Genomic DNA, 72,089 nt, shown 5'->3' with positions numbered 1-72,089 from the left:
TTTACTTGTACCCTCACCAGCACTTAGTTCAGTTCCTGGCATATAGTAAGTGCTTAACAAATACCATAAACCCTCTAGACCATGAACTCATTATGGATAGAGATTCTCTCTCTTTATTACTGTATTGTGCTTTCCCAAGCGCTTAGCACAGTGCTCTGCACACCGTAAGAACTCAATAAATACAATTGAATGAATGAACCACGTTACCCTAGCAGAGCATCTCTTCCCAGTGACATTCTACCTCATGGTGAGGACATGGGTTCTAGTCCCAGCTGGCCACTTGCCTAATGTGCAATCTTGGGCAAGTCAACTTAACCACTCTGCGTCTTATTCTTAGGTGGGTGGACAATCACTGAAGGTTCTAGAGGAGCAGGGAAATGTGAACTGATTTTTTTTAGAAGGCAGGGAGCTCAGCAAGGAGGCTGATTCAGTAATCAGATAGGATAGGATAAGTGCTTGGATGAACATAGTAGGAGTTTGGATGGAGGGGAAAGAGCAGATTCTAGCGATGTTGTGAAGGTTGAACTGTCAGGATTTGGTGGCAGATTGAATAGGTGGGTTGAATGAAAAAGAAAAGTTGAGGACAATACCAAGGTTATTGGTTTATGAGACAGGGAGGGTAGTTATGTTTTCTACAATGTTGGGAAAATCTTGTGGGAGGACGGAGTTTGGGTGGGGAAATGAGGAGTCCTGCTTTGGACATATTAGATTTGAGGTGTCAGCCAGATATCCAGGTAGAGATGCCCTGAAGGCGATAGAAAATGTGACACTGCAGAGGAGTGATAGATTTGGGAATCATCCATGTAGAGATGGTAACTGTAGCCAAGGGAGAAAATGAGTTCTCCAAGGGAATAGGTGTAGATGGAGAATGGAAGGGGACCCACAAATGAGCCTTGAGAAACTCCCACAGTTGCAGAGGGGAAGTAGAGGAGTAGACTGTGAAAGAGACTGAGAAGACAACTGAGGAGGTTGTGGTCAGAGGAATGTCAGAGTTGATGAGGGTAGAGATTATTCAGTTACTAGAGACGTGTCCAGGCATGAGTCCAATTTGGTGAAAGGATGAGATGGGGTGGAGCAGGAGGTCAGTGGAATGGTTGAGAAAGAGGAAGTGGGCAGTGGAAGGGGTTGTCGAGAACATCCCTGTGGATATTGAGGCCCCCATATGGTTAGAGAGAGAAGGAACGTGAGAAAGGGATCAAAATGGTTCAAAAGCTTGAAAGAGAGGCCTGGGGGTGGTACATGATTGTGACTAGTAATTAGAATGAGTGCTGAAGACAAATGATATGGGCTTCAAAGGAAGGAAATGAGAGCGACAGGGGAGGTGGGATGGTACAAAAGCAGCAAGGGGGAGAAAAAAGGAAACCAACACTTCTCCGTAACCACGTGAGTCTAGAGGAGTGGGAGAAGATGAATCCCCCCTGAGAGAGAGTGGCAGACGACACTGTCTTCTGGGGAGACCCAGGTTTCAGTAATGGCAAGGAGGAGCAGTGATTGAGTCAGAAACAGGTCAAGGATGAAGGGAAGCCTTTTCTTAATGAAATGGGGATTCCACAGGCTGCACCTGGCTGAGGCTGTTGGGAAAGGTTGAGGTGGGAAGGGATGGCATAAGAGATAAGGATCGGTCAGTTGGGAGTGAGCTGTTGTGGGCTGGTGCGTGGGGAAGGGTAACACCTTCTCAGGATTTGACCAGCACTTCACTAATCCTTATCCATGGGAATAACAAATATTGAATGTTCAGCAATCAATCATATTACTGAGTACTTGGTGGAGAGAGCAGTGTACTAAGAACGTGGGAGAGTACAATATAACAGAGTTGATAGGGACATTCTCTGCCAACAATGAGCTTACCATCTAGAGGAACATAGCTTTGCGATGGTGGAGACTGCCACTGAGAAAAATATGTCCTAAGGCTTAAGGAACAAAATCCTGTCTGAAGTAATTGAGCATAAGACAAGTCGTTGCAAAGCACAATTCATACTCTCATTCCTGTCATTCATTCATTCATTCATTCAATCATATTTATTGAGCACTTACTGTGTGCAGAGCACTGTACTATGCGCTTGGGAAGTACAAGTCGGCAACATATAGAGACGGTCCCTAGGGCTCAAAAAGTGAAATGAGCAAGTAGATGGGCACAAATCGAGGATATTGTGAAGTGTACACAAAGATTCTTTTATAACTGCGTTATTTGGTAAGCGCTTACTATGTGCCAAGCACTGTTCTAAGCACTGAAGTAGATGAAAGATAATCGGGTCTGTCACAGTCCCTGTTCCACATGGAGCTCACAGTTTTAATCCCCATTTTACAGATGAGGTAACTGAGGCATAGAGAAATGCAGTGACTTGCCCAAGGTCACAAAGCAGACATGTGGCGGAGCCAGGATTAGAACCCACATCCTCTGACTTCCAGGCCCCTGATCTTTTCACTAGAACATCTAATCATATGCAATTGTTTAAATACTTAATTTTATTATGTAGTATTACATTTCTATTTTCATATCTGTCTCTTTGGTATGCTTCCTGTCGGCAGGGCATCAACCAATCACGAAAGTGCTTACTACAGTGCTCTGCACACAGTAAAAACTAAAGAAATACCATCTATGGCTTGATTGATCACCCATCTCCATCGAATCTACTACCACTCTGATCCAAACACTTGTCATTTATCACCTTTTTTGTCATTCATTCATTCATTCATTTATTCAATTTTACTCATTGAGCACTTACTGTGTGCAAAGCTCTGTACTCAGCACTTGGAAAGTACAGTTCGGCAACAGGTGGGAGAAATCCCTACCGAACAACGGGCTCACACTCCAGAAGGGGGAGACAGACAACAAAACAGAACAAGTAGACCGGCACTAATAGTGTCACAATAGATAAATAGAATTATAGATATAAACACATCATTAATAAAATAAATAGAATAACGAATATGTACAATTGTACACACGTGCTGTGGGGCAGGGATGGGGGTAGAGTACAGGGAGGGAATAGGGGCTCTGGGGAGGTGACGAGGAACAGAGGAAAATGGGGACTCAGTCTGGGAAGGCCTCCTGGAGGAGCTGAGCTCTCAGTAGGGCTTTGAAGGGGGGGAGTGAACTTTTTTAGAAAAAGTATTTATTATTCACAATAATAATATTGCTTAAGCACTCATTATGTGCTATGCACTGTACTAACTGCTGGGGGGATAAAAGCAAATCGGATTGGACACAGTTCCTGCCCCATATGAGGTTTACAGTCTTTGTTCCCATTTTATGGTAGAAGTAACTGAGGCCCAAAGAAGTTAAATGACTTGCCCAAGGTCACAGAGCAGACAAATGGCAGGGCTGGGATTATAAGTCAGGTCCTTCTGACTCCCGGGCCCGTGCCCTATCGACTAGACCATTTTGTTTCTCTGCCTTGACTACTGAATCAGCCAACTCGCTGTTCTCTCTGCATCCTATCTCTTCTTCTCCAGTCCATAATTTATTCTGCTGCCTGAATCATTTTTCTGAAAAAAATCGTCAGTCCACACCTCCTCACTACTCAAAAACCTCCAATGATTGCCTACCTACTTCTACATCAAGTAAAAATTCCCTAAAATAGGCTTGAAGGCACTCAATAATAATGATGTTGGTATTTGTTATGCACTTATTCTGTGCCAAGCACTGTTCTAAGCAGTGGGGTAGATACAAGATAATCAGGTTGTCCCCCGTGGGGCTCACAGCCTTAATTCCCATTTTACAGATGAGGTAACCGAGGCCCAGAGAAGTTAAGTGACTTGCCCAAAGTCACACAGCTAAGTGACAGAGCCGAGATTAGAACCCACGACCTCTGACTCCCAAGCCCGTGCTCTTTCCACTAAGCCACGCTGCTTCTCTATCAGCTCACTCCATTGTATTTCACCCTTCTAATCTTCTACTACGACCCAGTATGCACACTCAGCTCCTCTATTGCCAGCCTACTCTATGTACCGTGATCTCATCTATCTTGTCGCCAACCCCTTGCCCACATCCTTCCTTGGGCGTGGAACTCAGCATGGTGTAGTGGATAGAGCACGGGCCTGGGAATCAGAAGGTTATGGGTTCCAATCCTGGCTCTGCCACTTGTCTGCTGTATGACCTGAGCAAGACACTTAACTTCTCAGTGCTTAAGTTACCTTTCATTCATTCATTCAATCGTATTTATTGAGCTCTTCCTGTGTGCAGAGCACTGTACTACGCACTTGAGAAGTATAAGTTGGGAACATCTAGAGACGGTCCCTACCCAACAGTGGGCTCACAGTGTACCTCAGTCTACCTCATCTGTAAAACAGGAATTGAGACTGAGCCCCTCATGGAACAGGGACTGTGTCCACCCCGATTTGCTTGTATCCACCCCAGCACTAAGTACAGTACCTGGCACATAGTAAGCGCTTAACACATACAATAATTATTATTGTTATTACTCATATATCTCTGTCCACAACTCTCCCCACCTTCAAAATCCTCCTATAATCACATCTCTTCCTAGAGGCCTTTCCTGACTAAGCTTTTATATTGCTTATCTCCACTCTTCTCACCATCAACTGTGTACTTTTCTGTGTACCCTTTAAGCTCTTTAATACTCATAAGAGCCCTATGGACCTTATGTAAATATCTTGATAACTATGTCCCCTATCTGTATTTTATTTGAATATCTGTCCCCTCTTGGAGACTGTAATCTCCTCCTTATGGGCAGGGATCATATCTACCAACTGTATTATAATTGTACTTTCCCCAAAGCTTAGTACAATGCTCTGTACACAGATTGTTTGCTTGACTGATTAATCACCTTCCCTGTTCTTGCTTCCCAATCTATTTTACCCTGAAGATAATCCTCTCTTCCTGCTACCATCAGCTATCAGCTTCCCCACCTCATCCTTCCTGCTCAACTTTAATTATTTTCCCCCAAAGACCTTTGTCTAGCACATCCTAAACCTTATACCTCAACCAGTCCAATAGTCCCTGTTGATACTGCCACCCTCAACCTCTCCCAGTCCTCCAATGGTTCATTAAGTCTTTCAGGGACTGTGGATTTTCCACCCAATTCAAACAACATTTTCCAGCTACAGAGATAGTCAGCAGGCCACTCCTGGCTTTCAGGATATTGCAGGGTGCTGATTGGAAACCACGCTGCAAAATTGTTACCATTGTGGTCAGTGATAGGGTGCAGACGAGTTTCCACTCCCCGAAACGGCTGCCTCGGCCCTCTCGGCTGCTGCCTTTGCAGTCCTGCAGAGGGAGCCCTACTGTCAGGAGAGCCAGGTCTTCATTCAATTTCATTTTCTCTACCTACTGTCTTCAAACCAAGTAACCACGCCTACTCCTGGGATTTCCACATGAGTCCTAGGACAGATGGAGGTGCACCAGGGAAGCAGTAATCACAGGTAGGCCTGGCCCTCACCACGTTAAACCAATGATTCACACGCAATTAAGATGCCCAGCATCCTGGGCTCCTGCAGCCTGGTCACAAACAGGTTGGGCAGGTTGAATCGGACCACCCATCCTTCAGTCCTGGTGGGACTCTTTGCCCCTTGGTGGAGATCTCCTAGCCAGGAACCATTGCTATTATTATCATTGTTATGGTATTTGCTAAGCGCTTACTCTGTGCCACGCACTGTTCTAGGCACTGGACTAGATACAAGGTAATCAGGCTGTCCCATGTGGGGCTCACAGTCTCAATCTCCATTTTACAGATGAGGTAACTGAGGCACTGAGAAGTTAATCGGCTCGGCCAAGGACACACAGCAGACAAGTGGCAGAGCAGAGACTAGAATCCACATCCTCTGACTCCCAAACCCGTGCTCTTTCCACTAAGCCACGCTGCTTCTCCTATTGATACGTCTTTATCATAGTGTTCCTAAACCGTCTGGCTCCACCTTCGGACCCTGCTCTCACCCCAACTAGTCTGCACCCTCTGAAACTTTCGAACACTCCTATGGCGACTGGTGGTACTAGCAGAGAAGATGTGGGAATGGATGTGTTGCAGCAGGCCACTTCTCATACCTCTTTCCCTAACAGACTAATATATTCACTTCCCCAAAGCCCAGGTAAACACATAGTCCCTTGAGCAGAACTCTTGAGAAGCGCACTAGGAAGGAGAAAGTTTAAACTCTGGGATCAGTAAACCGGTCAGTCATATTTATTAAGCATTTACTATGTGCCGAGCACTGTATTAAGCCCTTGAGAGAGTACAATACAGCAGAATTAGTGGCTAATGTTCTCCACCCATAGCAAGCTTACAGTCAAGAGGGGCAGACAGATAATATTATAAATAGGTAATTCATAATATATAATTTAAAGAAATGTACAAGGTACTGTGGGGTTTGAGGTGGAGTGAATATCAAATTGCCCAAAGGTCACAGATTCAAGTGCCTAGACGAGGGAGAATGGAGAGGGAGCCAGGGGAAAAAAAGGACTTAACTGGGGAAGGCCTCTTGGAGGAGATGTTATGTCCAAGAAGGGAATTAGGATTGAGGAGGAAGGGGCAGGGAGAAGTTGAGGATCGTTGCTCCCCGGGGTTTCGGGGGCAACTCTCGGGTTCTTACCCTCTCCGGGTCTTCGGACGTCTCCGGACGCAGGCCGTGCGTTCACACCAGGAAGAGTCAGCCAGAGGTCCAAAGCTTGGTTGCATTTATTTGCTATCAGCGATTACATGGTTAATAAAGAGAGAGAGAACGAGAGAGAGAGAGAGAGGGAGAGAGAGAGCACCTGTATACCCCCCCTTGTCTTGTTCGTCTCTTATACCCCCCGTTGCCCGGGGGCAGGGTTTTCTCAGGCCATGTAGCACACTCACTCGCCACCCTCCAGCCACTAGCCTAGCAACAGCTCTGTCCATCACGAAGCGTTTGCTCTGGCTCGCCCCCAGCCACCCGTTGCCAACCATCGCTGGCTGCGGATATGGCCTTGAGGTTGCCTCCGAGCCTTGCAGGTGCAAGCTTGTTTTTCTTGCCCTGGTCCCTTTATCTCCTGTTGTTGAGTCTGTTTGGCTTTGAGCCGTTGGGTACGGTTTGTGTGCACATACTCCCTGTCTCAGCGCTTTCCCACGCTCCCCACGGAGGATAAGTATGTTCACTTACTTACCTTGTTCCTATCCCAGTTTCCATGGCCTGGTACATCCCCCAGCCCCTTGCTATACAAGCCTTTTGAGGTGGGGCTCCGTGCAGAAACCAGCCCTGGCTAGGTTGTCCACTAGTGGACAGTGGAGTTTTCAGCTGGCTCTACCTTCAACTACTTTGTGGGGATGCCTGTCTAATATCCAACAGAGGCCCTAGTGTCCCTGACGCCATAGGAGGGTGGAAGGATTGGATGTTGTAAGCCTTAAGGGATAGTCATATAATAATAATGATGATAATAATAATGGCATTTATTAAGCACTTACTATGTGCAAAGCACTGTTCTAAGCACTGGAGAGGTTACAAGTTGATCGGGTTGCCCCACGGGGGACTCATAGTCTTAACCCCCATTTTACAGATGAGGTAACTGAGGCACAGAGAAGTTACATGACTTGCCCAAAATCACACGGCTGACAATTGGCAGAGCAGGGATTTGAACCCATGACCTCTGACTCTAAAGCCCATGCTCTTTTCCACTGAGCCAGGCTGCTTCTCTATGTGTGTGCTGTGGGCAATATCAGGCAAAAATGAATTCCTGAGGCTCAGCCGGGGGTTTCCCTTGACATGCGTGGCTTAGTGGAAAGAGCAGGGGCTTGGGAGTCAGAGGTAATGAGTTCTAATAGCGGCTCCGCCACTCCTCAGCTTTTTGAATCTGGGCAAGTCACTTCATTTCTCTGTACCTCAGCTATCTCACCTGTAAAATGGGGATTAATCATTATTATTATTATTATTGTATTTGTTAAGCGCTTAACTATGTGCCAGGGACTGTACTAAGTGCTGGAGTGGATGTAAACAAATCGGGGTGGACATAGTCCCTGTCCCATGTGGTGCTCACAGTCTCAATCCCCATTTTACAGATGAGGTAACTGAGGCCCAGAGAAGTGAAGTGACTTGCCCAAGGTCACACAGCAGACAATTGTGAACCCCATGAGGAAAACCCAATAACCTTGTGTCTACCCCAGCACTTAGAACAGGGTTTGGCACATAGTAGGCGCTTAACAAATACCATTCATCATCATCATCATCATCATCATCTGTTTTGCCACATCAGAATAGCATCAGCCACTATGGCTTTCAGTGCTCATAGGGCACAGCCTACCCTCAACGTCCCTCTGGCCAATGACAGGAAGAGAAGGCCACTAACGGCTGAGACCCCTCTACCAGCATGATGATTATTCTATAGCTGAAGGCGCCCAAGCAAGCCACAGTTAGGTGTGGACTTCACACATTGTTTGTCTCCCATTTGTCCATTTGCAAGACTTTAAGCCTTCATCTCGTATCCTCCACATGACCTTGGGTGAGTAACTTGAGAGCTGTGCAAGAACCGTCAAATTAGGGCTATCCAGTCCATTCCCCCTGCCTCTATGACCTTGCCAATAAAAGTCAATGGCTCTTCCCCTTCTAATAACCAATACTTTGTATATTAGTTATGAGATCCTTAATTAACAACAGGGTAAAGGCCAGATTGGGTTTTGAATGAAAAATTCTCACAGACACTTTACAGGATGCTGCACCTTTTCCTCACTCCTGGCTTGTTGCAACCACTGCCCAGCAGACAGAAGGGCCTTTGGTGGGCCATCACCAATACAAGGCACGTAGACATGGAATATAGTAGGCTTGCAGTAAGCAGAGATGGTATTACATGTGCACTTTGCCCAAATACATAGAGCTCACTCCAACTAAAAACATTTTTCTGGGGGACAGGTCCAGATAAAGACCCCCATGCTCCCAGGGGTATTCAATTTGGGGGCTCCCACAGTGCCTGTGACATCATTATACAACGCTACACTGACCAAGCGTCTCCTCCCCCTCTATCATGAATCCAGAGTCAGAGTTCTACCCTCCCTCCTTCTGCCCTTGCTCCCTTTCATCTCTGTCAGGCTCCTGCCCTTCCCAGGAAATGGTTGGTGATTGTCCAGACATCAGGTCTAGGGAATGGGTGGGGATGTCCAGGCCTCAGAGCCATGGAACAGGTTGGGCATCAGAAAGCAGCCAAATCTAATTTGCTTCCCCTTTCTCCTCAGTCACCTGAGAGTCACTTTCTTACCCCTAAATGGAGAGACCTTCTCCCACCTTCCTGCCCCGCTGGCCCATGGAGTGAAGTGAAGCTGGCTCCTTCAATACATCTGATTAGGCCTCATATATTACGGGGAAACTGGGGCCAAGTAGCATTTTGTCACTGCTGTCTGGCTGGAAGGTCTGCAAGGGAAAGAGGAGATGGGAGGACCCTGCTTAGCAGAGGGGAAAGGGGAAGGCTTGAGCACCATCTGTCCCTGGTGAATTTCACTTTGACCTAAACTCAGCTCTGTATCTTTGACTCTCTCACTAAACATGTTTTCCCTGTGATAGGGCATCTCCTTACCATCAGCTTTAAAGCACTCAATCACCTTGTCCCCTCCTACCTCACCTTTCTATTTTCTCCTACAATTCAGCCCGCACGCTTTGCTTCTGCAATGCCAACTTTCTCACTGTACTCTTATCTTGTCTCTCTCCCTACCAACCTCTTGCCCACATCCTGCCTCTGGTTTGGAATGACCTCCCGGTTCATATCTGACAAAGACTCTCCCCACCTTCAATGTCTTATCGAAGGCATTTCTCCTCCAAGAGGCCTTCCCTGATGAAACCTTCCTTACCTCTTCCCACTCCTTTCTGTGCTGCCTTGACTTGCTCCCTTTATTCATCCCCCATCCAAGTCCCACTGCACTTATGTACATATCTGTAATTTTATTTTTTATATTAAAGTCTATTTCCCCCTCTAGACTTTAAGCTCCTTGTGGGCAGGGAATGTGTCTGTTATATTGTTGTGTTGTACTCTATCAAGCACATAGTACAGTGCTCTGCACACACTAAGCACTCAAATACGATTGACTGGCTGAATGACTAACTCTAAGTTGGCCATGGAGCAGAGACAGAAGAGAAAGAATTAGTGGGAGAGTGAGTCTGAAAGAGAGAGGGAGAGGAAGAGAGAGAGAAAGAAAGAGAAAGAAAGAGAGAAAGAGCGAATGAGCATGTGAATATAAGAATGAAATAAGGAAACTCTGGAGGTGATCTGCAGGAGCACAAGTCAATGCCTACTCCTGCTTACCACCCGTACAATCTGAAAAAAAGCATGTGCTCCCTGAAACTCTCCATGATGCCCTCCAGCAGATTTCACCCGGACCAGTTTAGGAGGGGAGGTAGAGTGGTTCACAACAACCATATCTGACCTGTTGGCTCTGGAAGGCATCCAGGCTCCTCTCACAGCATGCCCATCCTAACAGGTGGGCTGGCAGTGGCAGGAGAGTCAGAATCATGCCAGAACAAGATCGGATTGCCACGTAGTACCTAGGCTCCAGGTATGGCCTCTCCCTACGCCCCCTCATCAGCCAACCTAGTCTTTCCAGGCCAGAGAACTGCAGAAGAAACTAAAGATGCGGAAAGTAAAGATGGCTGCAGCAGGTAGTGTCTGAGGGGATGTAGGTGTCCAAGGTGGGGAGGTGATGTCGGGCAATGAGGACTTCTGGTTAGCTTCATCTCCTCCTCATCCCCTCTAATGTTGTGCATGTGTCAAAGTCATCTTGAGAAGGTCCTGTTTGGATGCCAACTTAGTAGTGTCCTAAGCAGTAGCCATGTTGGTATGATTAAGATTACTACCGAAAGAGGGAATGGCTCAGGTTGCATATCTCTGGAAGGTGATTTTGAGCTGTCTCCCTCTCCCTCCTTTATGCCACTTATTCCAGGACTGCAGCTCCTAAAGTACCTCAATTAATCTGCCCAGCTAGGGACCCTTGAGTTGGTAACTTTTGGCAGACGGTGTGGGGAAGGGAGGGAGAATTCCTTTAATTTTCAGTATCTGGCTCTCTCTACCTTGATTGCTGCCACATCTCAGAAATTGTGCCTATGTTCAGAGGGACCAGGAAGATAAATGTGACAGCTCTAAAGAAAAGCAGAATGATCAGGGTCTCCCTACAGAAACACTAGTTCCTAGCTGATTCCTGCCAAATACTCCGTACAATGTCATTGTATTACACTGGGTGAAAAGCCTAACACATGCAAAGCATTGCATCTGATTGTCCTGTCCTAATGCCAGTCTTTATGACTACATAAGTGTTTCTGTGCAGCTTTTGATGAGAGATGTAATCACCATCTCAAACTGGATACAGGCAACGGGACATCAGGATTTCTTGGTGCTCTTCCATTGTTCTGACCAGAAAAGGGTAAGGAAGATTCTCATTATGACTCCCCACAGATGGATCCCCTTTCACCATCAGAAGCATCATCTTTAAACCAAAGAACAACTCCACGGGAAAGAGACCCTTTTGGAAGGGTATGAGGTTTGTCCAGGCCCTAGGAGTGGGACTAGGAGAGTGGCTGGTGCCATCTAGGGCAAGGGCCAGGTACAGCCTCCAGGACAGCCCTAAGTGTTGAACTCTGTCCTCGTCGACCCATCCTTTCCCTGGTCACCTTGAGTACTGTATTAGCCTCCTTGTTGACGTCCCTACCTTCAGTCTCTCCCCACTTCAGTCCGTAATAGTTCACTCTGCTGCCCGGATGACTTTTCTACAACAGCGTTCAGTCCATGTGTCCTGACTCCTCCAGAACCTTCAGTGAATGCCCACCTGTCTTCGCATCAAACAGAAACGCCTCCCCATTGGCGTTTCCCCAAGCACTCAGTCACCTTGCCCCCTCCTACCTCAGCTTGATACTCTCCTACTACAATTCAGCCTGTACTCTTTTATATTGTTGCAAACCTCTCGCCCACATCCTGCCTCTGGCCTGGAATGCCCTCCCTCTTCATATCTGAAAGACAACTACTCTCTCCACGTTCAAAGCCTTAATGAAGATACATCTCCTACAAGAGGCCTTCCTTGACCTTCTTTTTTTCTTCTCCTACTTTCTTCTACATCACAACATCAGAACGGTGGCCACATTAATTTTCCTTCCACACTTGGTCCAAGCCTGGGAAGATTTATGCTGAAAGCCTGCTGTCCCCTTATCATAGGAGATGGATGCAAAATCAATAGCTGCCTACTCTCCGCAGCAGTACCTACGTCTGCTCAGAATTTTCCTCAGAAGCGGGTCATAGCCTCCCCAACTCTCCTGTCACCAGCCAGAGGCATCCTCTGAATGATTAATTGTAATTCAGTCATGCAAAGCAACTCAATTCTGATGGTTGGGCTATAGCAGCAGCCAGGTTCAGGTTTAAAGAATATTTTCAGAGCCAGATTAATGGCTCATGGTTGCTTTATGAGGACCTAACTAGACTTCAGCTGGTTTAGAGTACACAATTGACTAGCTGTGGCAGCAAATCAGGAGCCCAGAGCCCAGGAGTATACTGTAGTCTGGAAGGAACCAAATTCTGCAAGCCCAAGGGAAAAGAACATTATTTTCTAGGTGCAGGGGGGCGGAGGGAGAGTGTGCTAGCATGCAATACAGGGAGGAAAACAGGACAAGGAGGACTTGCCCGAGGGCTGGCCAAGATCTGAAGACAAAAATGATCACAGGATACTTTTTCAAAGAGTTTATTTTAGCAGTAACAGTTTGGTCAGACACTGGCTTGAAAGAGGCAGTTTCATGATTCTGAAAAACACTTTACAAAAGTACTGCAGCACAAGATTCCCTCTGTAAACTAGGCTTTGCCGTAAACTTCCCTAGAGTTATGTGTTCGTAAGACTTCAAACCTATTCTTTCTACCTATCCAGGATGGTCTTGTGCTCTTGAAAAACTGCAGAAGGCACTTGAAAGCTGTTTTAGGACTTGGTCAAATTCTTTTGCTTGCTGGTAAGGTGTTGCTGCACTGGGCATCGGTGCAGATATCACTATAGATCATCATGGTGTTGGGATGTTTCGTTGATGACCTGTGAATAACAAGTTGAGGAGAAGGACCACGTAATGCGTGAACAGCTGTCTGATGGCAGAGGTATGAGATTTAGAAACCTAATCAGATAACTCATGCATGTTAACCTGGTGCTACCTGCAGAACCTCATTTTCCTTTGGAGAAGCTTGGTTTCTCCGTTCTGACAGCTTTATTTCCCAGAACGATGGGTGCAGGGCTTAGGGACAGTCAGAGCTGCTGCCCCCAAGACATTGAAAATGACAGTGGTTCCAAGTGGATCCTTCAGGCAGTAGGATCTGACAAACGCTAATTCACATTTCAGAAGCATATTCAGTGCAGGAGAGGCCAAAAGGCATCTGGAATCCAGCCCGAAGCTAGAGGCTAACCAGGGGAGCCAACTCATGAACACCCAACAATGCTGTGGTCTTCCTACCTCCTAGGGAAGGTGTTTGGATGACTCCCTATTACCTTTTGCTGTCTGGGCATAGATTAATTGGGACTTCATGCTCCAGGGACACTGAGATGCAAAGGCTGGCTGCCCATATAGGGCACTGGCCCTGTAGAGTGGGGCTCAGTAGGGTATATCCTGGGGGTCCAGCAGTGAGGTGAAGTGAATTGTCTTTAGGGTCAGGCCAGGGTCAACTGGCTGAACTTACAGAGAGTCAAAATGCTTGTATGTGTGTGGGTACTGGGGACAGGGAGAAGAGATGGGCCAGGGTAAGGAAGATGTCCCTCTGACCTTGTATGCCCTTCCCAGCTAGCCCTGGGAACGGATCTCATGAGACTCCTTTCCCAACACCCCTGGCTGGGTGTGGGGCATATTGACAGTGGCGCATAGGTCTTTCATTTCTTTCTGCAGAACCCTCCTCTTCTCCCCTACTCCAGCCCCTTGATTTAAGAAATTCACGTACCTACCTGTCCATCCCTAGTTTCAACAGTCTTGAGAAGGAGTGTTCTCTTGGGATGGGTGTCCACTAGAGGGTGGGAGTCAATGTTGGTTTCTGAAAGATGAGAATAACAATTTGTCCAAATGAGAGTTTAATGGTCCCTGAATATCACCCAAGAGTTCTCTACAAAGGATTAAGAGTCTTGTGTTTATTCCTGTTGAGAATTTCTCTCTTTCACCTGGCACCATCTCAGTGCCTTGGGAGGTTTAAAGAGTTGCCAATATTGGTTTCGTGATCAGCAATCCATGTACACAGGCTGTGTGAACTATTGATTACAAAAGTGAATAGCTATTCACAAAATAGGGATTTTGGGGCAGTAATGAAAAAGTTAAAAAAAAGTTTAATCAACTTTGTTGCCCACAAAAATGAACAGTTACGAGCCTAGGGGTAGTCAATGATCACGATCAAGTCAACGAGAACATTGGTATTTAGCAGTACAAACTATTCAGGAGTTGCGGGGTAGATTTAGTCAGGGTACATCTTGATTCTGACTAGTTCCTTTTGTCCTAATCAATCATGTGACCGGCTACTTAGGTGAAAAAAGTCTAAATTTCAGGGGGGTCACATTCTATTATTATCATGTTATTTGTTAAGTGCTTACTATGTGTCAGGGAATGTATTAAGAACTGGGAGGATAGAAGCAAGTCCAGTTGTCCCTTGTGGGGCCCACAGTCTCTATCCCCATGTTACAGATGAGGTAATAAAGGCACAGGGAAGAGAAGTGACTTGTCCAAGGTCACACAGACGATACGTGGCAGAGCTGGGATTAGAACCCATGGCCTTATGACTCTCAGGCCCATGGGCTATGCACTACACCATGTGGGCCACAGTCACCCTATGCATGGTGTGACCGCCACCCCTGCTTTAGTAGCAACTGTGTGAGTGATGAGATTTCTCTAGTTTGACCCAGTAGAGGCATAATCACCTTGCCTGCCAGATTTGAGGGAGGGTTGGTTGCTGCAGTTTGGATGAAAGAGACGAACTCACCCTCTCTCTGCCACCCCTACCCCCACTGCTGGGGCTTCCCCTAAATCCACTGCAGCTTCAACTAGAGACAACCCCCCATTATTACAAGGGAGTTCCAGCTTCCCCAAACACAGGTCTTGGCACTTAGGAGTGTCTAGGGCTTTTTCTGATCAGAAGGAAACTTCTGTGCTTCCCATAAGGAAGCTACCAAACCCGGGAAATGAAATGGCAGTGCTCACCTCTCAGGTTCAAGGAAGAAAAGCTTGGAACTGGCAGGGTAATCCTGTAAAAAGACAGATCACGTTAAGTTGTTACCAGGCAACCCTAAGAATAGATGGTCACCTCCCAGGTTCCCACTCCTCTCCCCTACTTCCCTGCTCTCCTCCCCCTCCAGTAATTTGCGGTAGGTGGCTATCTCAATATCCAGTACCATCTTGACATTCAGCAGGTCCTGGTATTCACGCAGGTGGTGAGCCATCTCTTCCTTCATGTTCTGGATTTCATCCTGAAGGCGGCCAATAGTGTCTTGGTAGTTAGCAGCTTCAACCGAAACGTTTTCCTCCATCTCACGCATCTGGTGCTCCAGAGATTTGTTCTGCAAGAGCAGGAGCTTGGTTATGACCTCATCAAAGACCTGGTGCCCCAAGCGATGCTGCCCAACCCAGTTTGACCCTATTCTGTGGTCCATGGAGAGGCAGAGGTTTCTCAGCATGAACATGGTACCAGATAATAAGAATAATGCCATTTATTAAGCACCTACTATGTGCAAAGCACTGTTCTAAGCGCTGTGGAGGTTACAAGGTGATCAGGTTGTCCCACAGGGAGTTCACAGCCTTAATCCCCATTTTACAGATGAGGTAACTGAGGCACCAGAAGTTAAGTGACTTGGCCAAAGTTACACAGCTGACAGTTGGTGAAGTCGGGATTTGAACCCATGACCTTTGACTCCAAAGCCCACGCTCTTTCCAGTGAGACACGCTGCTTCTCTAAAGTGTATGTCCAAACGCTTGCAGAAGCATTCTTAAGCCACCTGCCAATTGACTATTCCAAGTAATCGTGGACAGAAGAATGAATCATTGTGTTCCAAGTTGACCGTCAGTCAAGCAGAAATAATCAAAGACATGGGGCCCAGAGGTGTGGTTCAGGAATTACTTGGTCTTTCATGCTATCCTAACACTTGGTTAAAAACCTAAACCTCTTTTGTTTCAAACTTGGCTTTAATCACTAGCTTTGATTGCCGATTCCTTCTACATTGGTTAGAAACACATTTGGGATTATAGGAATATATGTTCATGGGTCAAATGGTTTAAATAGTCCTGTTTAAAATGTCCGTTGGGTGTCCTCATATAAGGGGTGGGATGCCAATTTAGGAGGCTAGGATATTAGAGCAAAGCCCATTGTTGGTGTAAGTTAGTCATCACCAAGCAAAGGGGAGAATTTCCTGCAATGCCAACTTCAGCCAACACAGTGGACCTGCAGTATTTCATCCCCCACACCCACACCCTCCAGCGTGTACTCACGGTCCCTTTCAGTGCATCCACTTCACAAGTGAGAGACTGGACCTACCAGCGATACTCATTTGATTCCTGCTTGGCCTGGCGCAGGGCATCACTGTTCCTACTAGCAGCTTCAGAGAGGTCAGCAAACTGTTGAGAAAACATTCACAGTGGACATCTCAACCCCAGGGTGGATCGCAGCCCCTTGGTCCCAAGAGGACAGAGCACCAATCAGCTGTCAACTGGAAAGCTGGATCACCAATGAATTCCCTATTCCACTCTCCTCCAGTCACCAGCGTCACCTCCCGTAGCATACAGCGTGGTCCTGAGAAACCCATCTAGGGAAATAGGTGAGTCCTGTGCATGCCACGGATACTTCCAGAGGGAGCTCCTACCCCCTGACTGCCGGTTCGATGAAGTGAGTGTATGCATGCATGCACCGTACCCCCAATCCCTGCACCCCCTCTCCAGGCAGGTGACCTGTGCCAACTGCTTGGTTTAATCCCCAGAGAGCTGGTTTAGGGACTAGGTTTAGGGTACTGCCCTCAGGGAACACCTTCCCCTAGAGTCACACCTCGGATTTGTGCCATTCTTCAGCTTCATGGACGTTCTTTGCAGCCACATTTTGGTACCGCTGGCGAACATCACGCAGGGCAGCAGTGTGATCGGGCATAGCCACATCCACATCGATTTGGATGTGCTGTTCCTGAATCTGGGCCTGCAGCTCCTGGATTTCCTGGTGAAGAATAAGCAGAGAATATCAGGTTCCTGCTGGCTTCCCTGATTAGATCAGCTTAATTTACATTCCCCGATTAAGAGGAAGCCCATTACCTCGTCGTGAAGTTTCTTCAAGAAGACTATCTTCGTGGAAGGATTTGACTTTCCGCTTGAGATCAAGGCGTGCCAATGAAGCATTGTCAACGTCCTAATTGAAATGAGATCGAAATTACTTATTCTAACCAAATCAACCATTCATTGACTCACATTTGCTTTTTAGAAAACATTTGTTGAAAATAAGCAGAGTCTACCATGCAAAGCATCTGGAAAGAGTTGAGCTGAGCTTTCAAGTCTGAGGTTTGGAATTTGGCCAGATCAATCTGGTTCTCAATTTGGAAATGCCGAGGTGAGAGGCCGTCGTTCTTTGGTAATTAGTCATGTGGGTAGGCCCGGTATCGTGAGAGTCCAAATGGGGACTTCTTTATTGAGACAGATCCTGGGTGGATCTTGTCGGCCCTGGTCACCAACAGGCAGGCAGGTTAGAAAAGCATAGCTCTGGCTCTGATTCTGGCTTCAGAAAGTGAAAAACAGATGTGTCAATCTATCAGTTCAACTTGCTTTTCCCCTTCTTCCACAGGACATCACAGCTTGGAGAAAAGGGAGACCGTGTGGCCTATTGGAACAAGCACAGGGCTGGGAAACAGGAAACTTGGGGTCAGATCCTGGTTCTGCTACTTGTCTGCTGGGTGACCTTGACCAAGACCACTTCTCTGGGCCTGTTTCCTGTAAAAGGGGAATTCAATTCTTGTTCTGCCTCCTTCATTGACTATGAGTTCTGTGGGAAAAAGGTACTCTTTCTATTCTGATTATTTTAACTCTGCCCCAGCGGCTAGCACATAGTGAGAACAACCACAGTGACTGCATATAGTATGGTACTCTGAATACAGCAGGCATTCAATGTGTACTACTGGATGAATGCATTAATTGCAATATAGTGCCTTCTTCCCGCAGATGTAATTTCTCTGACTGCTGCTCAAGCCTTCTCTCTGACTTCCCTGCCTTCAACCTTCAATCTTCTACCCAGATCATTTTCTTAAAAATATTATACTGGGCACATCTCCCCACTCATTAAAAAAACCCCATCTCAGTACAATACTCTGCACAAAGTAAGCTCTCAATAAATACTATTGAATGAATGAATGCATGAATGCCCCCTGCTTTCTACCCCTCTGCTTTCTGCTCCTTTGCTTCTCAGACCCTCTGCCCCTCAGCTCTCTTCCCCCTACCCTTCGTCTCTCCTTTCTCTTCCCCTCTGCTTTCTGCCGTCTGTCTCCACCTTTCTTGACTGTGAGCCTATTGTTGGGTACGGATTGTTGATGACGTTGTACTTTCCAAGCTCTTAGTACAGTGCTCTGCACACAGTAAGTGCTCAATAAATACTATTGAATGAATGAATGCCCCCTGCTTTCTACCCAGCTGCTTTCCGCTCCTTTGCTTCTCAACCCTCTGCTCCTCTGTCCTGCTGACCCTCAGCTCTCTTCCCCCTACACTTCAGCTCTCCTTTCTCTTCCCCTTTGTTTTCTGCTGTCTATCTCCCCCCTTCTAGACTGTGAGCCTGTTGTTGGGTACGGATTGTCTCTGTAGATGAATTGTACTTTCCGAGTGCTTAGTACAGTGCTCTGCACACAGTAAGCACTCAATAAAAACTATTGAATGAATGAATGCTCCCTTCCCCTCTTCCTTCCTTCCTTCCACCTTGCGATCAGCTCTCTTCCCCTCTGCTTTCGGCTCCCTGCCCCTTTGCTCTCGGCTCCCTGCCGCTTTGCCCTTCTGCACTCTTCCCTTCTGCATTCTGCCCCACTCCTCTCTACCCCTTGGTATTTTCCTTCCTGGTCTCTTCCCCCCTTGTCTCTGTCCCCAGAGTATCTGCCCCCCGAAACTCTAAAAGCCAGCTCTCTTCCCCCCGGTTCTATGTTTTCTGACCCGAGCTCTCTGTGGAATGTAGCCAGGTTCCCCAAGCCCATGTTCTCTAGGGAATGAATGTTCTGCCGTCACGACGTGCCCGGCTCCGGGGCCTGGGCCAGTCGCCTGCCCCGCGGTGGGTGGGGGGAAGAGAGACGGGGGACGAACCGCTCCCCCACTCCCCGGAGCGGCTCTCAGCACGGTAGTCCTGCCCCCTGCCAGTTTTGGGGTGCCCCCCCCGTTTTGGGGTACCCCCGCCCCCGGGAGGTATTTAACCGCCCCGAAGAGTTTGGGAGGGGTCTCCCTATATTTCGGGGGCTCTGCACACAGTAAGCAGATGTAGCGCGTCTACAGGTTAAACGTTAAACGCTCCAAAGGAAGAGCCTTGGAACCCTTCCGAGACTTAATATTATTCATTCATTCGATCGTATTTATTGAGTGCTTCCTGTGTGCAGAGCACTGCACTAAGCACCTGGGAAGGACAAGTAGCCTAGTCTCGCTTTGACTAATTCATCAGTCTGCTTGTTCATTCATTTATTCATTCATTCATTCATTCAATCGTGTTTATTGAGCACTTACTGTGTGCAGAGCACTGTACTAAGCGCCTGGGAAGGACAAGTAGCCTAGTCTCGCTTTGACTAATTCACCAGTCTGCTTGTTGATTCATGTATTCATTCATTCATTCATTCAATCGTCTTTATTGAGGGCTTACTGTGTGCAGAGCACTGTACTAAGTGCCTGGGAAGGACAAGTAGCCTAGCCTCGCTTTGACTAATTCATCAGTATGCTTTTTCATTCATTTATTCATTCATTCATTCATTCATTCAATCGTCTTTATTGAGCACTTACTGTGTGCAGAGCACTGTACTCAGCGCCTCGGAAGGACAAGTAGCCTATTCTCGCTTTGACTAATTCATCAGTCTGCTTGTTCGTTCATTCATTCATTCATTCATTCATTCAATCGTATTTATTGAGTGCTTACTGTGTGCAGAGCACTGTACTAAGCACCTGGGAAAACAAGTAGCCTAGTCTCGGTTTGACTAATTCATCAATCTGCTTGTTCGTTCATTTATTCATTCATTCATTCAATCGTATTTACTGAGTGCTTACTGTGTGCAGAGCACTGTACTAAGCACCTGGGAAGGACACGTAGCCTAGTCTCACTTTGACTAATTCATCAGTCTGCTTGTTCATTCATTCATTCATTCATTCATTCAATTTTATTTATTGAGCGCTTACTGTGTGCAGAGCACTGTACTAAGTGCCTGGGAAGGACTAGTAGCCTAGTCTCACTTTGACTTATTCATCAGTCTGCTTGTTCATTCATTTATTCATTCATTCATTCATTCATTCAATCGTATTTATTGAGTGCTTACTGTGTGCAGAGAACTGTACTAAGCACCTGGGAAGGACAAGCAGCCTAGTCTCACTTTGACTAATTCATCAGTCTGCTTGTTCGTTCATTCATTCATTCATTCATTCATTCAATCGTATTTATTGAGTGCTTACTGTGTGCAGAGCACTGTACTAAGCACCTGGGAAAACAAGTAGCCTAGTCTCGGTTTGACTAATTCATCAATCTGCTTGTTCGTTCATTTATTCATTCATTCATTCAATCGTATTTACTGAGTGCTTACTGTGTGCAGAGCACTGTACTAAGCACCTGGGAAGGACACGTAGCCTAGTCTCACTTTGACTAATTCATCAGTCTGCTTGTTCATTCATTCATTCATTCATTCAATTTTATTTATCGAGCGCTTACTGTGTGCAGAGCACTGTACTAAGTGCCTGGGAAGGACTAGTAGCCTAGTCTCACTTTGACTTATTCATCAGTCTGCTTGTTCATTCATTTATTCATTCATTCATTCATTCATTCAATCGTATTTATTGAGTGCTTACTGTGTGCAGAGAACTGTACTAAGCACCTGGGAAGGACAAGCAGCCTAGTCTCACTTTGACTAATTCATCAGTCTGCTTGTTCATTCATTTATTCATTCATTCATTCAGTTAGTCGTATTTATTGAGTGCTTACTTTGTGCAGAGCACTGTACTAAGTGCCTGGGAAGGACACGTAGCCTAGTCTCGCTTTGACTAATTCATCAGTCTGCTTGTTCATTCATTCATTCAATTGTATTTATTGAGCACTTACTGTGTGCAGAGCACTGTACTAAGCGCCTGGGAAGGACAAGTAGCCTACTCTCGCTTTGACTAATTCATCAGTGTGCTTGTTTATTCATTTATTTATTCATTCATTCATTCATTCAATTGTATTTATTGAGTGCTTACTGTGTGCAGAGAACTGTACTAAGCGCCTGGGAAGGACAAGTAGCCTAGTCTCGCTTTGACTAATTCATCAGTCTACTTGTTCATTCATTCATTCAATTGTATTTTTTGAGCGCTTACTGTGTGCAGAGCACTGTACTAAGTGCCTGGGAAGGTGAATTAGCCTACTCTCGCTTTGACTAATTCATCAGTGTGCTTGTTTATTCATTTATTTATTCATTCATTCATTCATTCAATTGTATTTATTGAGTGCTTACTTTGTGCAGAGCACTGTACTAAGTGCCTGGGAAGGACATGTAGCCTAGTCTCACTTTGACTAATTCATCAGTCTGCTTGTTCATTCATTCATTCAATTGTATTTTTTGAGCGCTTACTGTGTGCAGAGCACTGTACTAAGCGCCTGGGAAGGACAAGTAGCCTAGTCTCGCTTTGACTAATTCATCAGTCTGCTTGTTTATTCATTTATTTATTCATTCATTCATTCATTCAATTGTATTTATTGAGCGCTTACTGTGTGCAGAGCACTGTACTAAGCGCCTGGGAAGAACAAGTAGCCTAGTCTCGCTTTGACTAACTCATCAGTCTGCTTGTTCATTCATTTATTCCTTCATTCTTTCAGTCAATGAATTGACTGAATGAATGAATGAATTCAATCGTATTAATTGAGCGCTCACTGTGTGCAGAGCACTTTACTAAGCGCCTGGGAAGGACAAGTAGCCTAGTCTCGCTTTGACTAATACATCAGTCAACCTTCTGCATCACCCTTGCACTTTATAATACGATTAGATTTGCACCCTTTCTTTATTCAGCGTGGCTCAGTGGAAAGAGCCCGGGCTTTGGAGTCAGAGGTCACAGGGTTCAAATCCCGGCTCCGCCGATTAGTAGTCTATTGATTTTATTTTGTTAATATGCTTTGTTCTGGTGTCTGTCTGCCCCTTCTAGACTGTGAGCCCGCTGTCGGGTAGGGACCGTCTCTATATGTTGCTGACTTGGACTTCCCAAGCGCTTAGTACAGTGCTCTGCATACAGTAAGCACTCAATAAAGACGACTGAATGAATGAATGAATAAATGAATGAACAAGCAGACTGATGAATTAGTCAAAGCGAGACTAGGCTACTTGTCCTTCCCAGGCACTTAGTACAGTGCTCTGCACACAGTAAGCACTCAATAAATACGAATGAATGAATGAATGAATAAATAAATGAATAAACAAGCAGACTGATGAATTAGACAAAGCGAGACTAGGCTAATTCACCTTCCCAGGCACTTAGTACAGTGCTCTGCACACAGTAAGCGCTCAAAAAATACAATTGAATGAATGAATGAACAAGCAGACTGATGAATTAGTCAAAGCGAGACTAGGCTACTTGTCCTTCCCAGGCGCTTAGTACAGTGCTCTGCACAAAGTAAGCACTCAATAAATACGACTAACTGAATGAATGAATGAATAAATGAATGAACAAGCAGACTAATGAATTAGTCAAAGCGAGACTAGGCTACTTGTCTTTCCCAGGCGCTTAGTACAGTGCTCTGCACACAGTAAGCGCTCAATAAATACGATTGAGTGAATAAATGAATGAATGAATAAATAAATGAATGAACAAGCAGACTGATGAATTAGTCAAAGCGAGACTAGGCTACTTGCCCTTCCCAGGCGCTTAGTACAGTGCTCTGCACACAGTAAGCGCTCAATACATTGCCAAGATCCGCCCTTTCCTCTCCATCCACACTGCCACCCTTCTCATTCAAGCTCTCACCCTATCCCGTCTGGACTACTGCATCAGCCTTCTCTCTGATCTCCCATCCTCGTGTCTCTCCCCACTTCAATCCATACTTCATGCCGCTGCCCGGATTGTCTTTGTCCAGAAACGCTCTGGGCATGTTACTTCCCTCCTCAAAAATCTCCAGTGGCTTCCAATCAATCTGCACATCAAGCAGAAACTCCTCATCCTGGGCTTCAAGGCTCTCCATCACCTCGCCCCCTCCTACCTCACCTCCCTTCTCTCCTTCTACAGCCCACCCCACTCCCTCCGCTCCTCTGTCACTAATCTCCTCACCATACCTCGTTCTCGCCTGTCCTGCCATCGACCCCCGGCCCACGTCATCCCCCGGGCCTGGAATGCCCTCCCTCTTCCCATCCGCCAAGCTAGCTCTCTTCCTCCCTTCAAGGCCCTACTGAGAGCTCACCTACTCCAGGAGGCCTTCCCAAACTGAGCCCCTTCCTTCCTCTCCCCTTCGTGCCCCTCTCCATCCCCCCCATCTTACCTCCTTCCCTTCCCCACAGCACCTGCAAATATGTATATATGTTTGTACATATTTGTTACTCTATTTATTTATTTATTTTACTTCTACATATCTATTCTATTTATTTTATTTTGTTAGTATGTTTGGTTTTGTTCTCTGTCTCCCCCTTTTAGACTGTGAGCCCACTGTTGGGTAGGGACTGTCTCTATATGTTGCCAACTTGTACTTCCCAAGCACTTAGTACAGTGCTTTGCACACAGTAAGCGCTCAATAAATACGATTGATGATGATGATAAATACAATTGAATGAATGAATAAATGAATGAACAAGCAGACTGATGAATTAGTCAAAGCAAGACTAGGCTACTTGTCGATTGAATGAATGAATGGTCAGCTGTGTGACTTTGGGCAAGTCACTTGACTTCTCTGGGCCTCGTTTCCCTCATCTGGAAAATGGGGGTGAAGACTGTGAGCCCCCTGTGGGACAACCCGATCACCTTGTAACCTCCCAGTGCTTAGAACAGTGCTTTGCACATAGTAAGCACTTAATAAATGCCATTATTATTATTCGCCTCCCCCTCAGCCCCACAGCTCTTATATACATTTCTGCAATTTATTTATTTATAAATATATTATAAATATATATTATATATTTATAAATTGTCCTCCCCCCAACCCCCGTAGACTCACTGTGGGCAGAGAATTTATCTACCAACTCTTGTTACACTGTCTTCTATATGTGCTTAATTCATTCATTCTTTCGATCGTATTTATTGAGTGCTTACTGTATGTGTTTAATTCATTCATTCGATTGTATTCATCGAGTGCTTACTGAGTTTAATTAATTAATTCGTTCTATCGTATTTACTGAGCGCTTACTTTGTTTAATTCATTCATTCAATCGATCGTATTTATTGAGCGCTTACTGTATGTGTTTAATTCATTCATTATATTGTATTTATCGAGCGCTTACTGAGTTTAATTCATTCATTCATTCAATCGTATTTACTGAGCGCTTACTGCATGTGCTTAATTCATTCATTCGATCGCATTTACCGAGCGCTTACTGTGTGTTTAATTCATTCATTCATTCGATTGCATTTATGGAGCGCTTACTGAGTTTAATTCATTCATTCATTCAATCGTATTTATTGAGCACTTACTGTGTGTTTAATTCATTCATTCGATCGTATTTATCAAGCGCTGAGTTTAATTCATTCATTCATTTCATATTTATTGAGCGCTTACTGTGTGTTTAATTCATTCATTCATTCGAGCGTATTTATTGAGCACTTACTGTGTGTTTAATTCATTCCTTCATTCGATCGTATTTATTGAGCGCTTACTGTGTGCTCAATTCATTCATTCATTCGATCGTATTGATTGAGCGCTTACTGTGTGTTTAATTCATTCATTCATTCGATCGTATTGATTGAGCGCTTACTGTGTGTTTAATTCATTCATTCATTCGAGCGTATTTATTGAGTGCTTACTGTGTGTTTAATTCATTCCTTCATTCGATCGTATTTATTGAGCGCTTACTGAGCTTAATTCATTCATTCATTCGATCGTATTGATTGAGTGCTTACTGAGTTTAATTCATTCACTCATTCAATCGTATTTATTGAGTGCGTACTGTGTGTTTAATTCATTCATTCGATCGTATTTATGGAGCACTTACTGTGTTTAATTCATTCATTCATTCGATTGAATTTATTGAGCGCTTACTGTGTTTAATTCATTCATTCATTTGATCATATTTATTGAGAGCTTACTGTGTTTAATTCATTTATTCATTCGATTGTATTGATTGAGCGGTTACTTTGTGTTTAATTCATTCATTTATTCAATCGTATTTATTGGGCACTTACTGTGTCTTTAATTCATTCATTCAATCGTATTTATTGAGCGCTTACTGTGTGTTTAATTCATTCATTCATTCGATCATATTTATCGAGCGCTTACTGAGTTTAATTCATTCATTCATTAGATCGTATTTATCGAGGGCTTACTGTGTGTTTAATTCATTCATTCATTCGATTGTATTTATTGAGTGCTTACTGTGTGTTTAATTCATTCATTCAATCATATTTATTGAGCGCTTAGTGAGTTTAATTCATTCATTCATTCTATCATATTTATTGAGCTCTTACTTTAATTCATTCATTCAATCATATTTATTGATCGCTTACTGTGTTTAATTCATTCATTCATTCGATGGTATTTATTGAGCACTTACTGTGTTTAATTAATTCATTCGATCGCATTTGAGCGCTGAGTTTAATTCATTCACTCATTTGATCATATTTATTGAGCACTTACTGTGTGTTTAATTCATTCATTCATTCGATCGTATTCATTGAGCGCTGTGTGTTTAATTCATTCATTCGATTGTATTGATTGAGCGCTGAGTTTAATTCATTCATTCATTTGATCATATTAATTGAGCGCTTACTGAGTTTAATTCATTCATTCATACTTATTGAGCACTTACTGTATTTAATTCATTCATTCATTCGATCGTATTCATTGAATGCTTACTGTGTGTTTAATTCATTCTTTCATTTGATTGTATTTATTGAGCATTTACTGTGTGTTTCATTCATTCATTCAATCGTATTCATTGAGTGCTTACTGTGTTTAATTCATTCATTCGATCGTACTGATTGAGTGCTTACTGAGTTTAATTCATTCATTCATTTGATTGTATTTATTGAGCACTTACTGTGTGTTTAATTCATTCATTCCTTCAATCGTATTTATTGGGCACTTACTGTGTGTTTAATTCATTCATTCATTTGATCGTATTAATTGAGCGCTTACTGAGTTTAATTCATTCATTCATTTGATTGTATTTATTGAGCACTTACTGTGTGTTTAATTCATTCATTCATTCGATCGTATTTATTGGGCGCTTACTGTGTGTTTAATTCATTTAATCATTCGATCGTATTCATTGAGCCCTTACTGTGTGTTTAATTCATTCATTCGATCATATTTATTGAGCCCTTATTGTGTTTAATTCATTCCTTCATTCAAGTGTATTTGAGCGCTTACTGTGTTTAATTCATTCATTCATTTGATCGTATTTATTGAGCGCTTACTGTGTATTTAATTCATTCACTCATTCGATCGTATTTATTGGGCGCTTACTGTCTGTTTAATTCATTAATTCATTCAATCATATTTATTGAGTGCTTACTGTGTTTAATTCATTCATTCGATCATATTGATTGAGCGCTTACTGAGTTTAATTCATTTATTCATTTGATCATATTAATTGAGCGCTTACTGAGTTTAATTCATTCATTCATATTTATTGAGTGCTTACTGTATTTAATTCATTCATTCAATCGTATTTATTGAGCGCTTACTGTGTGTTTAATTCATTCATTCATTTGATTGTATTTATTGAGCACTTACTGTGTGTTTAATTCATTCATTCATTTGATCGTATTTACTGTGTTTACTGTGTGTTTAATTCATTCATTCATTTGATTGCATTTATTGAGTACTTACTGTGTGTTTAATTCATTCATTCATTTGATCGTATTTACTGTGTTTACTGTGTGTTTAATTCATTCATTCGTTCGATCGTATTTATTGAGCGCTTACTGTGTTTAATTTGTTCATTCGATTGCATTTATTGAGCGCTTACTGTGTTTAATTAATTCATTCATTCACTCATTATTATTATCAACATAGTAGCAGTTTGGATGGTGACAAAAAAGGTTGGATTTCAGTGACGGATCCCGGCTCTGCTGCTTGTCACCTGTGTGACTTTGGGCAAGTCACTTCACTTCTCTGGTCCTCAGTTCCCTCATCTGGAAAATGGGGATGAAGACTGGGAGCCCCCAGTAGGATGCCCTGATCACCTTGTATCCCCTCAGAGCTAAGAACAGTGCTTGGCACCTAGTAAGCGCTTCACAAATACTATTATTATTATTGTTATCATTATTATTATTATTATTATTATTATTATTATTATGAAAACTGAAAGGATTTCGGGCCAAACTGAATACGTGGGATGACCTGATCACCTTGTATCCTCCCCGGCACTTAGAACAGTGCTTGACACCTAGTAAGCGCTTCACGAATACCATCATTATTATTATTATTATCATTATTATTAAAACTGAAAGGATTTAGGGCCAAACTGAATATGTGGGACGACCTGATCACCTTGTATCCCCCCAGCGCTTAGAACAGTGCTTGGCGCCTAGTAAGCACTTCACAAATATTATTATTATTATTATTATTATTATTATTATTATTAAAACTGAAAGGATTTAGGGCCAAACTGTATATATGGGAAGACCTGATCACCTTGTATCCCCCCCAGTGCTTAGAACAGTGCTTGGCACCTAGTAAGCACTTCATAAGTACCATTATTATTATTATTATTATTATTATTAAAACTGAAAGGATTTAGGGCCAAACTGAATACATAGGATGACCTGATCACCTTGTATCCCCCCCAGCGCTTAGAACAATGCTTGGCACCTAGTAAGTGCTTCATAAATACCATTATTATTATTATTATTATTATTAAAACTGAAAGGATTTAGGGCCAAACTGAATACGTGGGACGACCTGATCACCTTGTATCCCCCCCCCCCCCCCCCGCAGCGCTTAGAACGGTGCTTGGCACCTAGTAAGTGCTTCACAAATACCATCATCATCATTATTATTATTAAACCTGAAAGGATTTAGGGCCAAACTGAATATGTGGGACAACCTCATCACCTTGTATCCCGCCCCAGCGCTTAGAACGGTGCTTGGCACCTAGTAAGCACTTCACAAATACCATTATTATTATTATTAGTATTATTAAAACTGAAAGGATTTAGGGCCAAACTGAATACGCGGGACGACCTGATCACCTTGTATCCACCGCCCCCCAGCGCTTAGAACGGTGCTTGGCACCTAGTAAGTGCTTCACAAATACCATCATCATTATTATTAGTAGTATTAAAACTGAAAGGATTTAGGGCCAAACTGAATCCGTGAGTTGAACGAGGGAGGTGAGAGAGACGGGCAGTGACGACAGGAGAAAGAAATCCCTGGTAAAACCCAGATTCTGACCCAAAGAGCCCGAGTGCTTGCCCAGCGAGGTGAGGTTCCGATAGTTTTCCAGCATCGTGTCCCGACAGAGGTTGCGCTGGGTGAGGTCCAGAGGCCGCCACTCTTTGCGGGTGAAAGTCATTGCCATGTCCCCCAATGTCACCGTCCCCTGAAATGCCATGAGGTTCCCGGTCAGTTCACATCGCTCCCGTCCATCGCTCCGAGAACACGTCCACCACTCCGAGAACCCGTTCACCGCTCCGAGAACCCATTCACCACTCCGAGCACCCATCCACCGCTCTGAGAACCCGACCATCGCTCCGAGAACCCGACCACCGCTCTGAGAACCCGTCCACCACTCCGAGAACCCGTTCACCACTCCGAGAACCCGTCCACCACTCCAAGAACCCGTCCATCGCTCCGAGCACCCATCCATCGCTCCGACAACCCGTCCACCGCTCCGAGCACCCGTCCATTGCTCCGAGAACCCGTCCACTGCTCTGAGCACCTGTCCATCGCTCTGAGAACCCGTCCATCGCTCGGGCCTTCGGAGAAGGGGATACCTGGCTGCAGGTATTCCCAGAGGTCCTGGGAGGGAATAATGCTACTCCCAGGGGCCACACTGTGGAAAGGAGATGGGAGAGAAGGGTGGAAGGGCTGGAAGGTGCAGCAGAAGAGAAAAACAAAGATTGAGAAGCGACGGCAACATATTTACTACTCTATTTTATTTTGTTAATATGTTTTGTTTTGTCATCTGTCTCCCCTTTCTTGCCTGTGAGCCCGCTGTTGGGTAGGGACCATCCCTCTAGGTTGCCAACTTGCACTTCCCAAGCGCTTAGTACAGTGCTCTGCACACAGGAAGCGCTCAATAAATACGATTGAATGAATGAACGAATGAATAAATAAATAAATACAATTGAATGAATGAATGAATGAAATGGCATTTCTTCCAGGCAGGAAGACTGTGTCGGTTTCCTGGTGGAGAATTTTTTTCGGTTGTTATGGCATTTTGTTAATAATAATGATAATGATGGCATTTGTTAAGAGCTTACTAGGTGCCAAGCACTGTTCTAAGTGCTGGGGAGGTTACAAGGTGATCAGGTTGGCCCACGGGGGGCTCACAGTCTTCATTCCCATTTTAATAATAAGGATAATAATAATGATGATGGCATTTATTAAGCGCTTACTAGGTGCAAAGCACTGTTCTAACCGCTGGGGAGGTTACAAGGTGATCAGGTGGTTCCACGGGGGGCTCACAGTCTTCATCCCCATTTGACAGATGAAGTCACTGAGGCTCAGAGAAGCGAAGTGACTTACCCAAAGTCACACAGCAGACATGTGGCGGAGCCAGGATTCGAACCCCTGACTTCTGACTCCAAAGCCCGGGCTCTTTCCACTGAGCCACGCTGCTTTAATAATAATAATGATGACATCTGTTAAGCGCTTACTATGTGCCAAGCACTGTTCTAAGCACTGGGGAGATCACAAGGTGATCAGGTGGTTCCACAGGGGGCTCACAGTCTTCATCCCCATTTTACAGATAGAGTCACTGAGGCTCAGAGAAGTGAAGTTACTTGCCCAAAGTCACGCAGCAGACGTGGCGGAGCCAGAATTCGAACCCCTGACCTCTGACTCCAAAGCCCGGGCTCTTTCCACTGAGCCACGCTGCTTTAATAATAATAATGATGGCATTTGTTAAGCACTTACTATGTGCCAAGCACTGTTCTAAGCACTGGGGACGTTACAAGGTGATCCGGTTGTCCCCCGGGGGGCTCACAATCTTCATCCCCATTTTACAGATGAGGTAATAGTAATAATAATAATAATAATAATAAATAACATTTGTTAAGCGCTTACAAGCCCTGTTCTAAGCGCTGGGCAGGTTACAAGGCGATCAGGTTGTCCCCCAGGGGGCTCACAGTCTTCATCCCTATTTGACAGATGAGGTGATAATAATAATAATAATAATAATGATGGCACTTGTTAAGCACTTACTATGTGCCAAGCACTCTTCTAAGCGCTGGGGAGGTTACAAGGTGATCCGGTTGTCCCCCGGGGGGCTCACAGTCTTCATCCCCATTTTACAGATGAGTAATAATAATAATAATAATAATGACATTTGATAAGCGCTTTCTATGTGCCAAGCACTGTTCTAAGCGCTGGGGAGGTTCCAGGGTGATCAGGATATCCCCCGGGGGGCTCACAGTCTTCATCCCCAGATTTACAGATGAGGTGGTACTACTACTACTACTACTACTATTACTACTACTACTACTACTACTACTACTACTACTACTATTACTACTACTACTACTACTACTACTACTACTACTACTACTGATGGCATTTGTTAAGTGCTTACTACATGCCAAGCACTGTTCTAAGCGCTGGGGAGGTTACAGGGTGATCAGGTGTTCCCACTTACTATGTGTTAAGTGCTAATCATGTTGTCCTACATGGGTAAGCACTTACTACATGTTAAGCACTGAACTAAGAGCAAGGATGGATAAAAGCTTACCAGTTTGGATGCAATCCTTGTCCCACGGTCTAAACCGGAGGGAGGAGAACTGAACCCCCAATTTACAGATGAGATAACTGAGGCATGGAGAATCCTCGTCCCACGGTCTAAACCGGAGGGAGGAGAACTGAATCCCCAATTTACAGATGAGATAACCGAGGCACGGAGAATCCTCGTCCCACGGTCTAAACCGGAGGGGGGAGAACTGAATCCCCAATTTACAGATGAGATAATTGAGGCACGGAGAATCCTCACCCTACGGTGTAAACCGGAGGGGGGAGAACTGAATCCCCAATTTACCGATGAGATAACTGAGGCACAGAGAATCCTCATCCCACGGTCTAAACTGGGGGGAGGAGAACTGAATCCCCAATTTACAGATGAGATAACTGAGGCACGGAGAAAGAAGTAACCTGCCCAAGGTCTCCCCCTCCTAGACTGGGAGCCCGCTGTTGGGTAGGGACCGTCTCTGTATGTTGCAAACTTGGACTTCCCAAGCACTTAGTACAGTGCTCGGCACACAGGAAGCACTCAATAAATACGATTGAATCAATGAATGAACACAGCGGACTAGAGAAGCAGCAAGCGTGGCTCAGTGGAAAGAGCCCAAGCTTGGGAGTCGGAGGTCATGGGTTCAAATCCCGGCTCTGCCAATTGTCGGCTGGGTGACTTTGGGCAAGTCACTTCACTCCTCTGGGCCTCCGTCCCCTCATCTGGAAAATGGGGATGAAGACTGGGAGCCCCCCGTGGGACAACCAGATCACCTTGTAACCTCCCGATCGCTTACAGCAGTGCTTTGCACATAGTAAGTGCTTAATAAATGCCATTATTATTATTATTATTATTCTCTGGGCCTCAGTTCCCTCATCTGTCAAATGGGATGAAGACTGTGAGCCCCACGTGGGACAACTGGATCACCCTGTAACCTCCCCAGCGCTTAGAGCAGTGCTTGGCACATAGTAAGCACTTAATAAATGCCATTATTGTTATTCTTATTCTCTGGGCCTCAGTTCCCTCATCTGGAAAATGGGGATGAAGACTGTGAGCGCCCCCATGGGCCGACCGGATCACCTTGTAACCTCCCGATCGCTGCTTTGCACATAGTAAGCACTTAATAAAGGCCATTATTATTATTATTAGAAGGGGAGACAGACAACAAAACATATATTAACAAAATAAAATAAACATAATATGCAAATATGTACGAGAGAGAACTTGTACTTTTCAAGGGCTTAGTACAGTGCTCTACACCCAGGAAGCGCTCAATAAATATGACTGAATGAGAAACAGGACCTCAAGAAGGGCAGAGGGAACCGCATCTCACCCGAGCACTGGTTTTCCGAGGCGCAGGGGCCGTTGCTTGATTTCCCGGCCTCCTCTCTGGGAGATGAGAACCTGTGGGAAAAGGAAAACCACTGTCTGTGAATCCAGTGCCACTTCCCGATTTCCCAGATAACATCACCAGAGATTGCCGTGAGGAGCAGGGAGACCTGAGGGAGAAAGAAGGAAAACCACTGTCCGTGAATCCAGTGCCACTTCCCGATTTCCCAGATAATATCACCAGAGATTGCCCTGCGGAGCTGGGAGAACTGAGGGAGAAAGAAGGAAAACCACTGTCCGTGAATCCAGTGCCACTTCCCGATTTCCCAGATAATATCACCAGAGATTGCCCTGCGGAGCTGGGAGAACTGAGGGAGAAAGAAGGAAAACCACTGTCTGTGAATCCAGTTCCACTTCCCGATTTCCCAGATAACCCAACCAGAGATTGCCCCGAGGAGCAGGGAGACCTGAGGGAGAAAGGAGGAAAACCATTGTCTGTGAATCCAGTGCCACTTCCCGATTTCCCAGATAACATCACCAGAGATTGCCGTGAGGAGCAGGGAGACCTGTGGGAGAAAGAAGGAAAACCACTGTCCGTGAATCCAGTGCCACTTCCCGATTTCCCAGATAATATCACCAGAGATTGCCCTGCGGAGCTGGGAGAACTGAGGGAGAAAGAAGGAAAACCACTGTCTGTGAATCCAGTTCCACTTCCTGATTTCCCAGATAACCCAATCAGAGATTGCCCCGAGGAGCAGGGAAACCTGAGGGAGAAAGGAGGAAAACCATTGTCTGTGAATCCAGTGCCACTTCCCGATTTCCCAGATAACATCACCAGAGATTGCCGTGAGGAGCAGGGAGACCTGAGGGAGAAAGAAGGAAAACCACTGTCCGTGAATCCAGTGCCACTTCCCGATTTCCCAGATAATATCACCAGAGATTGCCCTGCGGAGCTGGGAGAACTGAGGGAGAAAGAAGGAAAACCACTGTCTGTGAATCCAGTTCCACTTCCCGATATCCCAGATAACATCACCAGAGATTGCCCTGAGGAGCTGGGAGAACTGAGGGAGAAAGAAGGAAAACCACTGTCTGTGAATCCAGTGCCACTTCCCGATTTCCCAGATAATATCACCAGAGATTGCCCTGAGGAGCTGGGAGAACTGAGGGAGAAAGAAGGAAAACCACTGTCCATGAATCCAGTTCCACTTCCCGATTTCCCAGATAACCCAACCAGAGATTGCCCCGAGGAGCAGGGAGACCTGAGGGAGAAAGGAGGAAAACCATTGTCTGTGAATCCAGTGCCACTTCCCAATTTCCCAGATAACATCACCAGAGATTGCTGTGAGGAGCAGGGAGACCTGAGGGAGAAAGGAGGAAAACCACTGTCCGTGACTCCAGTGCCACTTCCCGATTTCCCAGATAACCCAACCAGAGATTGCCCTGACGAGCTGGGAGACCTGAGGGAGAAAGAAGGAAAACCACTGTCTGTGAATCCAGTTCCACTTCCGATTTCCCAGATAACCCAACCAGAGACTGCCTCGAGGAGCAGGGAGACCTGGGGGAGAAAGAAGGAAAACCACAGTCCATTAATCCAGTGCCACTTCCCAATTTCCCAAATAACCCAACCAGAGATTTCCCCGAGGAGCAGGGAGACCTGGGGGAGAAAGAAGGAAAACCACTGTCTGTGAATCCAGTGCCACTTCCCAATTTCCCAGATAACCCAACAAGAGATTCCCCACCCATTTAAAAAGGTATAGATCCAGAAAAGAAGAGGGAGAGGGAAAAATGAGGGCTTTGGACGGCTTCTTGGAGGAGACAGGATTTTAATAAAACTCTGAAGTGGGGAGTGTAGTGGCCTCCTACATGTGAAGAGGGACGTTGTCCCGGGCCGGGGGGAATGGGAGGAAGGAGAAGGGAAGGATATTGACATGTTTTTCAAAAGCCACAGCATGGCTCAGTGGAAAGACCCTGGGCTTTGGAGTCCGAGGTCATGGGTTCAAATCCAGGCTCCACCAATTGTCAGCTGGGTGACTTTGGGCAAGGCACTCAACTTCTCTGGGCCTCAGTTCCCTCATCTGTACAATGGTGGTGAAGACTGTGAGCCCCCCGTGGGACAACCTGATCACCTTGTAACTTCCCCAGCTTTGCACATAGTAAGCGCTTAATAAATGCCATTATTATTATTATTATTGTTAATAATAATTCTATGTGGATGAAGGAAAAGCAGGTGAAGATAACCTAGGGAAGGACTGACATACGGATCTAGGAATAATCAGCTGTCTAGACTGTGAGCCCGTCGTTGGTTCGGGACCGTCTCTGTATGTTGCCAATTTGGACTTCCCAAGCGCTTAGTACAGTGCTCTGCACACAGGAAGCACTCAATAAATGCGATTGAACGAATGAATCTGTACAGATTTATTGCTCTATTTATTTGACTTGCACATATTTACTATTCCATTTATTTTGACTAATGATGTGCTTATAGCTATAATTCAATTTATTCTGATGGTATTGACACCTGTCTACTTGTTTGGTTTTGGTGTCCATCTCCCCCTTCTAGACCGCGAGCCCGTCGTCGGGTCGGGACCACCTCTGTTTCCAATTTGGACTTCCCAAGCGCTTAGTACAGTGCTCTGCATTCAGGAAGTGCTCAATAAATACGACTGAATGAATGAATGAATCTGTAAAGATTTATTGCTCTATTTATTTTACTTGTACACATTTACTATTCCATTTATTTTGACTAATGATGTGTTTATAGCTATAATTTGACTTATTCGATGGTATTGACACCTGTCTACTTGTTTGGTTTTGGTGTCCATCTCCGCCTTCTAGACCGCGAGCCCATTGTCGGGGAGGGACCATCTCCATATTTTACTTGCACTTTTAGTAAGCGCTCAATAAATATAATTGAATGAATGAATGAATATACGTTGCCAACGTGTGCGTTCCAAGCACTTAGTACAGTGCTCTGCACACGGGAAGCACTCAATAAATATGATTGAATGAGTGAATGAATATATGCTGTCAACTTGTACGTCCCAAGTGCTTCGTCCAGTGCTCTGCACACGGGAAGCGCTCAATAAATATGATTGAATGAATGAATGAATATATGTTGCCGACTTGTACGTCCCAAGCGCTTCGTCCAGTGCTCTGCACATGTGAAGCGCTCAATAAGTATGATTGAACGGATGAATGAATATATGCTACCAACTTGTATGTCCCAAGCGCTTCCTCCAGTGTTCTGCATACAGGAAGCGCTCAATAAATACGATGGAAGGAATGAATGAAGAGGGCGGACTGGGTTGTAGTAAGAAAGTCGGGAGGAGAGCTAGGAGGGGGAGAAATACCTCCACCACTAACCTCCTCACCGGGCCTCATCCTCGCCTGTCCCGCTGTCGATCCCCGGCCCACGTCCTCCCCCGGCCCGGAATTCCCTCCCTCCACACTTCCTGCCAAACTAGCTATCTTCCTCCCTTCAAAGCCCTACTGAGCGCTGACTCCCCCCGGGAGGTCTTCCTGAATGGAGCCCCCCTTTTCCCTCTGCTCCTCCTCCCCTCTCTGTCACCTCGACTCCCTCCCTCTGCTCTGCTCAAGCGCTTAGTACAGTGCTCTGCACACGGTAAGCTCTCAATAAATACGATTGATTGCCTCCGGCCTCCCAGCACTTGTGTGCATATGCATGTATTTATTATTTGATTTATTTGATTAATGATGTGCATCTATCTATAATTAATAATACTAATACTACTAATCATAATAATAGTGGCATATGGTAAAATCCTCATGTGACAGATGAGGGAACTGAGGCCTAGAGAATAATAATAATAATGATGGCATTTATTAAGTGCTTACTATGTGCAAAGCCCTGTTTTAAGCGCTGTGGAGGTTACAAGGTGATCAGGTTGGCCCACAGGGGGCTCACAGTCTTAATCCTCATTTGATAGATGAGGGAACTAAGGCCCAGAGAATAAGAATAATAATGATGGCATTTATTAAGTGCTTATTATGTGCAAAGCACTGTTCTAAGCGCTGGGGAGGTTACAAGGTGATCAGGTGGTCCCACGGGGGCCCACAGTCTTAATCCTCATTTGACAGATGAGGGAACTGAGGCCCAGAGAATAATAATAATAATAATAATGGCATTTCTTAAGCGCTTACTATGTGCAAAGCACTGTTCTAAGTGCTGGGGAGGTTACAAGGTGATCAGGTGGTCCCACGGAGGCTCACAGTCTTAATCCTCATTTGACAGATGAGGGAACTGAGGCCCAGAGAATAATAATAATAATAATGATGGCATTTATTAAGCGCTGTTTATTAAGCAAAGCACTGTTCTAAGCGCTGGGGAGGTTACAAGGTGATCAGGTTGTCCCACAGGGGGCTCACAGTCTTCATCCCCATTTGCGAGATGAGGGAACTGAGGCACAGAGAAGTGAAGTGACTTGCCCACAGTCACAAAGCCGACAATTGGCGGAGCGGGGACGTTAGCTGAAGTCACGAGAGCGAATGAGTTCTCCAAAGGACGACTCAGAACTGAGCCGTGAGGGGTGTCAGAGGGTCGAAGGGAGAGGAGGAGCCAGAAAAAGAAACTGAGAAGGGGCAGGAGAAACAGGAGTGTCAGTGACAGGGGAGCTGGAGGAAGCTTCAAGGAAAAGAAGGTGGTATACCTTGTCAAAAGCAGTCGCGAGGTCTAGGAAGATTAGGACGGAGTACAGACCATCAGATTTGGCAAGAAGAGAGTCATCAGTTACCTTTGAAAGGGCCATTTCTGTGGACAACAGATTGGAGGGGATCGAGGACAGAACTGGCGGAGACAGAGGAAAAAGAAACTGAGAAAGAGCAGAGAGACAGGAGTGTCAATGAAGCCAGGGTTGGAAGAAGCGTCAAGGAAAAGGAGGTGGTATACACTGCTAAAAGCAGTTGAGAGGTCTAGGAAGATTAGGATGGAGTGCAGACCATCAGATTTAGCAAGAAGAGAGTCAAAAGCAGTTAAGAGATCTAGGAAGATTAGGATAGAGTACAGACCATCAGATGTGGCAAGAAGAGAGTCGTCGGTTACCTTCGAGAGGGCCCATTCTGTGGCATAAAAGTGGTGGAAAACAGATCAGAGGGGATAGAGGAGAGAACTGGAGGAGAGGAGACAGTGGAAAAAAGAAACTGAGAAGGAGCAGAGAGACAGGAGTGTCAGTAAAGCCAGGGCTGGAGGACATTTCAAGGAAAAGGAGGTGGTATACATTGTTAAAAGTAGTGGAGAGGTCTAGGAAGATTAGGATGGAGTACAAACCATGAGATGTGGCAAGAAGAAAGTCATCGGTTATCTTCGAGGGGGCTGTTTCTGTGGAAAACAGATTGGAGGGGATCGAGGAGAGAACTGGAGGCGACAGAGGAAAAAGAAACTTAGAAGGAGCAGAGAGACAGGAGTGTCAGTGAAGCCAGGGCTGGAGGACGTTTCAAGGAAAAGGAGGTGGTATACGTTGTTAAAAGCAGCTGAGAGGTCTAGGAAGATTAGGATAGAGTACAGACCATCAGATTTGGCGAGAAGTGAGTCAAAAGCAGTTTGGAGATCTAGGAAGATTATGATAAGAGTACAGACCATCAGATTTGGCAAGAAGAGAGTCATCGGTTACCTTCGAGAGGGCCGATTCTGTGGCGTAAAAGCGGCAGAAAGCAGATTGGAGGGGATCGAGAAGAGAACTGGAGATGGTGGGTGTCACCAACTCACGCTTGGAGTTTGGGAGAAACACGGTAGGAGGGAGATGGAACGATAACTGGAGGGATCCTTGGGGGGTCTAGGATAAGATAGTAACGATCCTAGTGATTGAATATTGATAAATTGAATGTTTACATTCTTGCACTGGTAATCACATTTTTCTCTCCAGTATTTGAAATCTCCAGTGGTTGTATTTCAAAACTACGCCTTGGGGTTGGAGGAACCCCAGGGCAGAATAATAGGTCTCCCTCATTGCTAAGGTGTGGCATTTTCAGGAAACAACAAGGAAAGGAAATCCTATCTAAATGGGACTACACTCGGGCAGTACTGCCTTGAGTCCTGGCAGGAAAACTTCAGAGAGTGCAATTTTGGTCATTTAAGCCTCCTTCTGGAGTGAATCCTAACCCTCGTCGACCTCTCCGCTGATCATCCTCTTCTCCTCAACAGTCTGCTAGACTGTGAGCCCACTGTCGGGTAGGAACCGTCTCTCTATGTTGCCGACTTGGACTTCCCAAGCGCTTATTACAGAGCTCTGCACACAGTAAGCACTCAAGAAATACGACTGAATGAAAAATAGGGAGACACAAGCAAGCGCTTAGTACAGTGCTCTGCACACAGTAAGCGCTCAATAAATCCGATTGAATGAAAGATAGGGAGACACAAGCAAGTGCTTAGTACAGTGCTCTGCACACAGTAAGCACTCAATAAATACGATTGAATGAATGAATGAATGAATGAAAACAAGGATCCCCCTCCTCCCCCTCCCCTGCCTTACCTCCTTCTTTCATTCATTCACTCAATCGTATTTATTGAGCACTTACTGTGTGCAGAGCACTGTACTTCTCCTCCCCACAGCTCCTGTATATATGTATATGTTTGTACATATTTATTACTCTATTCATTTATTTATTTTACTTGTACATATTTATTCTATTTATTTTATTTTGTTAATATGTTTTGTTTTGTTCTCTGTCTCCCCCTTCTAGCCTTTGAGCCCGCTGTCGGGTAGGGACCGTCTTTATATGTTGTCAACTTGTTCTTCCCAAGCACTTAGTACAGTGCTCTGCACACTGTAAGAACTCAATAAATACGATTGAATGAATGAATGAATTCATTACTCTATTTATTTTACTTGTACATATTTATTCTATTCATTTTATTTTGTTAATATGTTTTGCTGTCTGTCTCCCCCTACTAGCCTGTGAGCCTGCTGTTGGGTAGGGACCGTCTTTATATGCTGCCAACTTGTTCTTCCCAAGCTCTTAGTACAGTGCTCTGCACACAGTAAGCGCTCAATGAATACGCTCAATAAATGAATTCATTACTCTATTTATTTTACTTGTACGTATTTATTCTATTGATTTTATTTTGTTAATATGTTTTGCTTTGTTGTCTGTCTCCCCCTTCTAGACTGTGAGCCCGTTGTCAGGTAGGGACTGTCTCTATATGTTGACAACTTGGACTTCCCAAGCGCTTAGTACAGTGCTCTGCACACAGTAAGCGCTCAATGAATACGATTGAATGAATGAATGAATTCATTACTCTATTTATTTTACTTGTACATATTTAGTCTATTGATTTTATTTTGTTAATGTTTTGTTTTGTTGTCTGTCTCCCCCTTCTAGCCTGTGAGCCTGCTGTTGGGTAGAGACCGTCTCTATATGTTGCCGACTTGTACTTCCCAAGTGCTTAGTCCAGTTCTCTGCACACGGTAAGTGCTCAATAAATACGATTGAATGAATGAATTTATTACTCTATTTTACTTGTACATATTTATTCTATTTCTTTTATTTTGTTAATATGTTTTGTTTTGTTGTCTTTCTTCCCCTTCTAGCCTGTGAGCCCACTGATTGGGTAGGGACCATCTCTCTATGTTGCCAACTTGGACTTTCCAAGTGCTTAGTACAGTGCTCTGCACACAGTAAGCGCTCAACAAAGATGATTGAATGAACAAATAAACAAGCAGGTTGGAAAGCAGTGGGGAAGAAGCTGTTGGAAAGGGAATGATTGAGGGAACCGAGAAGGAACGTCACGGAGCAGGAAACTGGGGGAGCCAGGATCGGAATCCAGGGACAGCGATGGGGTGATAATAATAATAATAATAATAATAATGGCATTTATTAAGTGCTTAATATGTGCAAAGCACTGGCTGGACAGCGGGCTCTGAGGGGAGAGGCGGAGGTCACGTTCCAGCCACGGCGGTGGAGGGGAGGGAGTTGAGCTCTTTACCTATCCATGAGAAGCCGACGCAGGGTGACGGGAATGACTCCTCCGCGGCTCCCGGGAACACCGTGTCCTCGGCCAGCAGTTCGTGCACCCGGGCCTCCACCTGGGAAGATTCAAAACATTCGCAAAAATGGGGCCGGGATGGGGAGAGAAGTTCTTGTGGGGGGTCAAATTTAAGGCTTCTGAGTTGCCACGGAGCCCGATCTGCGAACATCAGATATTCATCCATTCAATCGTATTTATTGAATTATAAATTTATTAATTCATTCAATAAATTCATTCATTCATTCAATAATATATTTATTGTCAACGGCAGTTGGGAGGTCTAGGAAGATCAGGATGAATGAATGAATCAAAATTCATTCATTCATTCAACCAATAATATATTTCTTGTCAATGGCAGTTGAGAGGTCTAGGAAGATTAGGATGAATGAATGAATGAAAGTTCATTCATTCATTCAATTCAGTCAATAAATAATATATTTATTGTCAGAAGCAGTTGAGAGGTCTAGGAAGATTAGGATGAACGAATGAATGAAAATTCATTCATTCATTCATTCAATTCATTCAATAAATAATATATTTATTGTCAAAAGCAGTTGAGAGGTCTATGTATATATGTTTGCACATATTTATTACTCTATTTATTTATTTATTTTACTTGTACATATCTATTCTATTTATTTTATTTTGTTAGGATGTTTGGTTTTGTTCTCTATCTCCCCCTTCTAGACTGTGAGCCCATTGTTGGGTAGGGACTGTCTCTATATGTTGCCAACTGGTACTTCTCAAGTGCTTAGTACAGTGCTCTGCACACAGTAAGCGCTCAATAAATACGATTCACTGATTGATTGATTGATAGGAAGATTAGGATGAATGAATGAATGAAAATTCATTCATTCATTCAATTCATTCAATAAATAATATCTTTACTGTCAAAGGCAGTTGAGAGGTCTAGGAAGATTAGGATGGATGAATGAATGAAAGTTCATTCATTCATTCAATTCATGCAATAAATAATATATTTATTGTCAAAGGTAGTTGAGAGGTCTAGGAAGATTAGGATGAATGAATGAACGAACTGATTGAATTCAATGAAAGAATTAATTCATTCAATGATGAATGAATGAATTCATTCAATGATGAATGAATGAATTGAATGAATAAATACGATTGAATGAATGAATGCACGAATTGAGCACTTCCGATGTGCAGAGCACTGTACTAACACTTGGGAAGTCCAAATCAGCAACATCTAGAGACGGTCCCTACCTAACGGTGGGTTCACAGTCGAGAAGGAGGAGATGGGCAACAAAACAAAACGTATTAACCAAATAAAATAAATAGAATAAATATGTGCAAATAAAATGAATGGAGTCATAAATACATACCAACATCAGCGCTTAGAACAGTGCTTTGCATATAGTAAGCGCTTAACAAATACCATCATTATTATTATTATATATACATATATACTCAAATACCATCATCATTATCATCATTATTTGAGTATACATATATACTCAAATACCATCATTATTACTATTAATATTATTATATATACATATATATACTCAACCACCGTTAAAATCCGCTTTCCTGATTTGGAGTCGGCCCCACAGAGGTGGAGAGGGTTGAGTTTTCCACCCCGCACACCCGAGGGGAGCCAGCAAACCGGGTTTTCACTGCAGGTAGGGACCGTCTCTCTATGTTGCCAACTTGGACTTCCCAAGCGCTTAGTACAGTGCTCTGTGCACAGTAAGCGCTCAATAAATATGACTGATTTGAGTACATTGTTTTCATCTTTATTGTACAGATTATTGCTTCTGGACGGATCTATTACTCTATTTGTACATATTTACTATTCTATTGATTTTATTTTGTTAATATGCTTTGCTTTGTGGTCCGTCTCCCCCTTCTAAAAATAATAATGGCATTTATTAGGCACTTACTATGTGCCAAGCACTGTTCTAAGCGCTGGGGAGCTTACAAGGTGATCCGGTTGTCCCACGGGGGGCTCACAGTCTTAATCCCCATTTTCCAGATGAGGGAACTGAGACCCAGAGAAGTGAAGTGACTCACCAAAAGCCACACAGCTGAGAAGTGGCATAGCCGGGATTTGAACCCATAATAATAATAACAATGGCATTTATTAAGCACTTACTATGTGCCAAGCACTGTTCTAAGCGCTGGGGAGGTTACAAGGTGATCCGGTTGTCCCACGGGGGGCTCACATTAATCCCCATTTTGCAGATGAGGGAACTGAAGGCCCAGAGAAGTTAAGTGACTTGCCCAAACTCACACAGCTGAGAAGTGGCGGAGCTGGGATTTGAACCCACAATAATAATAATAATGGCATTTATTAAGCGCTTACTATGTGCCAAGTGCTGTTCTAAGCGCTGGGGAGGTTACAAGGTGATCAGGTCGTCCCACGGGGGGTTCACAGTCTTCATCCCCATTTTCCAGATGAGGTCACTGAGGCCCAGAGAAGTGAAGTGACTTGCCCAAAGTCACACAGCTGAGAAGTGGCAGAGCCGGGATTTGAACCCATAATAATAATAATAACAACAATAATAATAATAATAATAATAATAATAATACTGGCATTTATTAAGCGCTTACCAAGCGCTGTTCTAAGCGCCGGGGAGGTTACAAGGTGATCAGGTTGTCCCAAGGGGGGCTCACATTAATCCCCATTTTGCAGATGAGGGAACTGAGGCCCAGAGAAGCGAAGTGATTCGCCCAAAGCCACACAGCTGAGAAGTGGCAGAGCCGGGGTTGGAACCCATGAACTCAGACTCCAAAGCCCGGGCTCTTTCCACTGAGCCACGCTGCTTCTAGACTGTGAGCCTGCTGTTGGGTAGGGACTGTCTCTATATGCGGCCAATTTGTACTTCCCAAGCGCTCAGTACAGCGCCCTGCACACAGTAAGTGCTCAATATATACGACTGAATGAATGAATGAATGAATGAACTGCTTAGTTTAGCACTGCGCAGAGCTGGTGCTCAATAAATGGGACGAACTGATCTCCTCGTAACCTCCCCAGCGCTTAGAACAGTGCTTGGCACATAGTAAGCGCTTAATAAATGCCATCATCATTATTATTATTATATTTGTATCAAATAACTATCACCTGTCCACAAGTTTTGTTTTGTCATCTGTCTCCCCTTTCTAGACTGTGAGCCCGCTGTTGGGTAAGGACCATCTCTCTATGTGGCCAACTTGGACTTCCCAAGTGCTTAGTACAGTGCTCCACACACAGGAAGCGCTCAATAAATACGACTGAAACAATGAATGAACAAATAATATGACCTTGTCCAACTGCCCCCCTGATTGGCACAATTTTTATGCGAGGCAATTACCTGGATCACATGAGACCGAAGTCTATATGTTGCCAACCTGGACTTCCGGAGCGCTCAGTACAGTGCTCTGCATGCAGTAAGTGCTCAATAAATACAATTGAATGAATGAATGAATAAATATAACTGACTGAATGAATGAACTCTGGAGTTTGCAAATATTTACAGGTGTTTTGTCTGAACACGTGTTTGGAGTCAGAGGTCATGGGTTCATATCCTGGCTCTGCCAATTGCCAGCTCGGTGACTTGGGGCAAGTCACTTCAGTTCTCTGGGCCACAGTTTCCTCATCTGGAAAATGGGGATGAAGACTGTGAGCCCCCCGTTAGGACGACCTGATCACCTTGTAACCTCCCCAGCGCTTAGAACAGTGCTTGGCACATAGTAAGTGCTTAATAAATGCCATTATTATTAAATCCTGGCTCCGCCAATTGTCAGCCAGGTGACTTTGGGCAAGTCACTTCACTTCTCTGGGCCTCACTTCCCTCATCTGTAAAATGGGGATGAAGACTGGGAGCCCCCCGTGGGACAACCTGATCACCTTGTAACCTCCCTGGCGCTTAGAACAGTGCTTTGCACATAGTAAGCGCTTAATAAATGGCATTATTATTAAATCCCAGCTCCGCCAATTATCAGCCGTGTGACTTGGGGCAAGTCACTTCATTTCTCTGTGCCTCAGTGACCTCATCTGTCATATGTGGATGAAGACTGTGAGCCCCCCGTGGGACGACCTGATCACCTTGTAACATCCCCTGCGCTTAGAGCAGTGCTTGGCACATAGTAAGCACTTAATCAATGCCATTATTATTAAATCCCGGCTCCGCCAATTGTCAGCCAGGTGACTTTGGGCAAGTCACTTCACTTCTCTGGGCCTCAGTTCCCTCATCTGTAAAATGGGGATGATGACTGTGAGCACCCCGTGGGATGACCTGATCACCTTGTAACCTCCTCAGTGCTTAGAACAGTGCCTGGCACATAGAAAGCGCTTAACAAATGCCATCATTATTATTCAGTGCTTAGAACAGTGCTTGGCACGTAATAAGCGCTTAATAAATGCCATTATTATTATTTGGGCAAATCACTTCACTTCTCTGTGCCTCAGTTCCCTCATTGGGAAAATGGGGATAAGACTGTGAGCCCCCTGTGGGACAACCTGATCACCTTGTAACCCCCCCGGTGCTTAGAACAGTGCTTGGCACATAGTAAGCGCTTAATAAATGCCGTTACTATTATTTGGGCAAGTCACTTCACTTCTCTGTGCCTCAGGTCCCTCATTGGGAAAATGGGGTTAAGACTGTGAGCCCTCCGTGGGATGACCTGATCACCTTGTTATCTCCCCAGCGCCTAGAACAGTGCTTGGCAAATAGTAAACGCTTAATAAATGCCATTATTATTAAATCCCAGCTCCGCCAATTGTCAGCTGTGTGACTTGGGGCAAGTCACTTCACTTCTCTGTGCCTCAGTGACCTCATCTGTCATATGGGGATGAAGACTGTGAGCCCCCCGTGGGACGACCTGATCACCTTGTATCCTCCCCGGTGCTTGGCACCTAGTAAGCGCTTAATAAATGCCATTATTATTAAATCCCGGCTCCGCCAACTGTTAACTGTGTGACTTGGGGCAAGTCACTTCACTTCTCTGGGCCTCAGTTCCCTCATCTGGAAAATGGGGATGAAGACGGTGAGCCCCTCTTGGGACGACCTGATCACCTTGTATCCTCCCCGGTGCTTGGCACATAGTAAACGCTTAATGCATGCCATCATTATTATTAAGTGCTTACTACGTGCCAGGCACCGTACTAAGCGCCCGGGGAGGCACAAGTTAGAAAGGTCGGCCATGGTCCATGGCCCAAATCGGGCTCACCGTTCTGACCCCCCTTTCCTGATGAGGAAACCGAGGCACAGAGAAGGGAGGTGTCTTTCCCAAGGCCACATGGCAGCTAAGAGCCAAGATCAGAACCAGCCATATTTACCGAGCGCTTACTGTGCGCAGAGCACTGTACTAACCACTTTAACCAGATTCCTTCCGACATCCCGTGCTCTAACCATTAGGCCGAGCTGCTTCTCCTGACTTACTTGGACCAAGCGCTTGGTACAGTGCTCCGCACACAGTAAGCGCTCAATAAATATGATTGAATGAATCCCTGCTCCGCAAACTGTCAGCTGGGTGACTCTGGGCAAGTCACTTCACGTTTCTGGGCCTCAGTTCCCTCATCTGGAAAATGGGGATTAAGATTGTGAGCCCCCCGTGGGGCCACCTGATCACCTCCTAACCTCCCCAGTGCTTCGAACAGTGCTTAGCACATAGTAAGCGCTTAACAAATACCATTATTATTATTATCATTATTATTATTATTATTATTATTATTATTATTATTATTTCTGCGTTTTGGTTTCCCCCCGAGCTGCATCACGTTGCCGGTGCTGTGTCGCCCGCGGACAATGCAGTCTGATCGGCATATTTTTATGGCGTCTTATGGTTTTGGAAAACGCAGAGGTGCCGACTTGGACTTCCCAAGCGCACACAGTAAGCGCTCAGTAAATACCATCATTATTATTGTTATTATTATTTCTGCGTTTTGGTTTCCCCCCAAGCTGCACCATGTTGCCAGCGCTGTGTCGCCTGCGGACAACGGAGTCCGATCGACACATTTTTACGGCGTCTTATGGTTTCAGAAAACGCAGAGGTGCCAACTTGGACTTGGACTTCCCAAGCGCACACAGTAAGTGCTCAATAAATACTATTATTATTATTATTATTATTATTATTATTATTTCTGCATTTTGATTTTCCCCCGAGCTGCATCACGTTGCCGGCGCTGTGTCGCCCGCAGACAATGGAGCCCGATCGGCACATTTTTATAGCGTCTTATAGTTTCAGAAAACGTGGAGGTGCCAACTTGGACTCCCCAAGTGCATGCAGTAAGCGCTCTATAAATACGATTGAACGAATTAAGGAATGAATGAGAATAAATATGACTGAAATAAATACCATTATTATTATTATTATTATTATTATTATTATTTCTGCGTTTTGGTTTCCCCCAAGCTGCATCACGTTGCCGGCGCTGTGTCGCCCGCCGACAACGGGGTCCGATCGGCACATTTTCATAGCATCTTATGGTTTCGGGAAACACGGAGGTGCCAACTTGGACTTCCCAAGCACACACAGTAAGCACTCGATAAATACGATTGAATGAATTAAGGAATGAATGAGAATAAATACGACTGAAATAAATACCACCATTATTATTATTATTATTATTTCTGCATTTTGGTTCCCCCCGCACTGCATCACGTTGCTGACACTGTGTTGTCCGCGGACAACGGAGTCCAATCAGCCCACTTTTATGGCGTCTTAAGGTTTCAGAAAACGTGGAGGTGCCAACTTGGACTTCCCAAGTGCACACAGTAAGCGCTCAATAAATACCATCATTATTATTATTATTTCTGCGTTTTGGTTTCACCCCGCACTGCATCATGTTGCTGGTGCTGTTTTGCCCGCGGACAATGGAGTCCGATCGGCCCATTTTTATGGCGTCTTATGGTTTCAGAAGATGCAGAGGTGCCAACTTGGACTTCCCAAGCGCACACAGTAAGTGCTCAATAAATATTATCATTATTATTATTATTATTATTTCTGCATTTTGGTTCCCCCGCACTGCATCACGTTGCCGGCGCTGCATCACCCGTGGACGACGGAGTCCGATTGGCCAATTTTTATGGCATCTTACGGTTTCGGAAAACGCGGAGGTGCTAACTTAGACTCCCCAAGCGCACGCAGTAAGCGCTCGATAAATACGACCGAATGCACGAAAGAGAAATGCACCTTTAAACACGATCGAACGACTTAAGGAACGAACGGGAAACATACCTTCTCCGTCTTCCGAACGAATTAAGGAATGAATGAGAATAAATACGAACGAACGAACCTTCTCCGTCTTCCGATCTGCCGCGTCCCCCGTCCATGACGGGAAGTAATCCCACTCTAGGCGTCGCCTCTTTAGGGATTTCTGAAACTCCAACACCTCGCGAGGAAAACCTTCTGGCAACCGCCGGTGTAGCACCGCGCGTCTCCGGAGGCGCAGGTTGTTCTGCCGCATGAAGCAGCTCATCCAGCCTCGACTTGCTTTAAACTCCGTTTCGGCGATATTTTGTTCCCTGGCGACTTCCCGGGACTCGGTTTTGAGCCTCTCGGGCAACAGGGCGTGCCTGCTGTCCCTCAGCTCGGTCACGTTATTCCAAGATCCTGCTGTCGATCTCGGGGTATTTCCCACCCTTTGGGCCCCGGAAGGCCCGGCACGTCGCCTTAGCATGGATCAGCTGCTCCTTCTATTTCCACTGGTATCGCAACTGCTTGGGATCCACCGAAAATTCCCGCACCGCCGCCCGGACGCCATTTGTTTCCGAAAAGGATACAACGCACAGCTTAAAGTGGGCCGTGTAATTGTTGTATTTACCCATGTCGGGGGCAGACGTTCGCTCCGTTATGGATCCTTCGGCTTTGAATTCTGCAACTCGCTTGGCGGGCTCAGATTTGTCCGCGTCGGGTCGGCCGAAATAAGTGGACTACTTGGGCCCCGGCCACCGTCTAGACACGTGATGGCTACTTCAGCCCATTTGGAGGTTCATTCCTCAGCCGGCCGAGATGCCGAGGGAGCGCTGAACACCAAAAAACCACAAATTTAATAATAACGGCATTTATTAAGCGCTTACCTTTAGAAGAAGAATAATAATGGCATTTATCAAGCGCTTACCTTTAGAATAATAATAATAATAATAATAATAATGATGGCATTTATTAAGCGTTTACCTTTAGAATAATAATAATAATAATGATGGCATTTATCAAGCACTTACCTTTAGAATAATAATAATACTAATAATAATGATGGCATTTATTAAGCGCTTACCTTTAGAATAATAATAATAGTAATGATGGTGATGGCATTTATTAAGCGCTTACTATGTGCCAAGCACTGCTCTAAGCACTGGGGGCGGTTACAAAGCGATCACATTGGCCAACAGGGAGGCTCACGGCCTTCATCCCCACTTTACAGACGGGGGAACTGAGGCACAGAGCAGTTAATTTCAGTGCTCCGATGGCCATGCTATTTTTGCGTCCCACTCATTCTGTCGATCGTTATTTATTGAGCACTTTACCGCGTGCAGAGCTCTGTACTAAGCGCTTGGGAAGGACAAGTTGGCAACATATAGAGACGGTCCCTACCCGACAACAGGCTCACAGTCTAGAAGGGGGGGAGACGGACGACAAGACAAAACATTCAGTTATTCAATCATATTTATTGAGCGCTTCCCGTGTGCAGAGCACTATACGAAGCACCTGGGAAGTATTCATTCATTCATTCCTTCAATCACATTTATTAAGAGCGCTTCCTGTGTACAGAGCACTGTACTAAGCACCTGGGAAGTATTCATTCATTCATTCCTTCAATCGTATTTATTAAGAGCGCTTACCGTGTGCAGAGCACTGTACTAAGTGCTTGGGAAGTCCATGTCGGCAACATATAAGCACTCAATAAATACAATTGATATAGAGACGGTCCCTACCCGACAATGGGCTCATGGTCTAGAAGTGGTGGGGGGGGGGGAGACGGACAACAAAACAAAACATTCAGTCATTCAATCGTATTTATTAAGCGCTTACCGTGTGCAGAGCACTGTACTAAGCACCTGGGAACTATTCATTCATACCTTCAGTCATATTTATTAAGAGCGCTTACCGTGTTCAGAGCACTGTACTAAGCGCCTGGGAAGTATTCATTCCTTCAATCATATTTATTAAGAGCGCTTCCTGTGTGCAGAGCACTGTACTAAGCACCTGGGAAGTATTCATTCATTCATTCATTCAATCATATTTATTAAGAGCACTTCCCGTGTGCAGAGCACTGTACTAAGCACCTGGGAAGTATTCATTCATTCATTCCTTCAATCATATTTATTAAGAGTGCTTCCCGTATGCAGAGCACTGTACTAAGCGCTTGGGAAGTCCAAGTCGGCAACATATAGAGACGGTCCCTACCCGACAACGGGCTCACAGTCTACAAGGGGTGGGGATACGGACGACAAAACAAAACATTCAGTCATTCAATCGTATTTACTGAGTGCTTACTGTGTGCAGAGCACTGTACTAAGCGCTTGGGAAGTCCAAGTCGGCAACATGTAAAGACGGTCCCTTCCCAACGACGGGCTCACCCAGCGCTTAGAACAGTGCTTTACACATAGTAAGCACTTAATAAATGCTGCTATTATTATTATTATTATTAGGGGGAGACAGACAACAAGACAAAACATGTGGACGGGTGGCAAGTCGTCCGAACAAATAGGATTGTTTTATTATTACTATTATTCTCTGAGCCTCAGTTACCTCATCTGTAAAATGGGGTTAAAAACTGTGAGCCTCATGTGGGCCAACCTGATCACCTTGTAACCTCCCCGGTGCTTAGAACAGTGTTTTGCACATAGTAAGCGCTTAATAAATGCCATCATTAATTAATACATTCATTAAAGCTAGATTCATTCAATCGAATTTATTATTAATAATAATAATAATGATAGCATTTATTAAGTGCTTACTACATGCAAAGCAGTGTTCTTAGGGCTGGGGAGGTTACAAGGTGATCTGGTTGTCCCAAGGTGGGCTCACAGTCTCAGTCCCCATTTTACAGATGAGGGAACTGAGGCCCAGAGAAGTCAAGTGACTTGCCCAAAGTCACACAGCTGACAATTGGAAGAGCTGGGATTTGAACCCATGACTTTTGACTTCAAAGCCCGGGCTCTTTCCGCTGAGCCACACTGCTTTTCATTATTATTATTATTATTGTTCTCATTATTGAGCGCTTACTGTGTGCAGAGCACTGTACTAAGCGCTTGGGAAGTCCAAGTTGGCAACATAGAGAGACGGTCCCTACCCGACAGGAGGCTCACGGTCCCATCGTTAACAAAAATCAATAGAATAGTAAATGTGGGCGAGTAAAATAAGTAGAGTAATAAATCTGGACGAACATAGATACGGGGGCTGTGGGGAGGGGAAGGTTGGATGTTGCGTGGATGTTGTGTGTTGGTTGTTGTGCAGATGTTGACGTGCCCAAGGACGTCCTGTTCCTCCCCACGTCACCCGTAAACACGCGATCTCATTGTCTCTAGCCACTGCACATCTCTACCCTCATCGCCTCTGAAATCCCGCTATCCGGCTGCATATTTAGCTCCAATTCAATCGTATTTATTGAGCGCTCCCTGTGTGCAGAGCACTGTACTAAGCGCTTGGGAAGTCCAAGTTGGCAACACAGAGAGACGGTCCCTACCCAACAGCAGGCTCACAGTCTAGAAGGGGGAGACAGACAACAAAACAAAACATATTAACAAAATAAAATACATAGAATAGTGTGACTCGGGAGAAAGAGCCCGGGCTTTGGAGTCCGAGGTCATGGGTTCAAATTCCAGCTCCGCCGTTTGTCGGCTGGGTGACTTTGGGCAAGTCACTTCGCTTCTCTGGGCTTCAGTTCCCTCATCTAGAAAATGGGGATGAAGACTGAGAGCCTCCCGGGGGATGACCGGATCACCTTGGAACCTCCCCGGCACTTAGAACAGTGCTTTGCACATAGTGAGCACTTAATAAATGCCATCATTACTATCATTTATAAAATGGGGATTAAGACTGTGAGCCCCACGTGGGACAACTTGATCACCTTGTATCTTAGAGAAGCAGCATGGCTCAGTGGAAAGAGCCCGGGCTTGGGAGTCGGACGTCATGGGTTCAAATCCCGGCTCCACCAATTTTCAGCTGGGTGAAAGTGGGGAAGTCACTTATCTTCTCTGGGCCTCAGTTCTCTCATCTGGAAAATGCGGATGAAGACCGGGAGCCCCATGTGGGGCGATTTGATCACCTTGTATGTTAGATAAACAGCGTGGCTCAGTGGAAAGAGCCTGGGCTTGGGAGTCGGAGGTCATGAGTTCGAATCCCGACTCCACCGCTTGTCAGCTGGGTGACTTTGGACAAGTCACTTCACTTTTTTATATATAATGGCATTTATTAAGCACCTACTCTGTGCCAAGCACTGTTCTAAGCGCTGGGGTGGTTACAAGGTGATCAGGTTGTCCCATGGGGCGCTCACAGTTTTAATCCCCATTTTCCAGATGAGGGAACTGAGGCCCAGAGAAGTGAAGTGAGTTGTCCAAAGTCAGATAGCTGACAAGTGGCAGAGTCGGGATTTGAACCCATGACCTCAGACTCCAAAGCCCGGGCTCTTTCCACTGAGCCACGCTGCTTGTGCTTCTCTCTTTCTAGACTGTGAGCCCACTGTTGGGTAGGGACCGTCTTTATATGTTGCCAAATTGTACTTCCCAAGCGCTTAGTACAGTGCTCTGCACACAGTAAGCACTCAATAAATACAATTGAATGAATGAATGAATGCCTCAGTTCCCTCATCTGTAAAATGCGGATGAAGACTGTGAGCCCCCCCTCCCCCCGGGCCAACCTGATCACCTTGTAACCTCCCCACCGCTTACAACAGGGCTTGGCACATAGTAAGTGCTTAATAAATGCCACTGTTGTTATTATTATTAATAATAATAATAATGAGAAGCAGCGTGGCTCAGTGGAAAGAGCCCAGGCTTTGGAGTCAGAGGTCATGGGTTCAAATCCCGGCTCTGTCAATTGTCAGCTGTGTGACTTTGGGCAAGTCACTTCACTTCTCTGCGTCTCAGTGACCTCATCTGGACAATGGGGATGAAGACTGTGAGTCCCCCGTGGGCCAACCTGATCACCTTGCAACCTCTCCAACACTTAGAACAGTGCTTTGCACATAGTAAGCGCTTAATAAATGCCCTTATTTAGTCTTCTACATTGTGAGCCTGCTGTTGGGTAGGGACCGTCTCTATATGTTGCCAACTTGTACTTCCCAAGGGCTTAGTACAGTGCTCTGCACACAGTAAGCACTCAATAAATATGATTGAATGAATTATTATTATTATTATTGTTCTCTGGGCCTCAGCTCCCTCATCTGTAAAATGGGGATGAAGACTGTGAGCCCCCTGTGGGACAACCTGATCACCTTGTAACCTCCCCAGCGTTTAGAACAGCGCTTTGCACATAGTAAGCTCTTAAAAACTGCCATTATTATTATTATTATTACTATTCTCTGGACCTCAGTGACCTCATCTGTAAAATGTGGATGAAGACTGTGAGCCCCCCGTGGGCCAACCTGATCACCTGGTAACCTCCCCAGCACTTAGAACAGTGCTTTGCACATAGTAAGCACTTAATAAATGCCATCATTATTATTATTCTCTGTACCTCAGTTACCTCATCTGGAAGATTAGGAGGAAGACTGTGAGCCCCCCGTGGGACAACCTGATCACCTCCCCAGCGCTTAGAACAGTGCTTGACACATAGTAAGTGCTTAAGAAATACCAACATTATTATTATTATTCTCTGTGCCTCAGTGACCTCATCTCTTAAACAGGGATGAACACGTGGGCCAACCTGATCACCTGGTAACCTCCCCAGCACTTAGAACAGTGCTTAGCACATAGTAAGCGCTTAATAAGTGCCACTATTGTTAATATTATTCTCTGAGCCTCATTTCCCTCATCTGTAAAATGGGGATGAAGGCTGTGAGCCCCCCCGGGGAACAACCTGATCACCTGGTAACCTCCCCAGCGCTTAGAACAGTGCTTTGCGCATAATAAGCGCTTAATAAATGTTATTATTATTATTATTATTATTATTATTATTATTCTCTGGGCTTCAGTTCCCTCATCTGTAAAATGGGGATGAAGACTGTGAGCCCCCTGGGAGACAACCTGATCACCTGGTAGCCTCCCCAGCGCTCCGGACAGTGCTTTGCACTTAGTAAGCGCTTAATAAATGTCATTATTATTATTATTATTCTCTGGGCCTCAGTTTCCTCATCTGTACAATGGGGAGGAAGACTACAAGTCCCCCCGTGGGACAACCTGATCACCTGGTAACCTCCCCAGCGTTTAAAACAATGCTTTGCACATAGTAAACGCTTAATAAATGCCACTTATTATTATTATTATTATTATTATTATTATTATTATTATCTGTGCCTCAGTTCCCTCATCTGTAAAATGAGGATGAAGACTGTGAGCCCCCCGTGGGACAACCTGTTCACCTGGTAACCTCCCCAGCGCTTAGAACAGTGCTTTGCACATAGTAAGCGCTTAATAATTACCAACATTATTGTTGTTATTATGATGATTATGACTATGATTGTTATTGTTATCTGTGCCTCAGTTCCCTCAGTCCCCCGAAAACCAGCCACCCAAAACAAAGATTCCGCGCCCGACTCACCGGCCTCCCGGCGGCGGAAAGCGCGGCCCAGCGCGACCGGAAGCGCCGCCTTGTGGGGCCCTTCTAGGCCGCCGGAGACCTCGCCGACTCTGTGGCAGTCCGCCTCCGCCGAGGGGGCGGGTCCTAGAGTCTCCAGCGTCCAATCACGTCGCCCCCGGGCCGCGCCGGGGACAGCTGATTGGTCGAGGGGCGAGTCACTCTGCACGCAGGCGGCTTGGTCGCCGGAGCACGAGGCCTAACGGGAGAGGGCAGAGAGGAGGGGGTGGGAGATGGTGCTCGGTCATTCATTCGTTCGTTCATTCATTCATTCATTCAGTCAGTCAGTCATTCAGTCAGCCAGTAATTCATTCATTCATTCATTCAGTCATTCAGACAGTCATTCTTTCAGTCATTCAATCAATCAATCAATTGTATTTATTGAGCGCTTACTGTGTGCAAAGCACTGTACTAAGCGCTTGGGAAGTACAAGTTGACAACATATAGAGACAGTCCCTACCCGACAGTGGGCTCACAGTTTAAAAGGGGGAAACAGAGAACAAAACCAAACACACTAACAAAATAAAATAAATAGAATAGATATGTACAAGTAAAATAAATAAATAAATAGAGTAATAAATATGTGCAAACATATATAAATATATACAGATGCTGTGGGAAAGGGAAGGAGGTTTCAGCCATTCATTCATTCATTCAGTAATTCAGTCAGTCAGTCAGTCAGTCAGTCAGTCATTCATTCATTCAGTCAGTCAGTCAGCCAGTCATTCATTCATTCAGTCAGTCATTCAGACAGTCATTCATTCAGTCAGTCAGTCATTCAGACAGTCATTCATTCATTCAGTCATACCGTCAGTCAGTTATTCAGTCGGTCAGTCAGTCAGCCAGTCATTCATTCATTCAGTAATTCAGTCAGTCAGCCAGTCATTCATTCAGCCAGTCATTCATTCTTTCATTCAGTCAGTCAGTCAGTCATTGTCAGCCAGTCATTCAGTCAGTCATTCAGTCAGTCATTCAGACAGTCATTCATTCAGTCGTTCAGTCATTCAATCAATGTCAGTCAGTCATTCAGTCATTCAATTGCATTTACGGAGCGCTTACTGTGTGCAAAGCACTGTACTAAGCGCTTGGGACGTGCAACTTGGCCACGGTCACTACCCAACAAGGGCTCACAGTCTCAAACAGCGCTTTGAACTGTGCTTTGCACATAGTAAGCACTTAAGAAATGCCATCATTATTCATCCATTCAATCGTATTTTTGAGCGCTTACTGTGGGCAGAGCACTGTACTAAGCGCTTGGGAAGCACAAGTTGGCAACCTATAGAGATTGTCTCTACCCAGCAATCATTATTATTATTATTAGAAGGGGGAGACAGACAACAAAACAAAACATGTGGACAGGTGTCAAGTCGACAGAATAGATAGAAGTAAAGCTAGATGCACATCATTAAGAAAATCACTAGAATAGTAAATATGGACAAGGAAAATTAGTAGAAAAATATGGAACGCTTCACGAATTTGCATGTCATCCTTGCACAGTCATTCATTCAGTCGTATTTATTGAGCGCTTACCGTGGGCAGAGCACTGTACTAAGCACTTGGGAAGTAAAGTTGGCAACATAGAGAGACAGTCCCTACCCGACAACGGGCTCACCGGCTAGAAGGCAGAGACACACAACAAAACAAAACATTCACTCATTCAATAATTTACTGAGCGCTTACCGTGGGCAGAGCAATGTACTAAGCGCTTGGGAAGTACAAGTTGGCAACATAGAGAGATGGTCCCTACCCGACAACGGGCTCACATTCTAGAATGGGGGTACGGACAACAAAACAAAACACGTGGGCAGGTGTCAAGTCATCAGAACAAATAGAATTAAAGCTAGATGCAGATCGTTAACAAAATTCATTCATTCAATGGCATTTACTGAGCACTTACTGTGTGCAGAACAACTGTAGTAAGCGCTTGGGCAGTCCAAGTTGGCAACATATAGAGACGTACCTACCCAACAACAGGCTCACAGGCTAAAAGGGGGAGACAAGACAACAAAACAAAACACGCGGACAGGTGTCAAGTCGTCAGAACAAATAGAATTAAAGCTAGATGCAGATCGTTAACAAAATTCATTCATTCAGTCATATTTATTGAGTGCTTACCGGGTGCATAGCACTGTACTAAGCTCTTGGGAAGGACAAGTTGGCTCCCCTTCCCTTCCACATCACCTCGACTCACTCCCCTTGCTCTCCCCCGCCTCTCCCTGCCCCACAGCATATATACAGTATAATATATATATAGTATACTATATATATAGTATATATAGTATAGTATACAGTATATATATAGTATAGTACGTATACTATAGTATATATGTATCTATCTATAATTCTATTTATATATATTGATGCCTGTTTACTTGTTTTGATGTGTCTATATCTATAATTCTATAACTGATGCCTGTTTCCTTGGTTTGACTGTAAGCCCAGTGTGGGCAGGGATTGTCTCTTTTTATTGCTGAATTGTACTTTCCAAGCACTTAATACAATGCTCTGCATACAGTAAGTGCTCAACTGTCTGTCTCCCCCTTCTAGACTGTGAGCCCCTTGTCGGGTAGGGACTGTCTCTATATGTCGCCAACTTGTACTTCCCAAGTGCTTAGTCCAGTGCTCGGCACACAGTAGGCGCTCAATAAGTATGATCGAACGAACGAATGAATGAACATATAGAGACGTACCTACGCAACGGTGGGCTAACCGGCTAGAAGGGGGAGATGGACAACAAAACCAAACACGCGGACAGGTGTCAAGTCGTCAGAATAAATAGAAGTAAAGCTAAATGCACATCATTAACAAAATAAATAGAATAGTACAATATGGACAAGTAAAATAAATAGAGTAATAAATCTGTACAAACATATACGGGGCTGTGGGGAGGGGAAGGAACGGAGGGAAAAGGGGGTTCAGTTTGGGAAGGCCTCTTGGAGGAGGTGAGCTCTCACTAGGAAATATTAGAAAAAGTCAACACGTTATTTGGTCAGTCAGTCGTACTTATTGAGTGCTTATGGAGCACAGAGCACTGTACTAAGCATGTGGTAAGTCCAAATCGGCATCATATAGAGACGGTCCCTGCCCAACAATGGGCTGAGAGCTTCCATGGACGTTACGTGACTGTCACTCAACCGTAGTTATCGAGCACTCACTGTGTGCAGAGCACTGTACTGATTGCTTAGCACAAGGTCACACTGTAGCCAAGCGGCGGGGCCAGGATTAGGATTCTCAGGCCCGGGCCCTTTATGCTTGTCAACTGACTGACTGACTGAGGCTGGAGGAAAGAACTTGGGTCTTAATTCCAGCTCTGTCACCGCCAGTCGCATGACCTTGCGAGAGTCATTTTGCTTCTCTGTGACTCAGTTCCCTTCTCTGTAAAATCTGGATTAATACTTAATGAATGAATAATTAATGAGTCAGAGAAGCCGCGGGGCTCAGTGGAAAGAGCCCGGGCTCGGGAGTCAAAGGTCGTGGGCTCGAATCCCAGCTCTGCCACATGTCTGTTGTGTGATTTTGGGCAAGTCACTTCGCTTCTCTGAGCCTCAGTTCCCTCATCTGGAAAATGGGGATGAAGCCCGTGAGAGCCACGTGGGACAACCTGATTACCTACTTATAATAATAATAATAATAATAATAATAATAATAATAATAATAATAATGGCATTTATTGAGCGCTTACTATGTGCAAAACACTGTTTGAAGCGCTGGGGAGTTTACAAGGTGATCAGGTTGTCACCCGTGGGGCTCACAGTCTTCCTCCCCATTTTCCCGATGAGGGAACTGAGGCCCAGAGAAGTGAAGTGACTTGCCCAAGGTCACACAGCTGATAAATGGCAGAGTCCGAATTTGAACCCATGACCTCTGACTCCAAAGCCCGAGCTCTTTCCACTGAGCCACGCTGCTTCTCTAGTTATATCCCCCCAGCGCTTAGAACAGTGCTTGGCACATCGGAATTGCTTACCAAATGCTATTTATTATTATTACTGTGGGCCCCATGTGGGATGTAGATTGTGTCCAACCTGACTATCTTGTAAGTTGCCTAGTGTTCAGTTCAGTTCCCTGACATAACATCTAATAAATACCTCCGCTCAATTCAATAATGGGCCCCAGAATTTGAGATAAAATACCTGCTCTCATTTCCACATAGTAGGCGCTTAACAAATATCATCATTATTAAATGTATATATGCATATGTTTGTACATATTTATTAATCTATTTATGCATTTATTTTGCTGGTACATATTCGATTTTTTAATTCATTAATTCATTCATTTAATCGTACTTATTGAGCGCTTGCTCTGTGCAGAGCACTGTATTAAGCGCTTGGGAAGTACAATCTTTGTACATATTTATTACTCTATGTATTCATTTTACTTGTACATATTTATTCGATTTTTTTATTCATTCATTCATTCATTCAATCGTATTTAGTGAGCGCTTACTGTGTGCAGAGCACTGTACTAAGCGCTTGGGACGTACACTCTTTATACATATTTATTACTCTATTTTACTTGTACATATTTATTCGATATTTTATTCATTCATTCATTCAATCATATTTATTGAGCGCTTACTGTGTGCAGAGCACTGTACTAAGCGCTTGGGAAGTACAATCTTTGTACATATTTATTACTGTTTGTATTTATTTTACTTGTACATGTTTATTCTATTTTTTATTCATTCATTCATTCATTCAACCATATTTATTGCTTCCCATGAAGTGGACAGACTAAGTGGTAATAATCATCATTCATTCATTCAATCGTATTTATTGAGCGCTTACTGTGTGCAGAGGACTGTACTAAGCGCTTGGGAAGTACAATCTTGTTAATATGTTTTGTTTTGTCGTCTGTCTCCCCCTTCTAGACTGTGAGCCCACTGTTGGGTAGGGACCGGCTCTAGACGTTGCCGACTTGGACTTCCCAAGTGGTTACTACAGTGCTCTGCACACAGTAAGCGCTCAATAAATACGATTGAATGAATGAATGATTATTATTACCGCATAGTCTGTCCACTTCATGTGAATCAAAGACACCGTCGAGTCCAATTATCTCGCATCTCCCCATTGGGTACACGGTGGCCGTGGTGTCTCACGTTGAAAATGGCGGATCAGTCAATCAATCACTGGTGTTTGTTCCTTGAATCGTATTTATTGAGCGCTTCCTGTGGGTAGAGCACTGTACTAAGCGCTTGGGAAAGTAGAGTACAGCAGATTTCCCACAGTGAGCTAGAGGAATGGGCCTCAGTCCTGTAACTTCTGGTATGAAGTATGAAGTCATGTGAAGTATGAAGTCACGCTGTGTGAGGTAAAAGGATCAAGAATAATAATAATAATAATGATGGCATTTATTAAGCACCTACTATGTGCAAAGCACTGTTCTAACGGATCATATGAGGATCAATCATCTAGAAGGATCATCAATCAATCTTCTGTGAGCTGAGCCCACTGTTGGGTAGGGACCGTCTCTATATGTTGCCGACTTGTACTTCCCAAGCACTTAGTACGGTGCTCTGCCCACAGTAATCGCTCAATAAATACGATTGAATGAATGAATGAATGAATCAGTGAATTAATCGATGACTTTTACTGAGCACTTACTGTGTGCAGAGTGCTGTACTAGTAACTCGGGTGAGAAGCAGCGTGGCTCGGTGGAAAGAGCCCGGGCTTGGGTGTCCGAGGTCATGGGTTCAAATCACGGCTCTGCCAGTTGTCAGCTGGATGACCTTGGCCAAGTCACTTCACTTCTCTGGGCCTCAGTGACCTCATCTGGAAAATGGGGATGAGGACTGGGAGCCCCCCGTGGGACAACCGGCTCACCTTGTATCTCCCCCAGCGCTTAGAACAGTGCCTGGCACATAGTAAGCACTTGGCTCAGGGGAAAGAGCCTGGGCTTTGGAGTCAGAGGTCATGAGTTCAAATCCCACCTCCGCTGCTTGTCAGCTGTGTGACTTTGGGCAAGTCACTTCACTTCTTTGGGTCTCAGTTACCTCATCTGCAAAATGGGGATTAAGATTGTGAGCCCCACATGGGACAACCTGATCACTTTGTATCCTCCCCAGCGCTTAGAACAGTGCTTTGCACATAGTAAGTGCTTCACAAATACCAAAATTATTATTATTAACAAATGCCATTATTATTATTATTATTATTAAATAAGCGTTCATTGCAGTACCTTGAATAAAATACCTCACCTGCAGAGTGCTGTGCCGCCAATCCGAGCCCACCGCTGCATTTCTTGTACATATTTACTCTTGTACATATTGACTATTCTATTTATTTCCTTAATGATGCGCATCTAGCTTTATTTCTGCCTTCAGGACATCTCCATCTGGATGTCTGACCGCCACCTAAAGCTCAACATGTCGAAGACTGAACTCCTTGTCTTCCCTCCCAAACCTTGCCCTCTCCCTGACTTTCCCATCTCTGTTGACGGCACTACCATCCTTCCTGTCTCACAAGCCCGCAACCTTGGTGTCATCCTCGACTCCGCTCTCTCATTCACCCCTCACATCCAAGCCGTCACCAAAACCTGCCGGTCTCAGCTCCGCAACATTGCCAGGATCCGCCCTTTCCTCTCCATCCATACTGCTACCCTGCTCATTCAAGCTCTCATCCTATCCCGTCTGGACTACTGCATCAGCCTTCTCTCTGATCTCCCATCCTCGTGTCTCTCTCCACTTCAATCCATACTTCATGCTTCTGCCCGGATTATCTTTGTCCAGAAACGCTCTGGGCATATTACTCCCCTCCTCAAAAATCTCCAGTGGCTACCAATCAATCTGCACATCAGGCAGAAACTCCTCACCCTGGGCTTCAGGGCTGTCCATCACCTCGCCCCCTCCTACCTCACCTTCCTTCTCTCCTTCTACAGCCCAGCCCGCACCCTCGCTCCTCCACCGCTAATCTCCTCACCGTACTTCGTTCTCGTTTGGCTTGTTCTCTGTCTCCCCCTTTTAGACTGTAAGCCCACTATTGGGTAGGGACTGTCTCTATATGTTGCCAATTTGTACTTCCCAAGCGCTTAGTACAGTGCTCTGCACATAGTAAGCGCTCAATAAATACGATTGATGATGATTTCTATTTATTCTTGTAATAATGATGGCATTTATTAAGCACTTACTATGTGCAAAACACTGTTCTAAGCGCTGGAGAGGTTATAAGGTGATGAGGTTTGTCCCACAGGGGGCTCACAGTCTCAATCCCCATTTTCCAGATGAGGTAACTGAGGCCCAGAGAAGTGAAGTGACTTGCCCAAATTGACACAGCTGACAAGTGGTGGAGCCGGGATTCGAACCCATGGCCTCTAACTTCAAAGCCCAGGCTCTTTCCACTGAGCCACGATGCTTCTCATGACTCGACACCTGTCCACCTGTTTTGTATCATTGTCTGCCTCCCCCTTCTAGACTGTGAGCCCGTTGTTGGGTAGAGGCCATCTCTCTATGTTGCCAATTTATACTTCCCAAGCGCTTAGTACAGTGCTCTGCACACGGTAAGCACTCAGTAAATGCGATTGAATGAATGAATGTTTTGTTTTGTTGTCTGTCTCCCCCTCCATGCCGGTGAGCCCTTTGCTGGGTTGGGACCATCTCTATATGTTACCAACTTCCACATCCTGAGCACTCAGTACATTGCTCTGCACACAGCAAGTGCTCAATAAATACAATTGAATGAATGAATGTTTTGTTTTGTCAACTGTCTCCCCCTTCTAGACTGTGAGCCCGCTGTTGGGTAGGGACCGTCTCTACATGTTGCCAACTCCTACTTCCCAAGTGCTCAGTGCAGTGCTCCACACACGGTAAGCGCTCAATAAATACGATTGAATGAATTTTGTTCCTAGCATCAGCACTTTATTTACCACTGCATTGTTTTGACTTGTCAATGATTTATTTGGCTATTTTCTTCCAGATACATCTGTACAATTTCCAGTCATATCCTCGCTCTTCCTCCTCGTTCCCAATATCTGTCCATAATTTTTATCCCCTTCTAGACTGTGAGCCCGCTGTCGGGTAGGGACCGTCTCTCTATATTGCCAACTTGGACTTCCAAAGCGCCTAGTACAGTGCTCTACACACAGGTTGTCACCAAGGCCCAGCCGGTAGAAGTTCGACGCAGCCGTGGAGCCGGGATGGTGGGCTTCACCTGGGAGGGGTGGATCCAAAGCTATACGAACTGGCAGAAAAGGAAGACGAGAGAACCCGGCAGGGTCCCTCCCAAGACGGCTTTAGTGAAATGTGGCCGACCACGAGCTCAACCCAAACCCAATCTCTGTCGAGGAACGGACACGGGTGATCGGTGACAGGGGCGCGCTGATGGAGGACTCTGGCAGCCCACAACTTAACGAGAGTCGCCTGGAGAGACAAAACATAGACTCGCAGGGCGTTGTCGCGCGCTTGCAGGGTTGGAGGAGGTCGGGGATCCGAGAGGCTTCCCCAGAACGGGGGATGACCAAGCAGCCGCTTGGAAGGTGATGCATTCCAAGGAGCCCGGGGGCGACATCGTAGATGATAAAGGGTGGGAGGCAGGACCACCGGCCGTTTGAGATGAGCTTCCGTACAACATATCCCCAGAGGTGTTCACGATTGGCACGGTCCACCTTTCCTGAACTACGGGGATGGTACGGTGCACGGAAGGAACGTTCAATCCCGAGAGATCGGTACATTTCAGATTGAACAGACCCAGTAAAGTGCGATCCCCGATCGGAATCGATAACAGCGGGTGACCCAGAGCGGGGAACGACTTCCGGGAAGAGGCATTTCACCACCGTAAGAGCAGCTGCTCGAGAAGAAGGGAAGCCCTCCATCTACCCAGTCGGGCCATCGACAATAACCGGCAGATATCAAAACCGACCTGCCCTCGGAAGTGGCACAAAATCAAACTGCAATCCCTCGAAGGGGGGAGAGACCCAGGGGCGCCCCCTCAAAGTAACCCGACGACCAGGATAGGCATTAAAGCTGTGGCGGGTAGCGCAAACGGCTGTAAAACGTTTGGCAACGGGATGCGTACCTGGAGCAAACCTGATTCGGAGGACTGTGGCTTCCAAGGCAACTGCCCCAAAGCGGCTCTCCTGGCAAAAGCTCGGGCAAACACATCGCAACGCGGTGGCGGGCAGTACAGGGCGTCCATCGGGGACCCAAAAGGGTCCATCCCGTTCCAGTGCCTCACGTCGCCGAGGCCACTCAGCTCTTTCCTCATCGGTAATCAGGGAGGGCACCGGACTGCCGGGCATAGACATAGGGCACATGGCCACAGCACGAGCTACCCGAGCAGCGGGGGCATGTCGGGCTGCCCGACGAGAGGCCTGGTCGGCTCGGAGATCACCCAGACTAGGGGAATTACTTCCTCGGGTGTGAGCCATGCACACGCACAACAGTCACCTCGACCGGGAGCCCAATACGTTCCCCATCAGCAACCTGAAGGCCAGCTGAGGTGAGGCACCCACGACTTTGCCACAGGGCCACTGTAGCGTGACGGACCCCAAAGGCTCACCCGGAGTCTGTATAGATGGTCACACGCCTCCCCTTACCGAGGAACACTGCCCGTGTAAGGGCTTCAGGCCCAGCTGCATGCGCGCCACAAGAAGCCGGTCCACAGCACAGAAGTTAGGGTGACCACAGCCGCGCCCAGGAGGCTTCCTAGAATCAATGCGATTCCTTCCTGATCGTCACAAACCAAAGTCACGTTCGAATGGCGTAACAGATATCATCCCACTAAGGGAGATGGAGTGGAAGGAACGATAAAGAACGGGTGGTGGACGTAAACCTCCCATGGCCAGCACTGAAGGGGCTGCGTTCTAGGAACAGTTTGAACCTTTTCACCTATCACCGCTGCACTTACCCTATCCTTCTCTCAAGCACCAGGGGGAAAGGACGGGGGCACCTAATAGGTCGCACCCGTATCAACCAACAACTTACAAGACTTTACATTAATGGTTAATTCAAAGAACACCTCGGGGTCACGGGTCACCACGGGAATCATACCGTATGGCTCTACCCGTGGTTCATCAACGGGGCTTGGATGAGGGTCAATCCCCAGGGAGTATCCTGCCAGTGAGGCACACACGTTGGAGATACTCGTATCCAGGGGATCACCCGTTCAGGGGAGACGGTAGTCACTGGGGTCCCTGCAGACCCAGGGCCCAGTCGGGCCAAAATCGGGACCTGCATTTTGAGCCCGGGGCATATGGGGCCTATTCCACGGGACCAGACCCGCATTGGGTCTAACGTAGCTCGCATGGCCCGGGACTGGAAACCGCGGGTGTCCGCCCCGTTTGACGTTGCGCCACAATAGGGGACATTCTCGCATAAAGTGACCCTCCTGATGACAATAAAAGCAACATCCCGCGGGTACGGGGGTGCCCACAGTCAGGACTTAGGCGGCGTTGGCGGACTTCATATTCTGAACATGACGCGCGATCTCCCTCAGTTCGGGCAGAGGTTTTGCTGCCCATGAGGGAATATACTTCTCAAAATAGTCAGCCAACCTTCCCTGTTTCACAAAGGCAGTGGCCAGGGCCCTGGCATCTCTTTCATTCTCCAGGTTTAACTGCACTAACGACTCGGCTCCCTCGCTAAACCGAGTGAAAAATTTCTCGGAAGTTTCCCCTTCCTGCTGGATCAACCCATGAAAGGAGGCCCAATCAGGCCGTTTATGGCCCAGTTCTTTGATGGCAGCCAAGAGGGTCTGCCGCGCCTGGCCCAGGTGGGTCCAATCTGCATCGACATCGAAGTGCCGATCAGGTTCGGCCATCGGCTATGCCACATGAGGCGGACCGTCATTTTCCAACTTGACAGTCAGGGCCCTAAGACGGGAGCGCTCCTCGGCAGTGAAAAAGAGGTCGAGCAACTCCTCTACATCCACCCACGAATTTTCCGTCCGGAAAATTCCCGAGACCCTCCGATACACTTCCTGCGGATTTTTCTGGAAGGGCAGAGTATTCTTCTGTCAGGTTATAAGAGGGACATGGGCCCTTATCCCGGCCATTCGAATGATCCCATCCTGAGCTGGGAACTGCTGCAAAGTTGGGTCTATGGGAGGTAAAAGTGGCACCAGAGGATAAACATGTCGGGGGGGAGCTGAAGCCCCCATCAGGTCCCCCGAGTGGGGCTGCAGACTTGAGACCGAAGGCAATACTGCCTTTCCTCCTACAAGCGACAACGTTCCTACTTTGGATGGAGAGGACTGGGTCTTGCTCATTTTATCCCAACAATACCAATAGCATATTTCATCAAACTGGGAAAAGGATAGAATATCCCGGAGCTTACGGAGATGTTGGGGATCAAAAGATCCTCCCGCGGGCCAGAAATAATTACCCTTTGGTCTCAGAACTGAGTCCAGACCTTGTGACCCCCAACAAGTTGTTTCTTAGACATTCCTTTGGTTATGGGCAGGTGACCCTCGTCCCATGACTGGAGAGTTTTACACAGACACAAGTCTAATTTAGAGTGGCTCGAGCCCATGGTCCCGAAAACCAGGACCCTCTTTCTGTTTATCCGGGAAAGAACCCCTAGGACGTCTACTAGGCCCCTCAGAAGTTGTCTTCCGAGGCCTACAACCCGCTTACCTCTTAATGCAAGGGGTTACCCTCCAATTAGGGAAGGGAAATCCGCTCACCTGGACCCTCCAAATTAACAACCCACCAGAAGAGAAGGGGAGACTCGGACCCTAGGAGCGGATCCTTACTTACAAGGCCGTCGATGAGGAGAGTCAACCGTTCTCAGCTGCGAAGGTCGTTCCTCTCCAGATCACGGCACTCCGGTCGCTCAAATTAGCCACTGTTATCGCCAAGGAGGGGGGAAACTAAGTCAACCGGGGTAAATCGGCTGAAGGGTTAGGGAACCCAAGGAGACCTGAGTTCAGAGGCCTGAACTCAGAGTTCAGATGGATTGGTAGAGGCCGGAAGGCCGACTGCTCGCCCGGTCACCTCCTGAGAGGTATCAGGAATGAACAGCCCCTATTCCAGCAGCTTTTTCCCGTTTTTTTTGGTTCCCTAAACGAGCTCCACAAAGTATTCCTTAGCGTGCGAAAACTTTAGCACCCTGTTAGCAGGAAATGTTAGCAGGAGAGCTCGCCCACACAGAATTGGGTCTTTTCAGGCAGGGCGTAGCCGCCTTGATCAGTGTCAGCCCTCCTCATTCATTCATTCATTCATTCATTCATTCATTCATTCATTCAATCGTATTTATTGACGCACTTTGATACGCATGCCAGCCTCACGTGACTTATGTTCATATTCTTTTTCTACTACTCCCATTTGTACTTTATTTTAATGTCTGTCTCCCCCATAAGCAGTTTGATACTCATACTAGTCCCGCATAACATATGTACATATCATAATAATGATAACGATGGCATTTATTAACCACTTACTACGTGCAAAGCACTGTTCTAAACTCTGGGGAGGTTACAAGGTGATCAAGTTGTCCCACGGGGGGCTCACAGTCTTCATCCCCATTTTCCAGATGAGGTCACTGAGGCCCAGAGAAGTGAAGTGAGTTGCCCAAAGTCACTCATCTGACAATTGGCGGAGCTGGGATTTGAACCCACGACCTCTGACTCCAAAGCCCGTGCTCTTTCCTCTGAGCCACGCTGCTTCTCTATATGATAATAATAATAATAATAATAATGGCATTTATGAAGTGATTACTATGTGCAAAGCACTGTTCTAAACGCTGGGGAGGTTACAAGGTGATCAAATTGTCCCACGGGAGGCTCACAGTCTTCATCCCCATTTTACAGATGAGGGAACTGAGGCTCAGGGAAGTGAAGTGACTTGCCCAAAGTCACAGAGCTGACAATTGGCGGAGCTGGGATTTGAACCCGTGACCTCTGACTCCAAAGCCTTCAGCGCTTAGAACAGTGCTTTGCGCATAGTAAGCGCTTAATAAATGCCATTATTATTATTATTGTTATCATAATTATTCTACTACTCCTATCTGTACTTTATTTTAATGTCCGTCTCCCCCTGTAGACTGTAAGCTTTTTGTGGGCAGGGATCACTTTCACCTGCTCTGTTGTATTGTACTTTCACAAGCCCTTAGTACAGTGTTTTGTACACAGTTAGTGCCCAAGAAAACTCATTGGTTGATTAAGTTGGGCCGACTTCTGGGTAGACGCAGAAGAGAAGCAGCGTGGCTCAGTGGAAAGAGCCCGGGCTTTGGAGTCAGAGGTCATGGGTTCAAATGCCGGCTCCGCCAATTGTCAGCTGTGTGACTTTAGGCAGGTCACTTTACCTCCCTGTGCCTCGGTTCCCTCCTCTGTAAAATGGGGATGAAGACTGTGAGCCCCCCGTGGGACAACCTGGTCACCTCGTAACCCCCCCCCCCAGAGCTTAGAACAGTGCTTTGCACGTAGTAAGCACTTAACAAATGCCATCATTATTACTGTTATTATTGTTATCTCACCTGTCAAATGGGGATGAAGACTGTGAGCCCCCCGTGGGACAACCTGATCGCCTTGTAACCTCCCCAGCGCTTAGAACAGTGCTTTGCACATAGTAAGTGCTTAATAAATGCCATCATTGTTATTATTATCTGCACATAGTAGGCGCTTAATAAATATGAGTGATTAAAACTCTCCCAGAATGATAGATTAAGCTATTGGATTCACAGCCGCCATGTAGCCCCAGTTACACATTCGACCAATGGTATATCATTCAATATGGTTAAATTTCGAATTGCTTAATGAACATAAACTTTCCGACAATTTATCCAAAGAGTAGTCAATAATATATGAATTGTTGACCTCTAGAAATCTAATTACTTTTCTACTTTTCCCCAGTGTTAGCAAGATTAAGACTCTGGGTAGGTGGTTCATTTATTAACCGTCCTATATTTTCAAAGTTGACAGCACTCGTTTAGTCCCTACTGGATACAGAGAACTAAAGTGCACTCTTGAAAGATATACTGAAGCAAGATTCAACATCCCAGTCCTTGAAGAACCTTCAACCAAATCAGGAAGACAGGAGACATAAATTGACAAATGGATCATAGTCAAATGTGTGAACAGAGACAAAATAACCGACGCAAAAACACGGATGAATACATATGTTGCCAACTTGTAGTTCCCAACCGCTTAGTACAATGCTCTGCACAGAGTAAGCGCTTAATAAATATGATTGAATGAATTCAGTGCTCTGCACCCCGAAAGCGCTCAATAAATACGATTCATTCAGTCGTACTTATTGAACACTACCTGCGGGCAGAGCACTGTACTAAACGCTTATTGAGCACTACCTGTGTGCAGAGCACTGTGCTAAGCGCTTATTGAGCACCTTACCATGTGCAGAGAACGGCCCAGATATCCCTGGCCCAGATATCCCCGGCCCAGATATCCCTGGCCACAGTGAATTTGCGGGATTAGAGAGGGAGACAGACATTAACGTAAATTACATTCATTCATTCATTCAATCGTATTAATTGAGCGCTTACTGTGTGCAGGGCACTGTACTAAGCGCTTGGGAAGTCCAACTTGACAACGTCTAGAGATGGTCCCTACCCAACATTGGGCTGCCAGTCAAGAAGGGGGAGACAGAGAACAAAACAGAACGTATTAACAAAATAAAATAAATAGAATAAACACGTACAAATAAAATAAATAAATAGAGTAATAAAGACGTACAAACATATATACGTAGATACAGGTCTCTACATGAGCGCCATGGGGCTGGAAGGGGTGGCTATCACAGTGTTTAAGAGGAACATACCCACGTGTCTAGAGGACACCAAAGGCAGGTCTCAGACAGGAAAGTGGGGCTATGTCAGGGAAGGTCCTTTGGAGGAGGTGTGATTTTAAAGTGCTTGGTACAGTGCTCTCCATTCAAAAAGCGCTCAATAAATACGACTGACTGAATGAGTTTCTGTTTGATGCAGCGATGCATGGGCAATCATCGGAGGCCCAGAATCCATGAAGGAGAGCCCGCCTTTCCTCTACTCCATCCTGAGGGCCCATTCAACCGGTCAATCAATCGATGGCATTTATTGAGTGCCTACTCTGCGCTTAGAACAGTGCTTAGCACATAGTAAGTGCTTAATAAATTCCATTATTATTATTGTTACTCCGTGCAGAGAGCTGTACTAAGCACTTGGGAGCAGACTGAATTCTTGATCACGCTGTCAAAGAGTTTATAATCTACTGAGGGAGACAGATACTAAAATAAACTACAAATCGGATACGCTATCCTTCCCTAGGGCACATATTTTTTATAAAAATACAAAGAATGCAGAATAGAGGCTCATAGAAACACATATATTAAAAGCTGCAATGAGTATATTCTCTCATGTTACCATCAGTATCAGTAGTTGCCACTTTATGAAGCATTCTGCAGGACGAAACTATAATCTATCTCTTTTAGAAACTTTGATATTGTATTTTGAACGTTTTTCTGTGCTGGGGACCTACAGACAGGGCAGCAGAACTGCCTGCTCTCTGATAAAGTCATTTTAGGGGGTGAATTAAGCTCTTAGTACAGTGCTCTGCACCACAGTAAGTGCTCAATAAATACGATTGAATGAACGAATGAATTGGGGCTGTTGGCTTTTTTTTTGTTCACCAGGTATAACTATTCTCGACTTTCCTTTGAAGGAAATGAAAGGGAAGAGGGAAGTATTGGGAAATCAGAGAGAGAACATACGGGTAGAAAAAAGAATGTTTCCTGGGAAAATAGTTTCATAAAGTGTGAATTTTACAATGTTGCATGCATAACTGCTCAAGAGATGCAACGTGGCCTAGCAGATGGACCACAAGCCTAGAAGTGAGAAGGATCTGGGTTCTAGTCCCAGCTCTGTTACTGATCCGCTGTGTGACCTTGGGCAGGTCACTTCACTGGGCCTCAGTTATTATTTTCATCGTCAAGTACTGTCGAATCGTTTCTGCTTCATAGCGACTCTAGGGATATATTTTCTCCAGAACATCCCGTCTTCTGCCATAATCTTTAACCTTGCTAACGGTTCTTCTGCCTCTTCCACGTTTCCCCTGGACTTTTCTTAGCATTAGTGTCTTCTAAGGGAATTAGTCCTCCTTATGCTGCCTCCAAAATATGCTAAACTAAGTCGAGTCATTTGGCCTGCCAAAGACCACTTTGGTTTCATTTGCTTCAAAATACACTGGTTTGCTTTTCTGGCGGTCCACGGTACCTGCAGAAACCTTCTCCAACACCCCATTCCAAAAGAATCGTTGTCATTTCTATCCTGTTTTTTCACCGTCCGGCTTTCGGTTCCAGACATCGTCACCGGAAAGACCGTGGAATTGACAGATTGTATTTCTGTGGCAAATGTTACATCGGTGCATTTCATGACTTTTTCCAGGCTCTTCGTAGTTGGGCCTCAGTGGCCTTATCTGGAAAATGGGGATGATCACCTTGTAGCCTCCCCAGCGCTTAGAACAGTGCTTTGCACATAGCAAGTGCTTAATAAATGCCATTCTTATTAAAGCATTTAACAAAGACCCTTCGTCTCCCGAAGCTGTCGAGCGAGAATGAGCGATGTGGGGAAGACTGTAGTGGGGATTGCTAGCATCCTGGCTCCGAGGGGAATATGCAGGAGAAGCAATCGGGAAAGTTCGATTAATGGGGAAGTTTGAGTCTGGTCTACCAACCCCCTGCCCGTCCCCCTGAAGTGTTTTGTTTTTTTACACTGGTATGTACAATTCATAGGATATTTGTTACTCACTGACTGGATAGAGGTTATCTGTTTACAAGACTTTCTCCAAACAATGAAATTCTCCAATGCCCTGCTATGGGACAAAGAAGATTCAGATGCTGGTGGTATCAAATATTTCTTTTTGCATCAGATATTTGAGAGACAGCTGTGTTGAAAATACAATCGAGGCTTTTTCCTCTTGGCTGGGTCATCACAACACTAGGTTAGGAAATATTTGGACAGTGTTAACAGCCATTGGAAAACGTTTAGTACATATTTACTATTCGCTTTATTTTGTTAATGATGTGCATATAGCTTTAATTCTATTTGTTCTGACGATTTTGACACCTGTCTCCATGTTTTGTTTTGTTGTCTGTCTCCCCCTTCTAGACTGTGAGCCCTTTGTTGGGTAGGGACCGTCTCTATATTCTGCCGATTTGTATTTCCCAAGCGCTTAGTACAGTGCTCTGTATGGCTCTATATCCCATATCTAGGATCAATCACTTTTTCTTAATGGCATTTATTAAGCGCTTACTGTGTGCAAAGCACCGTTCTAAACGCTGGGGAGGTTGCAAGGTGATCAGATTGTCCCACGTGGGGCTCACGGTCTTAATCCCCATTTTACAGATGAGATAACTGAGGCTCAGAGAATAATAATAATGATGGCATTTATTAAGCGCCTACTATGTGCAAAGCACCGTTCCAAGCGCCGGGGAGGTTACAAGGTGATCAGATTGTCCCATGGGGGGCTCACAGTCTTAATCCCCATTTTCCAGATGAGGTGACTGAGGCTCAGAAAAGTGAAGTGACTGGCCCCAAAGTCACACAGCTGACACGTGGCGGAGTCAGGATTCGAACCCATGACCTCTGACTCCAAAGCCCCACTTCTCTACTACAGCTGCACATAACTGTTCTAGTAGTTACAGTATTTAAGTGCTCACTTTGGTCGGAATACCATCTTAAGCACTGGGAAAGCATATACGTACAGTGCTCTGCACTCAGTCAGCGCTCAATAAATACGATTGAATGAATTAGCCACAGATTTGGGAATTAGACCCAAACTCTGAATTTTTTTTGTGGATTTGTTAGGCGCTTACTATATGTCAAACAACACTTTGCTGGGAGAGATACAAGCCCGCTGTTGGGCAGGGACCATCTCCATATGTTGCCGACTTGTAATAATAATAGTAATAATAATGATGGTATTTATTAAGCGCTTACTATGCTAAGCGCTGGGGAGGTTACAAGGTGATCAGGTATATGTTGCCAACTTGGAATTCGCAAGCGCTTAGTACAGTGCTCTGCACACAGTCAGCACTCAATAAATACGATTGAA

The 72,089-nt window shown here is 45.4% G+C and overlaps 1 protein-coding gene across 1 annotated transcript; it reads right to left on the bottom strand.

The window, feature by feature from the left end:
• Window positions 1–13,881: 13,881 nt before the first annotated feature.
• Window positions 13,882–48,397, bottom strand: LOC119921613. The gene is made up of 11 exons (XM_038741722.1): window positions 47,614–48,397; window positions 40,387–40,486; window positions 32,452–32,522; window positions 29,118–29,231; window positions 28,631–28,778; window positions 17,170–17,263; window positions 16,913–17,074; window positions 16,409–16,488; window positions 15,273–15,437; window positions 15,082–15,125; window positions 13,882–13,930 (listed from the first exon to the last, which is right to left on the bottom strand). Coding segments are annotated over exons 1-9 (1,212 nt in total). The 5' UTR covers window positions 48,056–48,397; the 3' UTR covers window positions 13,882–13,930; window positions 15,082–15,125; window positions 15,273–15,436.
• Between the last annotated feature and the right edge of the window lie 23,692 nt (window positions 48,398–72,089).

Source organism: Tachyglossus aculeatus, assembly GCF_015852505.1.
Source record: "Tachyglossus aculeatus isolate mTacAcu1 chromosome 12 unlocalized genomic scaffold, mTacAcu1.pri SUPER_6_unloc_3, whole genome shotgun sequence".
Lineage (NCBI taxonomy): Eukaryota > Metazoa > Chordata > Mammalia > Monotremata > Tachyglossidae > Tachyglossus > Tachyglossus aculeatus.
This window is presented reverse-complemented; position numbering and strand designations above follow the sequence as displayed.

Excerpts from the sequence above, each read along its gene's own strand:
- LOC119921613 (XM_038741722.1), bottom strand. The coding sequence starts at position 48,055 with ATGCTAAGGCGACGTGCCGGGCCTTCCGGGGCCCAAAGGGTGGGAAAT. Across the intron at positions 17,264-28,630 it reads CAAGCACTCGGGCTCTTTGG|GACGTTGACAATGCTTCATT; the intron begins GTCAGAATCTGG and ends CATTTCAATTAG. Across the intron at positions 17,075-17,169 it reads TGAAGAAACTTCACGACGAG|GAAATCCAGGAGCTGCAGGC; the intron begins GTAATGGGCTTC and ends ATTCTTCACCAG.